This window comes from Aquarana catesbeiana, linkage group LG02 (assembly GCF_042186555.1).
Source record: "Aquarana catesbeiana isolate 2022-GZ linkage group LG02, ASM4218655v1, whole genome shotgun sequence".
NCBI classification, from domain to species: domain Eukaryota; kingdom Metazoa; phylum Chordata; class Amphibia; order Anura; family Ranidae; genus Aquarana; species Aquarana catesbeiana.
The window spans coordinates 461,817,516-461,889,604 of record NC_133325.1 but is presented as its reverse complement, the minus strand read 5'-3'; positions in this window follow the sequence as shown (position 1 = coordinate 461,889,604).

Below are 72,089 nucleotides of genomic sequence, written 5' to 3'. Positions count from 1 at the left end.
AACTCCACTTATAAAGTTACTTGTTGCTCCATTCTCTGGGAACTATCCATTAAAATCTCACAACGCTGGTACTTGACCCCCGATAGAGTGTCTAAATTTTATAAAAATCTAGATGATAAATGGTGGAGACAATGCGGAAAAAAAGGGGGACATGATCCATACATTCTGGAGCTGCACCAAACTGACACTCTTTTGGGAATCAAGTTATTATCTGACATCTCCCAAATGGCAATAACTCCGCGACCCAGTCTAGCACTCCTCTCTCTTGAATTAGATCACTACCCGAAACAACTGAGACATACCATATCCCATATCCTACTCTCAGCTAGACTGAGCATCACCAGAAAGTGGGAAAACCCCACACCACCCACTCTAGGGGAAGTGGTGCAAATAATCCACTTACATTTTATACATGAGCAGACACTGGCACTCAGAAATAGAAGCAGGAAACACATCTCCCAAATGTGGCACCCATGGTTGGCATGGTTCAATGATAACTCTTTGATATCCCTACCACTACCCTAAGCTACAACACTTAGGTAGAGATGTCAAGGTGCAAACTTACCTCTCCAAGTATCTCTTTGACACTTGCTTGTGTTATTGTTCTCGTACTATGTTTTCTAATAAAATACATCAACCAATACAATTGAATGGAACTTATCTAAGGAGGTGAGGGCTGGCTTGAGTCCTGGACACAGTCTTGAAACCATGGGGGGTGCCCGGGATGGGAACCAGCCCCTCCCTCCACTGCTTTACTAAAATAAGGTAGCATATATACTGTTGAGGATAACCTTTGTCGACTCTGTACTGGTACTTTACTCGAAATCGCACATGGCGTTATTCTACCGCCCTACGACAAACTAATGTTTTCTTATTTGTTCTGTTTTTGCATTACCCTTGTATGCATATGTTAATTGTAAAAACCCAATAAAAATTATTGATGAAAAAAAGAAATGTCATTTGTGTCATTTTGCTGTGGCACTGTAAAACACATCACACAGATGTGCCACTTTACAGGCAGACTAAGGCCCCCCCCCCCGGCACGATATTCAAAGGAAGATTTCATTTTTATCGTTTCACTTTAAGCATTATTAAAATCACTGCTCCTGAAAAACAATTGTTTTAAAAACTTTTTCTTTTTAAAAAGTCCCCTGGGGAAGTACTCGGGTCCCCATTCACTTTTTATGGCAAGTTTGTGTCAAGGCATGTTTGTGTCCCATAGACTTTAGTAGGGTTCGCATGTTCACACAAATTTTTTCGTCTGTTCGCATGTTCTGGTGCGAACCGAACCAGGGGGTGTTCGGCCTATCCCTAATTTTTATTAACAATTAAAAGAATATACAAAGACCAACAGTGCAATATTGTGAGCAAAGGATACTAACAAAGAATACAAAGACTACAGAGTCATTTATAGAGAAAGATCCAAACCATGTGGGTCATGTGAATTCAATCAGCTCTTGTCATGACAAAAATAGCAGTATCAGCCATAAACCAAATCAAAAAACAAAAAAAAATGAAATAAACAGATCTGAATATTATAATTTGTGTTCTATCCACATTGTTCACAAATATATTACGTAAGAAGTAATGAGCGTTACCAAACTCCAAAATTATTAGATGCAACAAAGGTTACTCCAAAAAACCCTTAATACATGAGATGATAGTGTTTAGTTAATACATTCCTTAATTCAATATTTTTCTCTACATTTACATGCAGACTTATCTGCAGGGCCGGTGCTACCACTAGGCAAACTAGGCAACCGCCTAGGGCACACTGCTGCCTAGGGGCTCCCAGCCACTGGTTTCCCTCCGCGCTTGCATGCTCTGCAGGCTGCAGCATGTAACTAACTCAGTCTCAGGCATCTGCTCTGTCCGACCAGTAGTGTAATTAGAGGCGCAGTGCAACACTGTAGCCAGCACTAGAGGAAGCAGAGCTGATGCTTCCTGTATAGCGCCATCTCCTGTCACATGGGCAGGGCAAAGAGGGTGGAGTCAGGGGTGGAGCCAATGGGGGCGGCAAAATTAGGTTTCGCCTAGGGTGTCAAAAATCCTTGCACCAGCCCTGCTTATCTGTCCAGTAAAAGTGACAGCGGCTGAAATAAACTACACCATACCTAGGAGTTCCATAAGAAGTTGCAGCAAGTTTATGTCCAGCATTTCCCAAATGTAATTCCAAATCTCTCTTTCTCCCTCTGAAGCATGCCCCAGTATTCTTTTCTCTTTTTTGCTCTTTTTTTTGTTCATGCAGTGAGAAATGTCTTTATTACTCCCTGTGATATCATTACCAGCTTAAAAAAAATGTTCTACAGCTGCTGGGAGCTTAATTTTGTATTTGGTGCCAACACACACCAGAAGTCTTCAGCTGCATTGTAAAGGCAATGACTGGGCTTCTGGTGTGTTGGTGTACCTTTAAGGAGGATAGGACTTCTTCCACGTTAGCCTACGTTCTGTTTGTGTAATACTATATATATGTCCCATAGTTGAGAAATTCAGAGGGTTTGGAGTTAGGGACCACACTTATCAGAAATGCCTTGACATGACAGTGTGTTTTCCATTTGTATTTGCAAATGTATGCAACTAAAACCTCTATATTCAACCTAAAGCGTTTATAAAACTGATCCTGTTTCCTTAAAGCATGTTATACAGCACAGAGCTTGTGCTGTGTCATTTGGCCCCCTGTATACCCTAAAAAAGCTGGCTGATCCTGTCTGGCTATGCCTTCCCCTCTGCAAACAGACCACAATAATCATGGCTGTTCTGCCCATTGGGCCTTATTCAGTTACTGTGTTTATGTGATTAACGGCTTCAGCCCCGGAAGATTTTACCCCCTTCCTAACCAGAGCACTTTTTGCTGCTATAAAAATGCATTGATTGCTGTAAAAATGTCACTGGCAGTGAAGGGGTTAACCACTAGGGGGCGATCAAGGGGTTAATGCGTTCCCTAGTGTGTGTTCTAACTAAAGGGGGAGGGGACTGTGTAGGGGAGATGATAGATCGCTGTTTATACTCTGTATGAACAGATGATCTGTCTGCTCTCCCCTCAGAGAACCGGGATCTGTGTGTCTACACACACAGATCCCGGTTCTCTGTGTGCCCCAAGCGATCGCGGGAGCCCGGCGGTGATCGTGACCACTGGGCACTCGCATCGGCTCCTTGGGTGAGCAGTGGGCGCACGCGCACCTAGTGGCCAAATATAAAAGCAACATAACATAATGGCGATTCGCGCAGCCAAGCCATGTTGTCGCAGTACGACTGCGGCAGCTGATTGGCTGCTCGGCTGATCTGAGGGTCCCCTTGTTAAAGGGGGCTTCCAGATTCCGATAAGCCCCCCGCCCGCAGAGCCCCATAACCACCGGGCAAGGGTTGTGGGGGTGAGGCCCTTCTCATCAACATGGGGATAAGGTGCTTTGGGAGGCTACCCCAAAGCACCCTCCCAATGTTGAGGGCATGTGGCCTGGTACGGTTCAGGGGGGGCACTCTTTCGTCCCCCCCTCTTTTCCTGCAGCCTGCCAGGTTGCGTGCTCGAAAAAGGGTCTGGTATAGATTTTTTGGGGGACCCCAAGCTATTTTTTTTATTTTGGCATGGGATTTCCCTTAGAATCCATACCAGACCTGAAGGTTCTGGTATGAATTTTGAGGGGGACCCCCACGCCTTTTTTTTTTTAATTTTGGCGTGGGGTTCCCCTTAATATCCATACCAGACCTGAAGGGCCTGGTATGGAATTTAGGGGGACCCCCATGCATTTTCTTTTTAAATTTTGGTTCTGGGTTCCCCTGTGGGGAAATTCCATGCTGTTTTTATCAATGAACTTTTATGTGTATTGTCGGACCGACAATTCATTATAGCCGCGAGTAGTTTTAAATTACTTTTTTTCCTTTAGAAATTACATTTTGCTATCAGACTGTTGATGCGCCCCTTTACAGGCATACTATAGACACCCCCCAGGTACAAAATTTAAAGGAATATTACACTTTTATTGTTTCACTTTAAGCATTATTAAAATCACTGCTCCCGAAAAAACAGCCATTTTTAAAACTTTTTTTTGCACTTTTTTGATACATGTCCCCTGGGGCAGGACCCAGGTCCCCAAACACTTTTTAGGACAATAACTTGCAAATTAACCCTTAAAATTAGCACTTTTGATTTCTCCCATAGACAATTCACTATAGCTGACACCGCTATTACTTCATGACTTTTTTTCCCTTTAGAAATGTCATTTTGCTTCCGAAAAAACTGCCGTTTTTAAAACTTTTTTTGCATTGATACATGTCCCCTGGGGCAGGACCCAGGTCCCCAAACACTTTTTATGACAATAACTTGCATATTAAATTAGCACTTTTGATTTCTCCCATAGACAATTCACTATAGCCGACACCGCTATTACTTCATGAGTTTTTTTTCCCTTTAGAAATGTAATTTTGCTGTCAGACTATTCTAAACACAGGAAAAAAGCTCCACTTTACAGGCATACTATAGACACCCCCCAGGTACGAAATTTAAAGGAATATTTCACTTTTATTGTTTCACTTTAAGCTTTATTAAAATCACTGCTCCCAAAAAAACAGACTATTTTAAAACTTTTTTTTGCACTGATACATGTCCCCTGGGGCAGGACCCAGGTCTCCAAACACTTTTTATGACAATAGCTTGCATATAAGCCTTTAAAATGAGCACTTTTGATTATTCATGTTCGTGTCCCATAGACTTTAATGATGTTCGCGTGTTCGAACAATTTTTTTGCCTGTTCACATGTTCTGGATGCGAACCGAACCGGGAGTTGTTCGGCTCATCCCTATCCAGCTCCAACCAAACTTTCTACTCAGAAGGTACTCAGCCTTCATACAAGCATCAAAGACCTGCTTTCACCCCAAAGGAATATGAAACAAGCTGGTACAAGCCTCCTACCTTACTCAAGTATGACCCCAGCCTGCCTAAAGAAGAGACTTCTACCAGGTATGCCTATACAGCACACCACAATACTCCAGCAGCCTACCCCAATGCTAATCAGGCCACTATAGACCTTGCCACGTTTCTTGCAAAATGTGAGTTAGTTGCCCAAGGACTTGTCAAATTCAGTGATCGCCCCCAACATTACAGAGCATGGCGATCTTCTTTCTAGAGTACCATCAATGGTCTAGATCTATCCTGTAGGGAACAGATAGATCTCCTCATAAAGTGGCTTGGCAATGATTCTGCTGAGAATGCCAAGAGAATCAGAGACATTAATATAAACCAACCCTAAAATAGGCCTTACAAACATCTGGAACAGGCTGGATAGATGTTATGGCTCACCAGAGGCTATAGAAACTACACTATTTAAAAGGATAGAGGACTTCTCAAAAATACCTAGCAGGAGTTACCAGTGACTCAGAGAATTCAGTGACCTGTGTATAGAGTTACAAGTTGTTAAAGCAGAAGGAGACTTACCTGGCCTTTCTTTTCTTTACTCAGCTAGAGGTAATAAATCCTTAGCACAAAAACTTCCTTAACCACTTAAGGACCGGGCCTCTTTTTTAGATGTATTTTTTACAAGTTAAAAACAGTTTTTTTTGCTAGAAAATTACTTAGAACCCCCAAACATTATACATTTTTGTTTTCTAACACCCTAGAGAATAAAATGGCGGTCCGTATTTGCGCAGCGGTCTTACAAGCGCACTTTTTTTAAAAAAATACACTTTTTTGAATTAAAAAATAAGACAACAGTAAATTAAGCCCATTTTTTTTTTTATATTGTGAAAGATAATGTTAGCCGAGTAAATTGATACCCAACATGTCACACTGCAAAATTGCACCCACTCGTAGAATGGCGACAAACTTTTACCTTTAAAAATCTCCATAGGCGACATTTAAAAAAATTCTACAGGTTGCATATTTTGCGTTACAGAGGAGGTCTAGGGCTTGAATTATTGCTCTCGCTCTACGGATTGTAGCGATACCTCCCATGTGTGGTTTGAACACAGTTTTCATATGCGGCCGCTACTCACGTATGCGTTAGCTTGTGCACGCCTTTAAAAAAAAAAAAATTTCTTATTTATTTTACCTTTTATTTTTTATTTTTACACTGTTTAAAAAAAAAATTGTGTCACTTTTATTCCTATTACAAGGAAAGTAAACATCCCTCAGATCTCATATTTACACTTAAATGCAATTAAAAAAAAAAAAATTGTCATTTAAAAAAAAAAAAAATGGCCCTTTAAGAGCTTTGGGCAGAGGTGACATTTTGACGTCGCTTCCGCCCTGCAGTGTCATGGAGATGGGTGGGCCATCTTCCCCTCACTCGTCTCTATGCACAGCCGCCGGCAGGACTGGATTGCCTCCGCTGCTGCCGAAGGCTCCGGTAAGCGGCGGAGAGCACCGGATCGCGGTGGGAATCGGGGGCCCTCTCCTGCCACCGATAAAAGTGCTCTTGCGGCTGCAGAGACCACTTTTATTTTGTACCGGACCACCGGCCAAACACGGAGATAATGGGGTTATGGCAGCTAGCTGCTGCCTTAACAATGATATCCATCCTCAAAGTGAGGACGTACATCAGCGTGCAGCGGGCCGGAAGTGATTAAGAGTTGCACAAAAGATGGATCACTCATGGCTGTAACTACAAACGAAAACACAATGTACCTTTTCCACCCTTTAGAGAGTTTGTGGACTTTGTAGACTTACAAGCAGGAACGGAAGATGATCCCAGCTTCATTTTTGCAGTGTCTTATGTCACTTCCTCTGGCCCTAAGCAACACAGGGCTCCAGTAGCAGTGCACAAAACTAACATCTCTTCCCACAGATCTTCAGAGTCTCAGCCAGTGGATCATGACAGTGACCCTGCTAAGTTCTGCCCTCTGCATAAGATGCCACTTCCTTTTCTGAAATGCAGAACCTTTAGAGCAAAGATCATGCGGGACTGCAAGGCCTTCCTCAAAGAGAACAACATCTGTTACAAGTGCTGCTCTTCATTGACACACTTTGCCAATGACTGTAAGGTTGGTGTTAAGAGTAGAGTGGAGCAGCACAGATCACAACACAGCTTTGCACCCAGGGCCAGCTCCAAGAACCTCATCACCTGCCCATAGTGACAATGAGCATGGCGGGAAAGCCAAGGACTCTAGCACAGACGCAAAAGCAATTACTTCACAGTACACTGAAGTCTGCAAAGCAATTACAGGTGGCAGATCCAGTTCCAAAATCTGTTTAGTAAGAGTTTACCTAAAAGGACGCAGAGACAAAGCAGTCAAGCTCTATGCCATCTTGGATGATCAGAGTAATAAGTCACTAGCTATATCTGTGTTTTTTGACATTCTAAACATTAAGGGCCCCAGCAGTCCTTACTCCCTGCAGGTACAGTGGAGACGGCGGGGAGAAGGGCTGACGGCCTACAAATAGAATTAGTGGATGGTAAGACACGTCTACCCTTACCGACCATAATAGAGTGCAATTTAGATACCAGACAACAGATCTGAGATCCCCACACCAGATGCAGCAGTTCAGCAGACTCACCTGAATTACATAGCACATCTTATACCAGACATAGATGACAGGCTCAGGTAATCTTGCTCCTAGGGAGAGCTATATTGCAAGCCCACAAAGCAAGAAAGCAGATCAATGGCACTCACAACGCCCCCATGCCCAAAAACTGGATCTTAGGTGGGTCATTACAGGTGATTTTTGCCTGGGAGGTGCACACAAACCAACATGTCGATAACTTGCTTACTAGTACACTAGAGAATGGTCCTCCTTCTCTTTTCCAGCCCTGTCAAAATCACATCCTCATAAAGGAGCTACCACACAGCAACCCTGTACCTCTTCCTTTCACAAGTTCCTTCTGTGACAGCAATACCTATGACAGTGACCAAGACGACTTAGGATGCACAGTGTTCAGGAGAATGATGGAGGACAATCAGGTAGCAATGTCCATTGAGGATAGGTTCTTCTTGAAGGTTATGGAAAAGAGCATAGAGAAAGATGAGTCTAATAGCTGGGTTGCACCTCTTCCCTTCAGGCCACAAAGACAACGTTTACCTAACAACAGGGAGCAAGTATATAAACACTTTGCTTCCCTAAGACACAAGCTTCAAAGAAAACCAGAGATGAGAGAACACTTATTTTACTTCATGGAGAAAATATTCAAGAATGGTCTTGCAGAGATAGCTCCAAATCTCAAAGGCTTAGAGGAATGCTGGTACTTACCTACATTTGGAGTCTATCACCCTAAGAAGCCAGGGCAGATCAGAGTAGTGTTTGACTCTAGTGCCAAGCATGAGGGTGTCTCCCTAAATGTTGTCCTTCTCTCTGGCCCTGACCTTAACAACAGACTGTTAGAAGTACGCCTCCGCTTACGCAAAGCTTCAAGTGCATTCGGGGCAGACATACAACAAATGTTCCATTGCTTTCTTGTTAAAGAAGAACACAGAAACTTTTTGAGGTTCCCTTGGTCTAGGGACAATGACCCCTCTGGAGACATCAGAGAATGCCGCATGAGGGTGCACATATTTGGCAACAGTCCTTTCCCTGCAGTTGCTATTTATGGCCTCAGACACTCTGCTAGAGTTGGAGAGTCAGAGTATGGGTCAGATGTCAGACAATTTGTGGACAAGGACTTTTATGTAGATGACTGCTTGAAATCACTACCCACCAATGAAGCCACAACCAGTCTCCTCAAAAGAGCTCAGGCAATGCTTGCGTGCTCCAAATTAAGACTCCATAAGATTGCTTCCAACAGTAGGGAGGTTATAGAAGCCTTTCCTGCCCAAGATCATTGTAGCAAGTTAAAAGACTTAGATTTGGGCACAGACTCACTTACCATGCAACGCAGTCTTGGTTTGCTTCGGGATTTAAAATCTGGCACCTTTACCTTCCAAGTAAACGCAGAGGAAAAGCCCTTTATCTGTAGAGGCGTCCTGTCTATCATAAACAGCCTGTATGATCCTACGGGTTTTGCAGCACCCCTTACCATCCGGGGTAAAGCACTACTTAGAAACTTGACCTGTGAGACATTAGACTGGGATGACCATCTCCCCACCGACAGAAAGAACCTATGGGTAGAGTGGATGGACTCACTAACAGCTCTATCTAGCCTCAAAGTTCCACGCCCATATGCCCCCGTGCCATCTGCAGAAGTTCAGATGCAAAGACTTTGTGTGTTTTCTGATGCGTCTGTTAACCTCCCTGGCGGTTTTCCCGAGTGTGGCTCGGGGTTAAATTTCAGTACCATTAGTGGTAACCTCCACTCGGGATTGCATTGCAGGATCCTGGTGCGGTATACTTACCTTGTCCCCAGGATCCTGCGATGTCCCCCCACTGTGTCCGCGGGCTGTGTCCTCCGCCTGAAGCCTCTGTGTTCCCTGCGAGTGCCGCAATGCACGGGGGCGGAGCCCGGTGGCAAATTCAAAAAATGTAAAAATCATAATACATACAGTTCACTGTAATCTTACAGAATTCATTACTGTATGAAATTATTTCACATTCCTTTTGTCCCTAGTGGTTTGTCCAGTGCCCTGCATGCAGTTTTATATTATATATACTGTTCTTTGTGCCTGGAAACTGGAGATTGTCTATAGCAATCAAAAAGTGTCCCTTTACGTCAAAAGTGGTTTTAAACCAGCTAGAAAACAGCGACAGTAAATTAGAACACTTGCAGAATTGAGCGGTTGTGAATCATGGGGAAATTCATTTTATTATTATATTATTATTTTTTATAATTATTTATATTTATTAATTATATTATAATTTATGATTTTGTGTTTCAAACTTTATCATACCCGGGATATCTACTATACTCATGTTTGGACAGATTTAAGTGTGTTATTGCTAAGAATTACAGGCCTACAATATAAAATGCCAAATTTCTATGCAAAATAATTGTACCGCTTTGAGACGCAAAACTCTGACATAATCATACCGCCAGGGAGGTTAAAGCAATTGCTGCCGTAGCCTACATCAAAACCATAGACATTAAAGGGCAATGTCAGGTGGGGTTTGTAGTGGGTAAAGCAAAACTTGCACCACTCCCTGAACACACCATATCTAGATTGGAACTTTGTGCTGCAGTATTGGCTGTAGAGCTAGCTGAACTAATTGCAACAGAGACAAACATACAGATTCCAGAAACTGAGTTCTACACGGACAGTAAAGTAGTTCTAGGTTACATCTACAATGAAACTAGATGTTTCTATGTCTATGTCAATAACAGAGTGTTGAGGATACGGAGGTCCACCCACCAAGAACAATGGCATTTTGTGCCTACAGACTAAAATCCTGCAGACTTAGCAACCAGATCTGTTGCAGCCAGTTGCCTTGAAAGTACTTCATGGTTCACAGGTCCCATCTTTCTGCACAGTCCAGACTGCAACACTAATGACTTTGCCACATTTGATTTAATAGGTGTAGACAAGGATCAAGAAATCCGCCCTCAGGTTTCTACCTCAGTTACAACAACTTTTCTAAACCAGTTTAAAACCCACCGTTTTAGCACGTTCTCCACCTGAAAGTTCCTTGTTCGAGGGACTAGAGCATTCTGGGAGGATTCTCTAGAGGAAGTCAGTCAGCCACCATTTTAGGATTGCACATTAAGACAGTAAGGCTGTTACTCCAATCTCTCGCCATCACCTCTTAGTGAGCTTAAAAAGTAAGTTCTCGTGATCTCATTCTGTGTTAAAGAGCATTGTTTCCTCATTATATGCAATATTGTACTGATTGATGTTTATTTTATCAATTTGTATTTTCTTGTATCATACTTAGTAGTATTTGCCAGCTTCCTCTGGCCCTCTTGTATATATTTGTCTGTATCCATCACATCATAGTTTCTTGTACAAAGAGTTTTATTGAAAATATATATCTACAGAATAGTACAAAACAGTGATGGATACATCATGAATTAACAGGTATAAGGCTGCCGTCAGTCCGGCAGATAGAACTGACATTCAAGAATTTAAATCTGGTCTCAGGCAGCTCAAGGCCGAGGCCAGGTTACATACTAAGGAGAGTCTTCATCTCGTGTTTACTAGCATAACGGCAAACTGCAAACACAGAATATTATGTGTGCAAACACTCATAAACATTTAAAGGATGCATAGTGAGATGTTATTTTAATACGCAACATTGCGTTAATAAAAAAAAAAAAGAAAAAGGAACCAGAAATAAAATCAGATTAAATTGATTAACTTCAAAGAAGATAACATACCTTTGTATGGAATAACTTTTTTTGTTACCTTAAATATCGAAACTCTGTAGACTGAAGCCCAAAGGCCTGAATAAGAAGAAGGATAGAGAAATTGAAAGTGGGAGAAGAGGGGGGGTGGGAAAGGAGGGGAGGACCCTGGGATGGGGGGAACGGAGGTTCATTATAGGGAAAGAAGGGTTAGGTCAAATCTTGATGGACGGTTATGGGTCACCCAGGGTTGCCATATCCTGAGGAACTTATCATGCGTGTCCAACAATATGGTCGTAAGTTTCTCGTTTACCATGATATCATTCACACAATTTTTAACTGCTTCAAAGCTAAGGTTCGGAGTTTTCCAGGCCCTTGCTATGGTCAATTTAGTTGTGGTAAAAATATGTGCTGCTAATTGGCGTTCAGGACGAAGGAGCTCTGCAATCGGTTTCCATAAAAGGGCCTCAAAAGGATCCCGCTTTATAGTGGTATTAAAAAGGTTGCGTAGTAGTGCGTATTCTCTTACCCATAATCTGCAAACCCTGGGGCAGGTCCACCAGATATGCGACATCGTGCTCTCCTGTGAGCACCCTCGAAAACAGAGGGGGGAATAAGATGGGATGAAGCTTGCTAAACTAGCCGGGGTATAGTACCATCTATAAAAGACTTTATAAGCGTTCTCCAAAAAGAGAACATTCTTAGAGCATTTGGATAGCATAATAGTCATACCTTGCCAGTCCTCCGGGTCCAATTGTTTCCCGAGTTCGGCCTCCCACTGGAGATGATAGGGTCCCAATGGTGGCGTTTTGGAGTTAATTATAGCAATATATATGAGGGAAATTAGACCCGGGGATTGGGGGCGCGATCTACAAAGGCTTTCAAATGGGGTCATGGTAAAGGGGGCCGAATGGGATTTTATACGCTGTTGGAGAAAATGCCTAATTTGCAGGTAACTGTAGTGCTCCCTAAGGGGGATATCGTGTGAGGAACGTAAAGCCGCAAAAGGGATGATCTTGGTTGGGGTGAGTAACGAATGGATATCTGTAAAGCCGTTATCAGACCACCATTTAAACTGCAGTGGATTATCACAACCTGGTTGAAATAAAGGGCAGTGGAGGAGACGAAGTAGTGGGAGGTGAGGAGAAATTAGGCCTGCTGAGTACTTAACCGCATCCCACAGTTTAAGGGAGTGAGCCAGACAGGGACCTATGGTTGAGGGGCGATGTGCTTTAGGAGCCAGGGAAAAGAAGCTAAAGGCGTTGGGTGTGCGTCTACTAAATCCATGGTGGCCCATAGTGGCATTTGTTGTTTCTCATGAAGGTGAGATAATGGGGCGATACCCGTAGCTGTGTAATATGCTTGCAGATTAGGAACTGAAAGGCCACCATTGGTTTTGCACTATGTTGGCAGTCAGCAAGTCTGGTGTAAATGAGTGACCTCCTTTGACCAAGTTATACATAGCTGCTAGGTGTGGGGCCAGAACCTCTGCAAATTTTCGATAATACAGAGCAGTAAAACCATCCAGGCCTGGTCTTTTGCCCACTTTCAGTTCCTTAATGCACTGGAGAACCTCAGAGACCTGTATATCTCGGTCCATTAAGGAGATATGGGATTCTGATAGGGAAGGTAAAGATAATTCTTGTAAGAAAGCATTCAGGCCCTGTGTTGAAGAGTGATTTGGGGGGGAGTAGAGTTTGGTAAGTCGATAGCAGAATTCTTCCAAGACCCGCTGGGGGTTTCCTGTGAGGATGTTATGGCGGGTGCACAAGGTTATGGCGGTAAATTTCGGGGTAAAAGTGCGTAGTCTATTGGCCAACTGAGCATTGGGTTTGTTTGCTTTGGCATACCATTTCTGTCGGGCCCAAAGTAAGGAGCGGTCTGCTTCGTCTGTCAGACATAGCTCCAAGTCTGTACGGGCCTTGTCTAAAGATCTACGGTTAGCAGGGGTGGGAGCTAGTTTAAAGGCCGCCGAGCGGTCTTCCAAGCTCAGCTCTAACTTGCGTCGGGCCTGAATCCTTTCTCTTTTGCGTTGAGACGCTATTCAAATAACGTGACCCCGGAGGACAGCTTTATAAGCCTCCCAAAGTATTATTGGGGACGAGACAGAACCTGCATTAAGTCTAAAGTATTCCGCAGAAGCTTCTTGGATTTCACTGAGGATCGGTTTGAAGGATAAAAGTGAATCATTCATCACCCAGGGAGCATGTTGTGGTTTGCTGAGTAGAGAGCGACAAACGGTTAGAATAGGATAGTGATCTGACCAAGGGACTGCTAATATGGAGACCGAGTCTATTAAAGGGAGATGTTTCAGTAATACAAACGAATGGTTGATTCTAGAGTGGGAGTGATGAGGATGGAAATAGTGGGTGTAGTCCCTGCCCATGGGATGAAACTCTCGCCATATATCCACTAGGTCAAGATTTTGTAGGGCTAGTAAGAATTTTTTTGAAGCAAGAGAGGGAGCTTTATGTTCCGCTGGGTACTTATCAAGGGCAGGATTGAGCATCACATTAGAATCACCCGCCAACAGGAGGGTGCCTTTCTGGTGGACCTGTAACAGGGAGCAGGCATGAGACAAGAATGGGCCCTGATTGTCATTCGGGGCGTAATAGGTCATAATAGTTACTTCATTGTCCTGAACAGAACCCTGCAGTAGAAGGTATCTACCGTTAGGGTCAGCTATCTGTTTGTTGCAGATAAATGGGACCGATTTACGTATAGCTATGAGAACCCCTCTCTGCTTGGTGGGACCATTAGCCAAATAGACCTGGGGATAGTTTGCTGCAAAATATTTGGGGCAGGAAGAGGAAGAAAAGTGTGTTTCCTGGAAACAGGCTATGTCTATTCTTTGTTGCTTAAGGTAATTAAAAACCTTAACCCTTTTTTGGGGGGAATTCATGCCCTGAACATTCAGGGACAGCCAATGAAGGGTCGTTGGGTCTGAGATATAACGCTATGGACTACTCCATCCGCACATCCCAGGGGCCGAGGGAGAGGGGAAGGGGGGAGGGAGAGAAAAGGGAGAGAAGAATAGTAAAAATAGAAAAGTACATAAGGTATGAGAATACCGAGAAGAACTCGGATCAGAGTGTGTAGTTAGTACTTTGACGTATCACGCCGTGGGCAATAGGGCCCACAATGGGGTGGGACCATAGCCAAGACAAGTATCCTAGCCAGGTACCAACTCTTGAGGGGAGCAGTGGTCCGTCGGAACCACCAGCCTATATTAAAAATAATTCAGTCGAGTTAAACAAAAGGAACATAGAATTTAAACAAAACTTAGAAATAGCATCAATACAAGCAGCTTAAAATGAAGTGCAGTATAAGAACCTCAGTGCATTATCGGCATTTGAGAGTGTAGGTGCAGGGGTCCCCCCTCCCCCAGGGGCGACAGGCACAGGACCATCCACCCCAGAAGGCGGGGCGAGACCCCACAGCAAAGTCAAAGCGCCAGCCCTGTCACTCCACTGAACAGGAGTGAAGGGCCTCGGTGTGTAAACAAAAACAACCAACCTACATAGCAGTCAGTGGAGGCGTGTCCCTAGCCTAAAACCATTTACCCTTCTCCCCCCACCCCAACCGGTCTTGAAAGTGATTTCCTAAGACCGATGAACCCTCTACTCCATGAGAGCCATCAGCAATGCAGAGGTGGTTTGGGGGGCAAACTAATAAGGGGTGGTCCATGCCCAAGACCGCCATCTCACAAGCGGGGCAGTCTATAGTCGGACAACGGCCCCCCCAGCCAAGCAGCAGTCAACTCGATAGGGCAAAGGTACAGCGGGGGGGACGTTCTCCAAAACAAGCTGCTGGACTCCTCAAGTTAGGTTGGAATTTATAACAAGAACAGTCAACAACACACCGGGTAAGCGGCCAAGAAAAATTATATGCACATCAAGGGAAGATGGGGATTTTCATACATTATTGGCTTTTTGGAATCTTTGGGCCTGCAAGTCCCGCAGCGCCTGGGATCCAGATTGTGATCTTTGTGATGCTTGAGAGGATTGACGAGGAGGCCTGGCGGGGCCTGGTCTGGAACGTGAAGCCTGGGCATCAGGTTGGGACAGAGGGATGTCCAATTGCAAATCCTGGAGATGTTGTTTTAGGCCTGATGGGGTGGTGGCATGGAACTGGCGACCCTGATAGGAGAAGGAGAGTTTAAAGGGGAACCCCCATCTGTACTTGATTTGATGGGATTGTAGAACTTGGAGATAAGGCTGAGATCTCGGCGCCTAGCAATGGTGACCGGTGAGAGGTCCGCGAATATTTGGAGGAGGTTACCTTGGAAAGAGATATCCCGTTGTTCTCGGGCTGACTGTAAGAGTTTCTCCTTGGTCCTATAATAGTGTAATTTGATGACAACATCCCTCAGGGGACCTTCGGAGAGTTTAGGGGCCAGTGACCGGTGAATGCGATCAAACTCCAGCCTGTCCACCGAGATCTCAGGAGCCAGTTCTTAAAAAAAGCGGTGGCTGTTCCCTGCAGGTCAGTGATCGTTTCGGGGATGCCGCGGATATGAAGGTTATCCCTGCGGGCCCTGTTTTCCGCGTCCTCATTTTGTCTACCTCCTCTTCATGGCCCTCCAGCATGGTGGTGGCCAGGTCCATGCGGTGTTCCAATTGATTGGTGCGGTGGTCTATCTCTTTAAGGCCGCGGACCAAATCTGAGGAAAGCTTTCGGGAGGCAGCCGTTATCTCATCTCTAACAATGCTGCAGAACTTGGCTAGCATGGCATCAGGGTCAGCAGGGTGAGGACTTACGTGATCCGTGGGGAAGAGATGGAGGCTTTCGGCAGGAGATCCCTGTCCCAGTTCAGAGAACTGTGTATCCTCATCGGGCTCTGGAGGCTCAGGCGCCATCTTGGATCTGCCTTTGCCTGGGGCTGGAGATTTGTTGCTGCTCTGACGATTTTTTAGTTTGTTTTTTGTGGAGCGGTACATCACCGCTTGTGGCTCCAGGTATTCCTCTGTCTTGTGGGGTATAGCGGTCCCCTCCTCGTGTCTTCTATGTTGGATTAGGCCGGGTAACGGTATCCGACGGCGCGGAGTGGAGGAATCAAACTTCCATTACCTTCGCTCACGCGTATGCGCCCCTCTGAGGCAGTGAGTTAAATAGCAAGAGAAAGGTCTTTAATAAACATGATGGGGCCGTTGATCAGTAGCCCTGTGGACTTGTATAGTATTTGTGGGGGGGTGATTGTTAGGGCAAGTGGGCCCTGGTGCTCCGTGAAAGGATGGCCAGCCGGGTATCATAGGACAGTCAACAATAATTTGTAGTCTCCCCCTCACAGTAACAGGCAGGCAGAGGCCAGGGATGGTGGATGGTATATCAGGGGTGCCAGTGTGCAGAAGGCCCTGAGCAGTGTGGCAAATGCAGCAGCCAGTGGGGCACACCAAGCTATCCAATACCCTGGGTCAGTCAGGCAGTCTCTGGCAGTAGCCCAGGCCCTGGCAGGGACCAGGGGGTTTGACCAGGCAGGTGAGGAAAGGAGGCCTGCAATTAGCTGTGGGCCTGACCGGTCTTGATGACTCCCGGCGGGGATGCGGCCTCAGGAAAGAGCGGGGATCCACAGGCCTCACTAGGCCGCACTAGGCCGGACCAGGCCGCGGCCGCTACGGGCGTCCCAGGAGCTCGGCAGAGCCACCGGACCATGCCAGATGTGCAGGGGGATAGTTTATATATGTGGATGAGGGTCCCCTTATCTCCGGATCCGTCCGGATTGCGATCCCCCTGGGAGGCCTCGGGTTGGCAAAATGGCGGCGGCCATGGGAGTCTGGAGGCCTCTTGTAGGCTGGATTTCTCTAAAATAGCCCCAGATAGTATAGCAGGGAGTGGCTAGCCTGGCGTGTTTTTGTGGATTTTTTAGGGCTGTAGATGCACGGATGCCGGCGGATTAGCAAGCAGGGCTCTGGAGCTCTTCACCAAGACGTCCGTCGCCGCTCACATCCGGACACCTTCAGTTTGTAGTTTCACCTGGCTTGCTCCAATAAATCTAAGATCAAAAAATATGGTATCTGAAGTTTATAGAGCAAGAATGTTTAGCCCTCTATTCTAGCAGAACAATGGCTGCTGAGCTCTAACACTTTGGTCCATTTGCGTGGTTCCATCAGCCTTAACCCTGCTATCTGCAGCTCTCCTGTGTCTCGTCTCCCCAATCCCCACCTCCCCTCCCCCCCGCTGATGTCAAATCTGCTCCCATCCTCTCTGTACTATTATAAGAAGTTTCCCTGTGCCTGTGTTCTGGAAAAAATCAGTTGTACCTGTATGAGCCCCGCTCCTGCCGCTCAGCTGATTCGCGGCTCTCTCTCCTCTCTCCCCCTCCTCCACGGCTGACGTCAGTGGGAGGGCTCGACCCCGCCCACTGCAGCTGTGAGCCGGAGAGACAAGGGAGGAAAGGAATCAGCTGAATGGCGGGAGCGGAGCTCATGTAGGTACAATCGGGCAGATTTTTTTACAGAACAGAGGCACAGGGAAACTTCTTATATTGGTACGAAGAGGATGGGAGCATTTTTTAGAAGTGGGTTAACAACCACTTTAAGTATTTAAACAGATTATTCTCCTTTGAAATGCACTGATTTGTACATTTTTCCCTGCTCATGTGCACTTTTCCCTTTTCCCTTTTTGTCAGTTTCAAACAGATCAGCTCAGCTGATATTTATTCATGGCTTGCCCAAATTTTTCAGATTTTTTCAAATATAAGTATAAATGTATTATTAAAACTGATAAATCAGGTAACTCTGAAAAAATAAAAGTGCCTTTGAAGTCCTGTCTAATGGCATTCTTTTGCAAATGTGTGGTTATTTTAAGAAATGTGTTTTCATTTACTATAAACCATTGCCTAAAATATTAAGGATAGAATGTGTTTAAAAGTTATATATCAATTCTACAGTTTCAATTTATTTGGGATCACATATTACTATTCCCTTTATCATTTCCTCATTTTGCATTTGTTTATTATTTCATATGCATTTGGTTTAATCTTTCTTTCATTCCCTCTGGCCTTCATTCCATTATGAATCCTTACCTTGATAAAAACCAGGAAAAAAAATATTGTTTATTTGTTCCTTGGCTTAAACCAGAAGCCTTTTTGGATCCAGACCTTTTACCTGCCAGTTAACTACTACTATTAGGCGAATCAAATTTTAACCCTTAAAACTTATTCTTACAAATTATGTAAGCACAATAACTACTATGAACAGCCATTTTTTCTCAGAAATTGATGCACAGATTACTGTTAGTTTGTGCAGTAACCCCCTTCAGTTTATTACATACCATTTATGACTTGGAGTAGCACAATAGCATCTTTAAAAAAGTCAATAAAAATACTTAGGGTCCCATTTATAACAGAGAGCGGATATGAATATCGAACTATGCACACTGTTCTGAGTTCTCTCTGCTTAAAGTGGTTGCAAAGGCACTCAGCCCCCTCAGCCCCCCTAACACTTACCTGAGCTTTAGATCCCTCTAGATCCAGCAATGTTGCAGGAGTGTATTGGCTGCCCGGGACTCCATTCTTCATTGTCTGAGACAGCAGCCATTGGCTCCCACTGCTGTCAATCAAAGTCAGTCAGATTATGAGGAGATAAAGGGGTGGGGCCACTGCTCCGTATCTGAATGGACACAGGGACCTGTGACTGGGCTCGAGTGCCTCCATAGCAAGCTGAATGCTGTGGGGGCACTCAACAGGAGGGAAAGGCCAGGAGTGCCGAAGAGGAACCCGAGAAGAAGAGACCGTGGGCTGCTCTGTGCAAAACCACCGCACAGAGCAAGTAAGTATAACATGTTTGTTATTTATAACTAAAAAAAATTAGACTTTAGTGTCACTTTAATGGATTGGAGGAGTGCTAGTGATGTGACTTTAACAGGTCACATGACCAGGCCTTCTCCTCAGTTGTTTTTTTAACAGCTTCATTCAGTTTTTTTGGACTCTGTGTTCTGCATTGGAACACTAAAGCCAGTGGCGTGCAAAGCACATTTATAAAGCACATTATATAAGGCTACATTCAAACAACCATAACATTTTTGGTGATACAAACTTTCCTGTGTAAATGATCATTTCTTTTAGATCCATTTTTTAAATGCTTAAAATTGTCCTGTTGTTTTTCTCATTTCCAGAATGCATACACATATCCTCAGAAGCAAATGTTTGTATATTGGGTTACGTATCACAACACAGTGCATGTTTATTTACCTGTGTGAATGTCTCCATTAAAACCAATGCAGCTGCATTCAGATCTGTAAATAAAAAATGCTTGTAAATGCATCTTTCATGGCTATGTAAATGAGGCCTTATAAATATGATGAGTTATTTTTTGTTTTGCTTTTACACTTTACACTGTTGCTTTTAAAATGAGCCCCTTAGTTGAAATAAGTTGGGTGGTTTTGTACTTTTTTGTTTATACAAAACAAAAAAGTACAAAACCAAAGAGGGTGTCGATATGTATATAAAACATCCACAGTGTGCACCACCACCAGTACAATGCACTCCCCAGACCAGATGGCTGCACATCATGTGAACAGCAAATGGGCAGAATGATTTTGACCAGATCTCTGCGGTTCACTCCTCAAGAGTGGTCCCTTTAAGGAAGTTTTCTTGATGAAGCACCGACCAGAAAAGGTGTCACATACCAGCACTCAGAGAGATGGCAGGACTGTGTAGAACAATTGCTTACCGAAAACTGAGCCAAATTGCAGGCATATAGTGTAGTATTTATTTAAAAGCATTAAAAACAGGCAAGACAAACAAAAACAAAACAAAAACAGTGTCGTGGACTTACAGCTATGGCCACCACATGCAAACCATGCGGTGGAAAAAACCTCAGTACTCTTACTCCACCCACCGTGCGTTTTGTGCTCTTGTGCATCATCAGGGGTTACATTTCACAGGTTCATTGCCCTGCCAGAGAGAAACTCTGGGATCTGAGAGGAGAGAAGCACACAAAGCAGCTACACCTGCCCCTCTACTCTGCTGCCTATTCACAGAAGCCTTTGTACTTTGTGAATGTGCTCACATAATACCAAGGGTTCTGTGAATTGGCAGGAGGAGGGGAGGGGCAGGCATAGTTGCTGCAGTGGCTCTCCTGTTCAAGATGCAGGGGTGTCGTTCACCTCACTGGACTAAACTCATAGCATGTTTTCAGTTTTTGCAAAGCAACTGAATTCCTGGAATTCAGCTTTAAAGAAAATAGATATAACTGACCATAAGTTTCCAGCAGAAAAGTACCTAAGCCCCCCTTTTCCAATTATCATGCAAAAAGTGTTCTGGGCATTATGTATTTTCTAACAATGGAACTTCAGTACTATTACTTTGAGTATAATAGGTTTTTATTTTGGGGTGTATGCAATTTTTACATACTTTAAACTGGTGTTACTTGTTAAATATATTGTCAGGTGCCCTGTGGTATCTAAGGAAATCAGCAGGTTTCATAGTTTATTGACAATTTGAAAATAACATTCACATCAATCCTACCATGTGCAATTTAATTTGCACCTAAGAACATGTAAAAATTTAGGCTGGGTTTACATATATGTGAATTGGATATGTTTTAAACCGCATCCAATTTGCATGACATGTGAATGAAACCTACTCTCAATGGAGATGGTGCACATGTATCTGGGGCAGCCGCGGTGCAGTTTCAAAAAGGGTCCTGTGCATTTTTGGGTCAAAAATTGTCACCTGAATCGCACCTAAATCGGTGAACAGAAACACACCAGAACCCGGCATTACCAACAACAAAAAAAAAACTTGTTTTAAATATTTTACTTCACAATCCTGAAGACTAATGTTTCATTTAATCTAAGCAGAGTGACTAACCATCCAGGAAACAGAAATTCTAGAGTTTGTTGACCATTTGATATCACTCTTTTCACATGTGTTACCCATTGCCTTTTGACTTGTCCCTCAGCTGCTTAGAAGTCCACTACTTGATAGAAAATTTGTAAGACATTATTAACATTGGCATGTCTGATGGCCTCTGATGATTTTGGCAAAATACCCATGTGAAGCAGATTGCTTAGATAAGTCTAGTTCAACTGTGTCTACAGCTGAGGAACATACAAGGTCTTTGAGATGGAATTTTGACATAAATAAAAATGCCATCTAATACCATAGAAAGAAGGAAAAGAAAGCACATGCTAATCTCAAAAATAGGAAAGCTTTCAAATTCAATGTGTGGAAAGGGCAAGTATTTGTTTTACCAACACAATGGTATTATAATATGTCTTTTGATGGGTTCTGGTAATAAATAGAACTAAGCCTTATTTGTACCTTCATATTCATTAACAGCCTCCACCCATGTTATTCATAAGGAAACAAAAAGCGCTTACTGCCATAAAATGTCCTGCAAATATTCTGTTGAAAGAAAGATGTCAAATACTATATCGAAAAGACAACAAAGATTAAAATACCCCAAGATATTCAGTTAGTGATTAAGCAGACTCTCTCTGGCACAGTAACACACAGACCAGATGCAGTTTCACATTATGTTTCACTATTCTATATTCTAGAGCTGTATGGTCTGTTGATTACATTTGGCTTAACAAGTTACTGTTTTGTGGTTGTGCTGCGCATTTAAGTTTTGTAAAAATGACTGAAACAGGTTAAAATTAAACTCAAGACACTTTTTTTTTTTTTTTTTTTAGACAGAGCAGCAAGTCCTTACTAGTACTAACAAAGATGACAATATTATTAACACAGCTATGATCCAACTAAGGTCACAGACAGAACTAGTGGTGTATAGAGAAAATTGCAGAAAACAAGTAATTAAAAATATTTCACCACAATGGGCTGGGGCTTGGTGAGCCCCTGCAGATTGTTAGCCAATGTAACTTTTTTATGTATTCCTCATTCCCCACAAAGAGGGCTATGAGTGCTATATTTTCTGTTTCTGTTTTTGGAGTTTATGTAAACTGAATTGAATTTATAAACAACCGGTAAAGAACAAGCGGAACTTTAAAGGTACCAAAATAATATGCAAATAGATATATAAAAATATGAATTTTATTAAACATAAGTTTCTTTAAAATGACAATTGATGTTCAAAAAGCATAGAATGCATGTATCAGGTGCAGCCACTTCTTACACAGAGTTTTGTGAGATTTATAGGTCAAAAAAAGGTCTTTTAAGCTGGCCATTCCTGATGTGTTTGAGTGCCCAACTGAATTCTTCGTAAGAAGATAACTTTAATTAAAAAAAAAGCAATGATATTTGGCCAGACAAGTTGGATACTTCACTGCTATTGCCTGCCCAGGAATAGGCATTGTTTACATCCGTCTGGTGTTTCGATGTCCTGGGAAACGTCATGCATGTGCCAGGCATGATCATAAAGATCTCTAAATTAAAAATTCCTGATTTGTATTTAAACTTCAAACTCCAAGACCTGCCACTGCTATTAGACTGCAAAAATAAATGCATTGACATCATTTCAATTATATTTTAGAAGTGGGCAATGAGCGGTCGGAGCTAGGCACCACATCCCATTAAGTAAATAGAAAAAAATGGTAAAGAACAAGCGGGTCTTTAAAGGTACCAAAATTATATGCAAATAGATATATAAAAATATTAATTTTATTAAACATAAGCTTCTTTAACCATTTGACCACTGGGCACTTAAACCCCCTTCCTAACCAGACCAATTTTCAGCTTTCGGTACTCTTACATTTTGAATGACAATTACTCATTCATGCAACACCTATATGAAATTTTTGTCCTTTTTTCACACAAATAAAGCTTTCTTTTGGTGGTATTTAATCACTTCTGGGTTTTTTATTTTTTGCGCTATAAAAGAAAAAAGACAGAAAATTCTGTAAAAAAGTGCATTTTTCTTAGTTTCCGTTAAAAAATTTTGCTAATTAGTAATTTTTCTTCATAAATTTTGGCCAACATTTATACTGCTACATTTCTTTGGTAAAAATAACCAAAATCGGTGTATATTATTTGGTATTTGTGAAAGTTATAGAGTCCACAAGCTATGGTGCCAATCTCTGAAAATTGATCACACCTGATGTACTGACGGTCTATCTCATTTCTTGAGACCCTAACAAGCCAGGAAAGTACAAACACCCCCCCAATAGACCCCTTTTTGGAAAGTAGACATTCCAAGGTATTTAGTAAGAGGCACGGTGAGTCTTTTGAAGTTGTAATTTTTTCCCACAATTCTTTGCAAAATTTTCTTTTTTTTTTCACAAAATTGCTATATTAGCAGGTTATTTCTCACACACAGCATATGCATAGCACAAATTACTACTCCTCCTGAATAAGGCGATACCACATGTGTGAGACTTTTACACAGCGTGGTCACATACAGAGGCGCAACATGCAGGGAGCACCGTCAGGTGTTCTTGGAGCATAAATTACACATATAATTTATTGACTACCTCTTATGCCCTGTACACACGGTCGGACATTGATCGGACATTCCGACAACAAAATCCATGGATTTTTTCCGACGGATGTTGGCTCGAACTTGTCTTGCATACACACGGTCACACAAAGTTGTCAGAAAAGCCGATCGTCCTGAACGTGGTGACGTAAAACACGTACGTCGGGACTATAAACGGGGCAGTAGCCAATAGCTTTCATCTCTTAATTTATTCTGAGCATGCATGGCACTTTGTGTGTCGGATTTGTGTACACACGATCAGAATTTCCAATAATGGATTATGTTGTCGGAAAATTTTATAGCAAGCTCTCAAACTTTGTGTGTCGGAAATTCCTATGGAAAATGTGTGATGGAGCCTACACACGGTCGGAATTTCCGACAACAAGGTCCTATCACACGAAGTGATATAAATACTAAAGCGCTGAAGTGGATTTTGTGAATAAAATTATGTGAAAAAATTATTATTAAAAGATATCCAAATAATATAGCTGCAATCAATATTGTGAACTGCACAAGTAGACAATTGAATATAAGTGAATAATTTCGCTGATATTTACCTCTTAATAGTGCACCTTAGTGTCCTAAATTACCATAAATATGTGACTTTACAAAACACTATCTATAAATATGTGAATAAATAATAATAAATAATAAGCAGTCCTCCTAAGAGTTAACATACACTTAATAGATGAATAGACACAGATAAAACAACCTTAAATTAGGTACCAAAATTGTCCTTTGTAAAAGAGTATCACGATCTTATAGGTAAGCCAAAATAAATGATAGAAGGTTCAATGATGAGTGTGCTTTAAAATAGCAACAGGTTCAATACCAATTTCACAATTAAACTGCCGTTGGTTTATGGTGGAATATTTTCGTTTTTCAGCAAATTTCCACGATATGCAAAGCAAACACAGAAAACAAATCCATTGCGCAGAGATTTAAACCAGAGTGATGTTAAATGTAATAATACTAATCTCACTCACATGTCCCCATTCGCATGATCGCATGAAAGCAAAAATGATCAGCTGCATTCAGCAAAGCGCTGGAGGCTCCTCATCCACTGCCAGTGCGTGTCTGTGTGTGTGCACTGGCGGTGGATGAGGAACCTCCAGCGCTTAGCTGAATGCAGCTGATCATTTTTGCTTTCATGCGATCATGCAAATGGGGACATGTGAGTGAGATTAGTATTATTACATTTAACATCGCTCTGGTTTAAATCTCTGCGCAATGGATTTGTTTCCTGTGTTTGCTTTGCATATCGTGGAAATTTGCTGAAAACCGAAAATATTCCACCATAAACCAACGGCAGTTTAATTGTGAAATTGGTATTGAACCTGTTGCTATTTTAAAGCACACCTATCATTGAACCTTCTATCATTTATTTTGGCTTACCTATAAGATCGTGATACTCTTTTACAAAGGACAATTTTGGTACATAATTTAAGGTTGTTTTATCTGTGTCTATTCATCTATTAAGTGTATGTTACCTCTTAGGAGGACTGCTTATTATTTATTATTATTTATTAACATATTTATAGATAATGTTTTGTAAAGTCATATATTTATGGAAATTTAGGACACTAAGGTGCACTATTAAGAGGTTAATATCAGGGCAATTATTCACTTATATTCAAAGGTCCTATCACACATTTTCCATCGGAAAATTCTATTGTGTGTACAGGGTATTACACTTTTGAAGGCCCTGGAGCATCAGGACAATGGAAACGCCCCAAAAATGACACCCTTTTGGAAAGAAAACAACCCAACATATAATCTATGAGTCATAGTGAGTCTTTTGAACATGTAATTTTTTTCTACAAGTTTCTAGAAAATGTGTAAAGAAAATGAAAACACATTTTATTTTACACAAAGTTGTCCATTTATACAATATTTCTAACACATAGCATGTACATACCAAAAATGACACCCCAAAATAGATTCTCCAACTCCTCCTAAGTACGGCGATACCACATGTGGGAGACTTTTATACAGCCTGGCCACATACAGATGCCCAACATGCAGGGAGCCCCATCAGGCGTTCTAGGGACATAAATGTCAAATCTAATTTGCCTACCTATTACACTTATGTAAGGGACTCTAGTGGCATGGATGTGGCATGGATGAGCATGAATGGGGATGGACGAGCCATGGATGGGGATGGCTGAGTATGGATGGGATGACTGAGCATGAATGAGTATGGATGAGTATGGCTGAGTACAGCCAGGTACGGCTGGGTACGGCTGATTACGGCTGGGTGTGGCTGAGTACGGCCGGGTACGGCTGGGTATGCCTGAGTACGGCTGGGTATGGCTGGGTACAGCTGAGTACAGCCAGGTACGGCAGGGTATGAATGAGATGGCTGGGTATGGCTGAGTACGGCTGAGTATGTATGGGATGGCTGGGTACAGCTGGGTATGGATGGGATGGCTGGGTACGACTGGGTATGGCTGGGTACGGATGGGATGGCTGAGATGGCTGGGTACGGCTGAGTACGGCTGAGTATGGATGGGATGGCTGGGTACAGCTGGGTATGGATGGGATGGCTGGGTATGGATGGGATGGCTGGGTATGGCTGGGTATGGTTGGGTACGGATGAGATGGCTGAGTACGGCTGAGTATGGCTGGGTACTGATGGGATGGCTGGGTATGGCTGAGTACGGTTGGGTACAGCTGGGTACGGATGGGATGGCTGGGTACGGCTGAGTATTGCTGGGTATTGCTGGATATGGCTGAGTATAGATGGGGGTGAATGGGATGGCTGAGCATGGATGGATGGATGAGTATTGATGAGTATAGATGGATGGATGAGCATGGATGAGTATTGCTGATTAGAGATGGATGGCTGAGCATGGATGAGTATTGCTGAGTATGGATGACTGGCTGAGTATGGATGGATGAGTATTGCTGAGTATGGATGGATGGCTGAGCATGGATAGATGGATGAGTATTGCTGAGTATGGATGGATGGCTGAGCATGGATGAGTATTGCTGAGTATGGGTGGCTGGCTGAGTTTGGATGGATGGATGGCTGTGGTGGGCACAAATCAGCACTGTGGGCACCACACATCCAGCGCACAGCACTGCAGCAGCATCTGATCTCTCCCCTCTCTGTACTGATCTGTACAGAGAGGGGAGAGAGGAACCGAACGTGACGCCGGTTTGTTTACAAGTGATCGCTCTCTCATTTAACGGAGCAATCACGTGGTAAACGGCCGCTGTCAACAGCCATTTGCCGTGATCCGTGATGCGCCAGGTCCGGATGTTCCCAGGTGCGCGCCCCAGGGGGCGTACCGGAGCAAAATTCTGGGAGGATGTCAATGTATGCCCTCCCAGGGTTATCGAGCCACACTGTAGCCGTCATTCGTAAATAGTTAAAATGACAATTGATGTTCAAAAAGCATAGAATTCATGTAACAGGTGCAGCCACTTCTTACTCTACATGTTTCGCTCATAGGAGCTTCCTCAGGAGCTTTTGAAAGTGCTGCATGAAGTTAAATACTACAAAAGAAACAAACAATTATAAATAATTAGACTTGAAAGATTATTGTGACAATAGTGTAAAAAAAATGACATAACAAATCATAAATTATGATTACATACATTTCATATTATTATTCAAAAAATAATAATAATGAGCTGAGATTGCATGCCTACCAGATGCTTTTGTTTGCAATAACACTTGAATTAATCAGACAATTCTGATTCCTAGACTGAAACCTGTATAAAATCCACATGTAAATTTTAAGCTATATGACCCTAATTGATCAAACTAAGAACACAGAAATGGTTAATAGTAGTTTTAAAGTGAGGCAAAATTACCATATTCAAAGTTGCAAAAACATAGAACCAATACGATCTTTTTGTCCCCAAGACAAGGGGATATGGTTTATCGCTGGGATGTCTAGTAGAGAAACAGCAGAGGATATTTTGCTGGACCCTAACAAGATCCACATACAGACCAACAGCACTCCTGCTGCAAAGTCTGTCTTCCTGGGAAATCAGCCAGCATAATCCTAAAAGAAAAAGACATTGTTTCCTTTTAATGGAAATTTATATATATATATCAGACCTCCTACATATGTTCATACAGATTGTTCCTGTCCTGGATGGGGCTGGAGCTCAAGGGTCAATATGACGGGAGCATCAGCACTTCAGAGGAACAGGTGGGCCCTTGATGGGATTCATATCCCTAAGGGTGCCCTATTGGTGGCTATTGATGTGGGGGCCCTCTACAACTCCATCCCCCACAAGTTGAGGGTTGGGGTTGTGGGGGGCTTCATTCAGGAACAAGATCGAACGGCCGGACCTTACAACAAATTTATTCTTGAACTGTTACAATTTATATTATCGAACAATGTTTTTCTTTTTGGATGCTCCCAATACCTCTAGGTGCAGGGGGTGGCGATGGGGACCAGATGTGCCCCATCGTATGCCAACTTGTACCTGGGGGGGTGGGAGCGTGACTTGTTCTACAGGGAGGATATGCAGGATTTCTTTGCAGAGGTGCTCATATGGCGTTGTTTTATTAACAACATTTTTCTGATATGGACAGGTATACAAAATGAGTTGCTTGCTTTTTTTTACTTTTTTTTAAACTTTAAGATGTAATCATTTCAGTGTGGAATGGAGTTACATCTGGCGAGTGCTGGAGAAATTTGACTTTGGCCCTTCTTTTATTGAACGGATTAAAATGCTTTATGATAGACCCAAGGCAAGATTAAAAGTTAATAACGACCTATCAGATTGGTTTGAACTAGAGAGGGAAACCAGACAGGGGTGCCCACTATCCTCCCTGCTCTTCGCCTTGGTAATGGAACCCCTGGCTATTTCTATAAGAGCGAGTCCTGAGATAATCAGTTTCCAGAGAAGGACGGGTGAGGACAAAATCGCGCTATACGCAGACGATATCTTGCTTTTTTTGGGGGATACGAGTAAATCACTGCTAAAGGCAATGAGAATGGTGGATTTATCCGGCAGCTTTTCAGGACTCGAGATAAATTGGGAAAAGTCCAAGTTATTACCCATAGACCTCATAGATTTGATAACAGTGCAAGAAATGTGCCAGCTGGTAATAGTGGACGCATTGAAGTACCTGGGAATAGTCATGACAAGGGATCCTAACCAATACATTAGCAAAAACCTTCTCCCACTCTTGTCAAAATTTAAACAAAAGATAGGGATATGGAAACGTTTTCCTTTATCAGTGGCGGGAAGATGCAGCTTGATAAAAATGATTTGGCTGCTACAATTGTTGTATGTTTTGCACAACTTTCCTGTGTGGATATGCAAGAAGTGGTTCAACAAAATCAAGAGCCTGTTTAGGGAACTGATATGGAATGGGAAACAAGCCAGAATACGTCTACGGGTACTTCAGCTCCCACTGCTGGAGGGTGGTTTTGCTCTCCCTCATCCTCAGCGTTACTTTTTATCATCCCAACTGCAGCAGTTAACGGGGTGCGGAGCCCCGGAAGGGGGTACCCCAAATGGTAGAATCTTATTAATAGGCGCCTTACATAACACAACAATAGAAGCCCTAGAAGCAAACTCGTTTTGCGATGCTTATCCAACAATCATAATGTTAACTAAAGTATGGAAAACGGTCAAGAACCGGATGAGATACAATGGGTGTAATGAATATACTCCCATTTGGAATAACCGAAATCTGCAGGAAATCCATAAGATAGGAAAAGTAAGAGAGTGGGAAGATCGAGGTATCAAAAAGTTAAGACAACTGTATAGCGGTAATACTCTGAAGAAATTTTCAGAGTTGGAAAATTAATTTAACCTGTTGCAGGGCTCCTTCTATGCGTACCTTCAGTTAGAACATTCTCTCAAAGCTCAATTTAAGAACTATAGTTTAGGGTGGAATGAAACGCCCTTACTTCATAGTATATTGCAGGTAGCCCCTACTAAGGGGTTAATATCCAAGATTTATAATCAACTGAGTAAAGAAGCCAATAGTGAAGACTTACTCCATGATGTAAAAGTCAGGTGGGAAAAGGATGTGGGGGTTATAACACAGGATCAGTGGAAGAGAATCTTAGAGATGGGTTCGTTGATATCAGTTATTGACACTATTGTCACAATAATCTTTCAAGTATAATTATTTATAATTGTTTGTTTCTTTTGTAGTATTTAACTTCATGCAGCACTTTCAAAAGCTCCTGAGGAAGCTAATATGAGCGAAACATGTAGAGTAAGAAGTGGCTGCACCTGTTACATGAATTCTATGCTTTTTGAACATCAATTGTCACTTTAAGGAAACTTATGTTTAATAAAATTTATATTTTTATATATCTACTTGTATATTATTTTGGTACCTTTAAAGTCCCATTTGTCCTTTACCAGTTGTTTCTATTTACTTAATAGGATGTGGTATCTAGCTCCGACCCCTCATTGCCCAGTCCTAAAATTGGATTGAAATTATGTCAATGCATTTATTTTTGCAGTCTAATAGCAGAGGCAGGTCTTTGAGTTTGAAGTTTAAATATAAATCAGGAATTTTTAATTTAGAGATCTTTGTGATCATGCCTGGCACATGCATAACGTTTCCCAGGGTATCAAAACACCAGAGGGATGTAAACAATGCCTATTCCTGGACAGGCAATAGCAGTGAAGTATCCAACTTGTCTGGCCAAATATCATTGCTTGTTTTTTTAAATAAAGTTATCTTCTTACAAAGAATTCAGCTGGGCACTCAAACACATCAGGAATGGCCAGCTTAAAAGACCTTTTTTACCTATAAATCTCACAAAACTCTGTTGGTGTCCTAGACTTGTTCTAGGGCCATTTTCAAACCAGTTTTGAATGCAGAAGAGACTACAGTACTTGTGTTATGAATTTTAACATTCTCCACATACTGTATAATCTAATGGGCAACCTCAACCAGAATGTTTCAAACAAAGCTTGGATCAGTGTGACACAAAGACACATGCAAATGTCAACTCAGTTCACTATTCAGCACCTGAAGTGTACTGGAGTTTGCAGGTAAAAATTTTTTTTTAGCTCATGGGTGCAATGTCAGGCTTATATAAATACCTGTCAACCTCCCACAGTCTGGAGGAGGAGAGCAAACATTGGGGCTTTAAATGTGCCTTTTGAGACAGTATATCTCACTGTACAATCAATACAACTTTATTACATTAATAAAATTAAAAAATTAAATCTGCATTATATGTTAATGAGGGGAAACTCTATGTGTCCCTGTTTGTCAGTTTGGGTTTTCTGTCATTCTGTCAGATATTTAGAATAGCTTGTAATCTGCCCAATGCCCTCTCCAAACAAACAACTAGAAAGGTAAGATATATATATGTGTATATATATATATATATATATATATATATATATATATATATATATATATATATATATATATATATATATATTAACTTTAGGTTTGCCTAATGAATAGCATGAATGGCAACACATAACAAACCTATAGTGGACTTTTCTCAAACCTGACCACAAGTGGAAATACACTTTAAAGTATGTTAAAATGACAACTCATATTTTCATTTCCATATTGCATTTCAACTTTATCTAGCCCACTACTATTAATCTGAAGGATCTCAAAATTTGAAAACTTACTTTGTGAAGGTCCCCATACATTTATTTCATTGATATCTGTGACACACATTAACCATGCCCTGAGAGTAGGCACTGGTGTGTCACACATTTCACAGAGCCGGCCTTATGAACTACAGAAGTGATGACAGGTGGAGATTCAGGAAGTGGAGTCAGTACAGGAATCACAGGCAGCACGGTATCATGGGATATGTAGCCCTTAGAAATTGAAAGTAAGCAGTAAAAGCCGCAAAGCATGCAGAGAATCTGGGGAGTTGTGGAAAGAAATGTCCAGCAGACAGGCAGCACTCACAACTTGAACGGATATTTCTCAAGTAAACCTATATTGTATTGTCAAATATAACTGTTGTTTGTTTTGCTATTACAATGCTGATGTTATAAAAGTAAAGAGCATGCTGTGATCATAGAGTTCCTTTAAGGTTTTCTATATTTAACTGAGCTGGCTGCAGTAATTTAAAATCTGATCTGTTACCTTGGTTAACACACCTTCATTGCTCTTTGTGCTGTTTTATTAAAGGCTCCTATGTGCAGGAGTATAACCTCTTAATAACAAACAGGGTAAATTACTTTCCTTTCCTGCTTCTTATAAAAAATAACTATAATTTATTATCATCTTGTTCTAGGCAGAATCTAATTTTCAGCACTATATAATCATATTTTTTTAACCACCAGTAGTTAGTTCTTGCCATACTTTTAAAAGAAACCCAGCCAATGATAAATAAATAAATATAGACATTATTTTATTTCTGTATATAGCTTTCTGTGTCAATGTTTTCCTGCTGCATTAAGCAATGTGTACCATGATTTCTCAGTGAAAATATGTTCCTTTAAAGATATTCCTGACGTAGATATTTCTCTAGCACTCAATTACTTGATAGTGCAAATCAATTACACACCTGAGTTCTAGACTGCAATGGCTTGCCTGCACAATACAGATAAAGTAGAGATATTAGTTGCATAGTTTATACAAACCAGCCAGCTAGGGAGATTGGTGTGTGGTTTAATAGCTTGAATAAATACTACATTAAAATGTATCACGTAACAAACCTTCTCTTTCCAGAAAGTGATGACCAAACCCAAATTGAAAAGGCCAAAAAAAAAAGAGGTCTTTATTATTTGGCAGCAGCCTTCACCTTATTTCTTAATTTTATTAAATCATTTCATTTGGTACTATAGCCATGAAAAGTGAAACAATTATCACTACACGGTCAATGTTTAAAAAAGCCTGTCCCTTTGGCTGCTGTTTCTTTTTTAAAGGGATTGATATACTAAAGGAGTAGAGCATGTTCACTTTGCAAAGGAATTTTCACTTAGCTCAATGAATGTGGTGTAGCACCCCCCTAGCTAGGCTGCTATGTTAATTCAGTTTTTGGCTCCTTCTGTAATCAAGGGACCAGTAATTGTTTAGTCTAGTCTGTTCAGAACTTCATGGGCTGGGAGTTTGATTACTTTCTCCTGCCTCAAGAAAAAGTTTCTGGAGCTTAGGGAGGGAAAATTCAAATGACCAGTCTGAATATTGAGCAAGACCTAGCAAATCCCTGGGGAGGTGTGACCAGATGGTGGGTGGGATGCTATTAAATAGTCTGGAGCCCTGGGGAGATGGCCTTTTACTTCCCTCTGGAGGAATGGAGCTGTGAGCTCAACGGAGTGGGGCTGCTTGCGTCTGGAGCCATTTTTTGATGGACTACTCTACAAGAGGATACACCTATGGACTGAGCCTGTTCCAGAATTTTTTGAGTAGAGCCTTCTTTACTTGTGCTCAAACCTACTTCATGGTCCACATCCATGAACCTATAAACTGTTCCTGTCTACCTTTGCTTGTGCTCAAACCTACTTCTTGGTCCCAGCCGTGAACCTATATAGACTGTTCTAATCTATCTTTACCTGTACTCAAACCTTCTTCATGATTCCCAACCATGAACCTATAAAATGTTCCAGTCTGCCTGTTACTTGTCCTGTTGCCACTGGGCTAAAAGTGTCCTATGCTATCAATACCTAACATTTTGGAGTATTCTATACCCTAAACCCCCTCCTGCTAACAGTTCTACAAGCAAATAAAATGTAAAAAGTCATCCCCTAGACTGCCAGAGTGAGGGAAGTTGTGTCTGGGTGGACAGACGACCTCTGAACTGTTGGGGAAGAACCAGTTAAATACAAAAGCTCCTTCCTCCATGCCAGTGGTTCTTAACCCTTCTAGTGCCGTGACCCCTTGATAAAATTTCCCAAGTTGTGGGGACGCCTAACAGTAAAATTATTCAAGAGCGCCAACTTAGGTGCTCTTGATCAAGGTCATCTGCTGATCTGAGAACTGTAGTGGGGACTTTTAATGGCAACTCTAATCACAGGTAGTGTTACTCACTGTGTCTCCGGCTTCACTGTATCATCGACTTTGTGGTGTCTCGTAGCAGTGACACCTATGCCGAAATCAGGAGATAGGGTCTCCTCCAGACCCTCCCACTTCACATTCCTCACCAGTCAGCTGACCTCTAGTCTCTGCCCCCCAGCCATGCCATGAACTGAATGGGTGGCTGTGAAGTGGCTTAGAGGGCGGCTGCGGGCTCCAGGAACAGCCCAGCTGGGGGGCCACATGCAGGCTCTAGGGACAGCCCTGCTGGGAGGCTGCAAAAAGGCTGGGATAGTGGTACAGGCTTCAGGAACAGCCCAGGATTCGGTGACCCCTGGCAAATAATCGCTCGACACCCAGGTTGAGAACCACTGATATACACAGTATCTAACAAAAGTGAGTACACCCTCACATTTTTGTAAATATTTTATTATATCTTTTCATGTGACAACACTGAAGAAATTACACTTTGCTACAATGTAAAGTAGTGAGTGTACAGCTTGTATAACAGTATCAATTTGCTGTCCCCTCAAAATAACTCAACACACAACCATTAATGTCTAAACCACTGGCAACAAAAGTGAGTACACCCCTAAGTAAAAATGTCCAAATTGGGCCCAAAGTGTCAATATTTTGTGTGGCCAGCATTATTGCAGCAGCACTGCTTTAACTATCTTGGGCATAGAGTTCACCAGAGCTTCACAGGTTGCTACTGGAGTCCTCTTTCACTCCTCCATGACGACATCACGGAGCTGGTGGATGTTAGAGACCTTGCGCTTCTCCACCTTCAGGTTGAGTATGTCCTACAGATGGTCAATAGGGTTTAGGTCCAGAGATATGCTTGGCCAGTCCATCAACTTTACGCTCAGCTTCTTTAGCAAGGCAGTGGTCATCTTGGAAGTGTGTTTGGGGTCATTATCATGTTGGAATACTGCCCTGCGGCCCAGTCTCCAAAGGGAGGGGATCATGCTCTGCTTCAGTATGTCACAGAACATGTTGGCATTCATGGTTCCCTTAATGAACTTTAGCTCCCCAGTGCTGGTAGCATTCATGCCCTAGACCATGACACTCCCACCATCATGCTTGACTGTAGGCAAGACACACATGTCTTTGTACTCCTCGCCTGGTTGCCGCCACACATGCTTGACACCATCTGAACCAAATAAGTTTATCTTAGTCTCATCAGACCACAGGACATGGTTCCAGAAATCCATGTCCTTAGTCTGCTTGTCTTCAGCAAACTGTTTGCCAGCTTTCTTGTGCATCATCTTTAGAAGAGGCTCCCTTCTGGGACAACAGCCATGCAGACCAATTTGATGCAGTGTGCGACGTATGGTCCGAGCACTGACAGGCTGACCCCCCACCCCTTCAACCTCTGCAGCAATGGTGGCAGCACATATACGTGTATTTCCCAAAGACAGCCTCTGGATATGGCGCTGAGAACGTGCACTCAACTTCTTTGGTCAACCATGGCGAGGACTGTTCTGAGTGGAACCTGTCTTGTGAAACTGCTGTATGGTCTTGGCCACCGTGCTGCAGCTCAGTTTCAGGGTCTTGGCAATCTTCATATAGCCTAGGCCATTTTTATGTAGAGCAACAATTCTTTTTTTCAGATCCTCAGAGAGTCCTTTGCCATGAGGTGCCATGTTGAACTTCCAAGGACCAGTATGAGAGAGTGAGAGCGATAACACCAAATTTAATACACCTGCTCCCCATTCACACCTGAGACCTTGTAAGAATAATGAGTCACATGACAACGAGAAGGGAAAATGGCTAATTGGGCCCAATTTGGACATTTTCACTCAGGGGTGTACTCACTTTTGTTGCCAGCGGTTTAGACATTAATGCCTGTGTGTTGAGTTATTTTGAGGGGACAGCAAATTAACACTGTTATACAAGTTGTACACTCACTACTTTACATTGTAGCTAAGTTTCATTTCTTCAGTGTTGTCACATGAAAAGACATAATAAAATATTTACAAATATGTGAGGGGTGTACTAACTTTTGTGAGTTACTGTATAGATATTACACACATGCAATACATCTACAAACATATTTATTTAGAGAGATAGAGAAAACCTTGTCTGTAAATGTTATACATTTACTGTTGTACAGTTAACTGGTGATGGGTTAAGAGCTTGTGTTACCTCAGAGAAATGCATTGGCAAAGGATAAAAAAAGCAGCCCAATGGTGCAGCCTACAGTATATTAAACGTTTAGATTACTAGTGCAAAGTAATTAATAGGTTGTCTTTTTTACGTAAACTGATGTTATCTGTTTGAAAAATAAATGTGTTTATAGGAATTCTATTAAAAAATCTTAAGAATTACCCAATGCTTCCTGAGATTTATAAGGGTAAGAGAAGATATATTAAGCACTGGAATTTGTGGGTGTTCACAGAAGATTTCCCAGGACCATTATCTAATGGCTGTTGACTCTTTTAAAATTCAAACAGAGATAACTATATTTTTTTTCTGCAATATTTCAATAGTTTGATGGAAAGTAATGTTCTCAGACTTTAAATGACCACTTTAATTTGTTTGGATTTAAATTATGTGTTGCTACATTTTAGTTGTTTAACCTTTGTTTTAAATATCACTGTTTCCATATCCACTGTATTAAAGTTTTTTTTTTTTTGTTTTCTTTTTGTGACTTAGTCTTCTTTTCAGTAATTCACAGCCCAGTTATCATGGGTAGAGTTGCCTAACTGGCTAGGCATCAGGCATTCAATTGTATGTATATCCTCTAGAAATACTTATTTGATTTTGCTGAGTGATTTTCAGATATGTTCTATCCTTTAGGCTACTGCTTTTTGGCAACCCTGATTTTGAGTAATTATTATTAGTTATGAACTGACAGGCACCTAGGTCACACTAACCCAGGTGTAGTGAAAAGCACAACAGCCGAAACTGAAGGATCTAAACTCTACACATTGTTGGCTTACCTGACAAGTAGATATCAAGCTAATCATATATATGTTAAAAATTATTAATCTTTCAAATAGTACCAGACCCCAGGTGCCCCATTACAGAGTATGCTTACCAACATAGGGCTGACAATCCTCTTTCTTGTATTATTATTATACAGGATTTATAAAGCACCAGCAGTTTACACAGCGCTTTATAATAAAAAGGGGGACAGTACAATTACAATACAGTTCAATACCGAAGGAACAGGAGGGCCTTGCTCATGGAGCTTACAATCTAAAGAGAGGGGAACATGGTACAAAAGGTAATGGCTGCAGGGGATGATCTGATGGAGGGGACTCAAGTACAGTTCTTAGGTGGAAGTGGGGTAGGCTTCCCTGAATAAGTGAGTTTTCAAAGATTGCCTAAAGGTAGACAGGGTATGAGCTCACCGGACATACTGGGACAGGGAGTTCCAGAAGATGGGAAAGACTCTGGAGAAGTCCTGTAGGCGAGCATGGGAGGAGGTAACAAGGGAGCTAGGGAGCAGGAGATCCTGGGGGGAGCAGAGAGGATGATTTGGACGATATCTGCAGATGAGATTGGTGATGTAGCTGGGGGCGATGTTGTGGATGGCCTTGTATGTTGTGGTTAGTATTTAGAATTTTATACGGTGGGGTAGGGGAAACCAGTGGAGAGATTGGTATAGAGGGGCAGCAGTTACAGATTGGTTAGTAAGGTGTATTAGTCTGGCAGCAGCATTCATAATAGACTAAAGGGGGGATAGCCTGTGTAAAAGTAGGCCAGCGAGGAGGGAGTTGAAGTAGACAAGGCGGGAAATAACCAAGGAGTGAATAAGTTGTTTTTTGGTGTGTTTAGTTAGGAAGGGGCAAATTCTGGAGATGTTGCAGAGGCTAAGGCAGCAAGATTTAGTCAGTGATTGGATGTGGGGGCTGAAGGAGAGGTCAGATTCTAGGATTACACCCAGCACCCTGGCATGTGTGGAGGGACCAATGGTTGTGCCATTGACCTCAATGGCAAAGTCATGGGGAGGGGATCAGGCAGGAGAGAATATTGTAAGATCAGTTTTAAAAAGATTGAGTTTGAGGAAGTGGTGTGACATGCAAACTGATATGTCGCTCAGTAAGTTTGTGATGCGTGATGATATTGAGGTGGTGAGTTAAGGAGTCGAGAGATAGATATGAGTGTCGTCAGTATAGCAGTTGTATTTAAAGCCATGGGAAGTTATCAACTGGCCCAGGGAAGAGGTATAGAGAGAGAATAGGAGGGACCCAAGGACAGAGCCTTGGGGTACCCCAAACACAAAGAGGAAGAGGAGCAGAGGAGATGTTGTTGTATGTGACACTAAAAGTGTGCTGAGATAGGTAGGAGAAGAACCAGGAAAGAGCAGAGTCATGGAGGCCAATAGAGTGGAGTTGTCACGTTTTCAGTGAGAGAGAGAGTGCAGAATGGTATGAGTGCCTGGCAGGTTGGTAGTCAGAAGAGCTGCTCAGGAATTCTTGATTATTATTATTATTATACAGGATTTATATAACGCCAACAGTTTACGCAGTGCTTTACAATATCAAAGGGAGACAATACAGTTATAATACAATACAATACAAGATGATTAAGAGGATTAAGAGGGCCCCGCTCAGAAGAGCTTACAATCTAATAGGGTGGGACAGGTGGTACAAAAGGTTGTAACTCTGGGGAATGAGCTGATGGAAGTGGTAAAAGATTAGTTGGAGACGTGATAAGCTTTCCTGAAGAGATGATTTTTCAGGGATCGCCTGAGAGTAACAAGAGTAGGGGACAGCAGGTGGAGGTAGCGAGTTCCAGAGGATGGGAGAGGCTCTGGAGAAATCCTGGAGACGAGCATGAGAGGAGGAGACAAGAGAGCTTGAGAGTAGGAGGTATAGAGAAGAGCGGAGAGGACGATTTGGGTGATATTTGGAGACAAGATTGGTGATGTAGCTTGGGGCAGAGTTTTGAATGGCTTTGTATGTTGTGGTTAGTATTTTCAATTTAATTCGCTGGGTGATTGGGAGCCAGTGTAAGGATTGGAGAAGAGGGTTGGCAGACACTGAGCGGTTGGTAAGGTGTATAAGTCTGGCAGCAGCATTCATGATAGACTGAAGAGGGGATAGCCTATGGAGAGGCAGGCCAATGAGAAGGGAGTTGGAATAGTCAAGGCGAGAGATAACAAGGGAGTAAATGAGGAGCCTGGTGGTTTCATTTGTTAAAAAGGGGCAAATTTTATAGATGTTACGGAGGTGAATTCAACAAACTTTTGACAACGATTGGATTTGAGGCTGAAATGACAAGTCAGAGTCTAGGATTACACCTAGTACCCTGGCGTGAGGGGAGGGACTGATAGTTGCATTGTTGATTTTGATGGAAAAGTCATGGAGGGGGGCATGGATGGGGGGGAATATTAATTGCTCAGTTTTAGAGAGATTTAGTTTAAGGAAGTGGTGTGACATCCATGCTGATATGTCAGTTAGTAAGTTAGTAGTGAGAGAGGAGACTGAAGGAGTGAGGTGAGGATTAGACAGATAGATTTGGGTGTCATCGGCATATAAGTGGTATTGGAAGCCGTGGGCGGTTATCAAGTGACCAAGGGAGGAGGTGTAGATAGAGAAGAGAAGGGGTCCAAGAACAGAGCCTTGGGGGACCCCCACAGAAAGGGGCAATGGAGAGGAGGAGACAGAGTTGTAGGTGACACTGAAGGAGCGCTGTGATAAATAGGCAGAGAACCAGGATAGAGCAGAATCTCGGAGGCCAAGAGAATGTAGTTTATTGAGAAGGAGTGAGTGGTCAACAGTATCAAAGGCCACAGAGAGGTCAAGTAGTAGGAGTATGGAGAACTGGCTGTTGGTTTTAGCAGTTAGTAAATTGTTAGTGAGTTTAAGTAAGGCAGTTTCCGTGGAGTGCTGCGAGCAAAAGCCAGACTGTAAGGGGTCAAGAAGGTTAATTTCACTGAGGTAGGAGCTAAGATGGTTGTAGATTAAGCGTTCTAGAAGTTTAGAGGTGAATGGGAGCAATGAGATGGGTCTTAAGTTGTTCAGGTTGGTGGGGTCCAGTGAGGGCTTTTTAAGTATGGGAGTGATCTGCGCATGTATTAGAGGGGAGGGGAAGGTGCCACTAGAGAGGGAGAGATTGAAGATGTGAGTGAGGGAGCATAGGATAGAAGAAGAGGGTGACCGTAGTAGTTGTAAGGGAACAGGATCCAAGGGACAATTGGTTAGGTGGGCATCTGAGAAAAGTTTTGTAACCTCTTCAGTAGTAGCCAATTCAAAAGAGGAGACTGGTGAATGTGCTGTTAGGCAAGGTATGTTGGGTGGGGAAGATGTACGCACAGTCGAGGTGTCCTCACGAATTGAATCAATCTTGTCTTTGAAGTGATTGGCAATCTCTTGGGGCGTAAGTGAGTTAGTGGGTAGAGGGGGTGGGGAACAAAGCAGAGAGTTAAAGGTTGAGAAGAGCCGACGGGGACTGAATGACAAGGTATTATTAAAAGAGACAAAGTAGGCTTGTTTGGCAGCATGGAGGCAGGAATTGTATTTTTAGAAGGGCAGATTTATATAGGGTGAAATCTTGAAGGCATTTGGTTTTATGCCATAGTCGTTCAAGAGTGTGGTCTCCTGAGATTTCTAGTGTTGTCAGTTTGCCAGGGTTGTAACGGTCGGGGCCCGATTCTGCATGTGGTTAGAGGAGCAATTGCATCTAGTGATGATGAGGGTGAACTGTTCTAGACAGAGATGGCCAGGTCAGGACAGGACAGGGGAGAGATTATGTCATACAAGTGGTCAGTAGCAGAATAGCGAAGAGAAGGGTTAAAGTGGCAAAGGTTTCTACAAGTAATGGTTTGCTGCTTGGAGGGATGGGTGGTTGGAGGCAGGGATACAATGAAACTAATGAGGTTGTGATCAGAGAGAGGAAAAGGGGTGTTGGTGAGGTTGCCAGAGTTGCAGAGATGGGAGAATACATAGTCAAGGGTATTAAAATTGAAGTGAGTGGAAGTATATGTCCATTGGGTTAGGTCAAAATATGAGGTTAAGTCAAGAAGTTTAGCTGTAGTTGGGCTGTTAACATTGACAGGAATGTTGAAGTCACAAAGAATGATAGTGGGTATTTCAGAGGAGAAAAAGTAGGGTAGCCAGGCAGCAAAGTCAAGAAAGCGTGATACCGGTCCAAGGAGGCCAATAAATTGCTGCAATCCTCAGAGAAATGGGAGAAAACAGATGAATACAGAGTATCTCGAAAGAAAAGAGGGATAGAGAGGGAGGGACAAGAAGGACTTGGAAGGTGCTTTGTGGGGATAGAAGGAATCCAACTCCACCTCCTTTCTGTCTGTTGGTTCTGAGGGAGTATGTCCAATGGAGACCACCATGGGAGAGGGCAGCAGGAGAAGCTGAGTCAAAAGTCAAGGGCAGGAATAGTCAAAGGCAAGCCGGATCAAACACGGGAGCAGGTCTCAAAGCAGGTTACAGGTAGCAGGGGTCATGGGAAGCTGCAGATCAGACAGCACTGGCTCTGTTTATAAGCCCTGTTTAAATAGGTCATCTGGCGCCAAAACTCGTGCACGCGTGTGCATGCACACCGGCGCTCGCAGATGTGCACCAGCAGCAGGATTTATTCTACAAGGCATTTCCTGACATTGCCCCCCCTAAAGGGCAACCCCCAGATACCCAACTGTGCCAGTTTTACAGCATGGGTTTTCTTAAATGTCTGCATCAGTCTTTTGGCATGGATATTATTTTCGGGCTCCCATGAATTATCTTCTGGCCCATAAGCTCTCCAATTAATTAAATATCAAATTTGATTGTACCTTTTTCTGCAGTCCAGAATTGCTTCGACCTCGAATTCCATTTCTCCGTTGATTATTACAGGTTCCGGCGGACCAGTGCTTCGCTCTGAAAAAAGATCAGGGATAACAGGTTTAAGCAGAGTGACATGAAAAACAGGGTGGATTTTGAATGAATCAGGTAACTCCAACTCGTAGGCTACATCATTAATTTTTCTTTTCACAGTGAAGGGTCCCACAAATCTTGGACCCAATTTCCTTGAAGGGCATGCTAGTTTTAGGTTTGCTTTAGATAGCCATACTTGGTTGCCTGGTTCCAAGATTAATTCTCCTTGTTTCTTTTTATCAATGTTCTTTTTGTTATACTCCTGCGTTTTGGTCATGGTTTCCTGCAGTAGTTTGTTGTTATCATTGAAAAAATTTATTGTTTCAGAGACCCCAGGAACTGAACACTCTGGAATGGTGCCTGGTAGGAAGGATGGGTGGAAGCCGTATTTGGCAAAAAAAGGGGCTTGTTTAGTAGCAGAATGAGAGGAGTTGTTATAGGCAAATTCGGCAAAGGGAAGCAGGGAGACCCAGTCATCCTGGAAGAAGGATGAAAAGCAGAGCAGGTATTGTTCCAGGGTCTGGTTGGTTCTTTCTGTTTGCCCAATCATCTGTGGATGGTATGCCAAAGAGAAGGACAGTTCAAATTCCAGGGATCCACACAAGGCTCTCCAGAACCTGGAGGTGAACTGCACCCCGCAGTCGCATACGATATTGGCTGGGACTCCATGAAGCCTTATGACTTCTTTAATGAAGACTTGTGCTGTTTCTGCAGCTGAGGGTGTCCCCTTCATTGGTATGAAATGGGCCATCTTCGGCAATCTATCTACCACCACAAAGATGGTAGTAAAGCCTTCTGCCGGGGTAGCTCAACAATAAAATCCATTGAGATCATTCTCCATGGCCTTTCAGGACAGGCTATGGTTTCAGCAAACCCCAGGGCTTGACTTTGCTGCTCTTGTTTCGAGTGCAGATGGTGCAAGATTCCATATTTTTTTTACAGTCACATGCCACCTGGGGGCACCAGAATGTGCGTTGCACAAGTTCAGCAGTCTTTAAGGCACCAAAGTGTCCAGCCAACTTGTAATCATGGCAGAGTTCCAATACTGCGACCCTTACATGCCTAGGTACAAAGATCTTGTCCTTCTGCCATAACAGGCCATCTTTCATCCGTAAATTGGAGTCAGAGGAGGAGACAGGTTCAGAGAAGGCTTGTTTGATCCAAGACAGTAAGTATTCCTGTAGTACAAGAAAGTTTCCTGAGGGCAGGATGGTGTCCAGGGATGTGGTTTCTTCAGAGTCATAAAACATACGCTTTGATGGCTAAGAGCTCCCGATCCCCCACATCATAGTTCCTCTCAGCAGATGACAATTAGCGGGAGAAAAATGCAACTGGGTATAAGAGAGCTTTGGGCCCTTGCTGTTGTGACAGCACTGCTCCAACTGCTATTTCAGACGCATCGACCTCAAGAACAAACGGCAGGGCCGGATCAGGATGTTTCAGGATGGATGCAGACATAAACATTTTTTCAGGGTTTCAAAGGCTGCCTGTGCTCCAGAGGACCAGTGGAATTGTATGCCTTGCCTGGTTAATTCAGTGATGGGGTGATGATGGCAGAAAACCCCCTAATGAACTTCCTGTAAAAGTTGGCAAATCCGATGAAATTCCGATTGGATTCCTTTCTTATCTGTGGGCACTCGCTAGTCCAGGATGACAGTAACTTTCTAAGGATCCATTTTAATGCCTTCAACTGAGATGATTAAGCCAAGGAATTGGATGCTCTGTAACTCGAATTTACATTTTTCCGGCTTCGCGTAAAGGCCATGCTGCCAGAGCCAGGCTAGCACACACTTGACATGCCTGCGGTGGTCATCCAATGAGGATGAAACGATTAGGATATCATACAGATATACTATAATGAATAAGTCTAGGTAATCCTGGAAGATGTCGTTGACAAAATGTTGGAAGGTAGCCGGGGCATTACATAGATCAAAGGGCATGACCAGAAATTCAAAATGCCCAAACTGGGTGCGAAAGGCTGTCTTCTACTCATCCCCTTCTCTTATGCGAACCAAGTTATAGGCTCCCCGGAAATCCAGCTTGGTAAAGATAAACGTAACTCCTAGTCTTTGAAATAACTCGGGTACCAGAGGCAGCGGTTGGTACCTATTTTTCACAGTAATTTTGTTCAACTCTTGATAGTCTACACAGGGGCATAATGTGTGATCCTTTTTTTTCAAAAAGAAAATACCTGCCCCTGCCGGAGAGGTGGATGGATGAATAAATCCCTTCTTCAACTATAGTCAATATATTCTCTCAGTGTGCCCAGTTCTAGCTTGGTTAAGGGGAAAATCCTCCCGAACGGAACTTCGGTCCCTGGCAGGAGCTCGATCGGACAGTCATAGGACCTATGGGGAGGAAGGATCTCTGCTCCCTTCTTACTGAACACATCCAAGAAATTGAGATACACCACTGGAACTACTTGGTGCATTTCAGTATCAGAGTCCAGACAGAGCAGGGGTGAAGAGTCGCCTGTGACCTCTTGTAGGCAATGTTGATGACAGTAGGTGGAAGGAAATGCTATTTCCCGGTGACCCAGGTGATGTGAGGATTGTGGGCCTGTAGCCAAGGCATGCCTAAGATGAAAGGAAATAAAGGTGACAAAATGTCATCCAGGCGAAGTAACTCTTGATGGTGGTTTGAGATGATGGCCGGCAGAGAAACTGTTTCCTGGGTGAATGGACTAAACTTAAGGGTAGTCCAATCGGCCAGATGTATAGATAGACCTTGGGTCTTTGTGAGTGGAATCAGGTGTTTAGCTGCAAAGGATAAGCCCACAAAGCAGCTGCAGGCTCCAGAATTAATAATGGCGGACTGTTCCTTCCTGGAAGCTGTAACAGGATGGGAAGAGCGAGGTGAGAAGACTGGTTGGACAAGGCAGAGGTATCAGAGGATGAGATTGATAGGCACTTACGTAATTTTGCTGGACAAGATCTTACGTAATGTCCTGGTTCTCCACAATACTTGCACAGATTGCGCTGTCGGCATCGTTGGCGCTCTTCGGTAGTGAGAGATGGGCAAAGCAAGCCCAGCTGCATAGGCTCAGATGTGTCAGGAACAGGAACTGCTGGAGTTGGAAGAGCCTTACTGGGGAAACTGGGCACTTTGGCTAACATCCAGGTTTGACGTTCTCTCAGGTGTCGATCAATCTGTATTGAGAGATTGATAAGAGCGTCCAGAGTCTGGGGTACTCCTACCCATGCTAGCTCATCCTTTGGGGAATCTGACAGGCTCATGCGGAATTGGTAGCGGAGGGCAGCGTCTTTCCAATTTGTGTCGGAACTCCAACGCCTGAATTCGGCTACATAGTCTTCAGTCTACATAGTCTACAGAGAATGTAGTGCTGTTTCAGCAGTGGCAGTTTGCTGAGGGTCCTCGTACAGTTGTGACATGGTGTCAAAGAAGGTGATAGGTTTGTTAGTGATACGGCTTTTTGTTCCAGGACATGGTGTGCCCAGGCTTGAGGCTCAAGAGAAATGACAAACCCCACCTTGGTTGCTTCCAGGGAGAAGGTACCGGGCTGTAAGGTAAATAAGAGTTCACAAGCATTATGGAACGCTCTGTACTGCTGCATTCTCCAGTGAAGCTTTTGGGTGTGGATACCCTTGGTCCCAGTGAGAGCATGACTACAGCAGGTGAGAAAGATGTACTGGCAGTAGTTGCCCCTTGAGGACTAGCAGGGGATGACAGGGCTTGGACCAGTTCTTCCAGCCAGGTGTACCCTTCTCGTAAATTTTTGACAGCTTGTGCCAGACCTGCCAGGTGTCGACATAGGTTCTTCCATAGGGAAGGTTCTTTGCTCGGGCTCAGACATGGTTGTCTGATACTGTCATGTTTTCATGTACCTTGTGGATGAGCCCAGTAATGCAGAGTAAGGCCTCCCTTACGTATCTGACTCGCGGCCCCTGATCTGAGAGTGCAGAATGGTGTGAGTGCCTGGCAGGTTGGTAGTCAGAAGAGCTGCTCCGGAATTCCTGATGCCACAGGGATGAGGACTGGTGAGATGAGGTGTCAGAACTGCAGGCAGTTGTGGAGCTGTGTCAGCGGATATCAGGATATCACACACCTGGATGTTAGCGGCAGCGCTCAGCGGATCAGCCCCGAGGGATGTGGAGCACAGACAGGCACAGGCACATACAGGTTTGGTAAGCCAGGACAGGTGCAGCGGCAAAGACAGGTTGGAGTACAAGCTTGGTTGGCAACAGGCAGACAGCATGGTAACAAGAGGAGCAGGCAGGATCAAAGTCAAGGACAAGCCGGGGTTGGGTACAGGCAGCAGGCAGGAATAGTCAACAGCAAGCTGGATCAAACACGGGATCGGGTCTCAAAGCAGGTTACAGGTAGCAGGGGTCACAGGAAGCTGCAGATCAGACAGCACTGGCTCTGTTTACAAACCCTGTTTAAATAGGTCATCTGGCGCTCGCAGACGTGCACCAGCAGCAGAATTCCTTCTACAGGGCATTTACTGACAGGAGTTTATTGAGGAGTGGGTGTTCAACTGTGTCAAAGGCAGCAGAAACGTCTAAGAGTAGGAGTATGGAGTACTGGCCATTGGTTTTAGCAGTTAGAAGGTCGTTTGTGAGTTTTAGTAGGGCCGTTTCAGTGGAATGTTATGGGCGAAGCCGACTGTAGGGGATCGAGAAGGTTGTTGTCAGTGAGGTAGCAACGGTTGTGGACAAGGCGTTCAAGAAGCTTGGAGGCAAATGGGAGCAGGGAGATGGGTCTTATGTTATTCAAACAGGTGGGGTCCAGTGAGCGTTTTTTAAGTATGGGGGTTACCAGTGCATGTTTGAGTGGAGAGGGAAAGGTGCCGGAAAAGAGAGGGAGAGGTTGAAGATGTGGGTTAGAGAGTTTAGGATAGAGCAGGAAGGTGGTCGCAGTAGTTGCGAGGGGACAGGGGACAGGTGGTGAAGTGGGATGTGGAAAGAAGTGCCCAACTTCCTCAGTGCTAACAGGGTTAAAGGAGGAAAGTGTTGATTGTGGTGTTGGACTTGGTGTGTTGGTTGGTGGAGGAAGATGGATAGCGGATCTCATCACAAATTGTGTCGATTTTGTTTTTGAAGAGATTGGCAATCTCCTGGGCAGTAAGCAAGTTGGTGGGTGAAGGCAGTGAGGGGGTGAAGTAAGGAATTAAGGGTAGAAAACAGTTGACGAGGTTTGAATGAGAGGGTTTTGATAAGAGTGGTGTAGTAGGTTTGTTTAGCGCAGTGGAGTTTAGCAGAGTATCTGTGATCATTTCTTATAAGTACTGCGCGCTAACCGATTGCGCCACTGGAGCAGTTATCATTTCTAATGACCGGTGGTATAAGACTTTCAGAGTGCAGTATTCTGAGGGGAAAGAAGTAGTAATAAAGTGTTGGAATGCATCTAATGCCTTGTACACACGGTCAGATTTTCCGACGGAAAATGTTCGATGGGAGCCTTTTGTCAGAAATTCCGACTGTGTGTAGGCTCCATTGTATATATTCCATCGGAATTTCCGTCGCACAAAATTTTCCGACAACAAAATCCGTTCTCGTAAATTCCGATTGTGTGTACATAATTCCAACGCACAAAGTGCCACGCATGCTCAGAATAAATTACGAGACGGAAGCGCTCAGTCTGGTAAAACTAGCATTCGTAATGGAGATAGCACATTTGTCACGCTGCAAGTTTTTAAATAGTTTAATGCAGTTCTCACAAACTGATTTCTTTATTATTTCTCGTTATCTCATGAATAATATTAATTTTGTTTTTCGTCACGTCTCCATAATAATGTTTATTTTTTAATTTTTTTTATCAAGATCTGCATTTTTTTATTTTTCTAGTGCTCTCTATAATATTATTTCTTATTTTGTGTGTCAAATTACCACAACACCATTATTATCTTGTATTTTTTTACCTCAGGGAGGTTGGTTGGTGTACCTTGTTAATCTGACCTTGTATTTTTGAAATGTACCTGCCTACTCACAAACTGTCCTTTTTGAAGTAAAACACATAGGCAAGTATTTGTGAAAAAGAAATAGCCATTTATTATGGGTCATAACAAAATAAAGAGGAAGGCAACGCTGGAGAAACTGGTGAAATTTGCGAAGCCTTTGTACCCCAGAGCAGACATCAATAATTTTACAGTCAAAATTGGTGGCCTGAGGAGTCCTTATAATAGGGAGCACAATCCGATCCAGGACTACAAGAGATCAGGAACAGCAGCAGATGACATCTATGTCCCCAGGCTGTGGTCATACAGCAGCCTGCATCTTTTGCCAGACCAGACTGAACCCAGGCCATCACACTCTTGTCTTCCTTAGATGCTTCCTTCCAGGCTGTGGCTCTGGTGTTGGAGTTGTGGCAGGAGGTGGAGGAGGAGGAGGAGGACCATGGTTGAATTCACAAACGTGGCTTTGGCTTGTGAGTTTGCCCCTCAACCCCTTATTTAGGGCTTGTAACATCACTTCCTCACATAAGAGGCTTGGCCCTCCTCCATTTCCAGCATTTTGCAGGCTGTCATGTAGGCATAGTTCTCTTGAACACTGGGGGGGGGGTTTCTGAGGGCTGCAGTAGCCTTCATAAATAGGCAGATTGGGGGGCGCATGTGCGGCAGCGTCCAAGATGGCCGCTTAGTCCGGGAGCTCCGCGCCTCTCCATCCTAACGCCAGCCGCAGCAGCGGTGTAAGCCCTCGTTCCGACCCTACTCCCGCACCAGCTACTAGAGGACACCCCCGGCCACGAGCGGATGACTTCTATTCCCGCCCGGAGGAACCTCATAGCCACGCTGAATGACTCCACGGAGCGGCCCGGTCCCTCCAAGATGGCGTCCGTCACCTCACGAGGCCTGCCCTGCCTATCTGTCTCAATTGCTGACCAGGATCAAGGGGCCCTCCCGTCATCACAATCCTCGGATGCCACAGTGAGTTCTCTCCCGGGGCTCCCCTCACCAGCATCCACAGACTCTCTGCTAAGGAGGTCATTTGGGGGGGCAGCTCTCACCCCTCAGCAGGATTTACCTCACAGCCCGGACCCTTGGGAAGCACAAGCCAGGGATCTCCCCCCCTCCCCTACTGACTTTCCCTCTATGATGGCTGCTTTTTCACAGATGCTCTCAAAAGGCCTATCTCACACAGCTGCACAGATCACGGCTTCCATACACGCAGATCTGCAGCAGATTGGAGCTAGAATTGAAGTGATCGAGCAAAAGTCTGACCAGGCCATCCTGAGAATTAACCAAAACTCTTCCAGAATCCAGGATCTCCAGGACCAACTGGATTCCGCCATATCCAAAATAGATGACCTCGAGAACAGGTCGAGACGTTACAACTTCCGTATCAGGGGGCTCCCTGAAACCGTCAAAGACACCCACTCGGCAGTTCAGGACTTCATCAAAAGTTTAATCCCGACCGGATGGTTTTTCGGTATGTTATTACAAGAAATTTGGACCTCGTCTGGCCCCTTACATGGCCCGGTTCTTTAACTCCCTCCGGGATGGAGCCCCTCTCCCTAGTGACTCAAATTCGGCCTTTATCTCGGTCATACCGAAACAGGGTAAAGACCCCAGCGAAGTGGGAAGATACCGCCCTATTTCGTTAATCAATAACGATCTCAAAATTATGACTAAAATACTAGCAAACAGGATGTCTGACTTTATAGCGCTATACATACACAGGGACCAAGTGGGCTTCATCCCGGGGAGACAGGGCCCTGATCAGGTTCGCAGAGCTATTGATTTGATTTCCCTTCTGCAGACCCAGTGGGATGGCGGGCCTGCTCAGGGGGGCTTTTTGTTGTCACTGGATCTGCAGAAGGCCTTTGACTCCGTGTCGTGGCCATACCTTTTTGACATTCTTGAACGCTGGGGTTTTGGCGAAGGATTTCGCTCGATAATCCACACACTGTATTCCTCACCATCGGCTCAGGTGCGTCTAATGGGGCACTACTCGGATCCCTTCGATATTCGCAGGGGAACTAGACAGGGTTGCCCTCTCTCTCCCTTGATATTCGCTATCACAATCGAGACTCTGGCTATTGCCATTAGATCGAACGAGAACATCAGGGGAGTACAGTGTGGCCCTGACATTCACAAATGTGCCTTATTTGCTGACGACATGCTACTGTTTCCCACAGCCCCTCTCATTACTACGCCAAATGTCTTCAGACTCCTTCGAGATTTCGGCATTATCTCCGGTCTCCAGGTGAATGTGTCTAAATCTGTGGCCCTCAATGTCTCGGTACCGGCGCCGTTAATAGACCAACTCCAACAACACTTTCCTTTCACGTGGGCAGGTAGTTCAATCCCCTACTTAGGTATCAAACTGACGAGAAATATAGGAGACCTATATGCCGCCAACTACCCCCCCATGCTCCGCTCTCTGGAGCTAGATCTCCAGAAGTGGATGAAGGAGGGCTTATCATGGTTGGGTAGACTCAACGCAGTCAAAATGAATCTCCTGCCTCGACTTTTATATCTATTCCGCTCACTTCCCATCCCGGTCAAAAAGCCTATCCTGTCCAAATTTCAATCCAGGGTGATAAGATTTGTGTGGGGGGACAGAGGTCACCGTTTCGCAAAAGAAATTTTGTTCCGACTTAGGTCTCAGGGAGGCCTGGGTCTCCCAAATTTTTGGCTTTACTACCAGGCAGCACAGTTATCACAGTTCTCCGCCATCTATAACAAAAACTGCAGGCCCGACTGGATTTCCCTCGAGAGACAGGCCGTTCCACATTTCACTCTCGACTTCTTAACATGGAGACCCTCCAAACATAGACCGGCAGTTTTAGCCCCCACCTTGGCTCTCTGTGACCAAGTACACAAAAACACCAACTTGATATCGCCTCTAAGACCCCTCACGCACCTATTTCACAACCCTGACTTCCCACCTGGGATGAACATACACGCTTTTCATTGGTGGTTGAACAAAGGCCTCTTCCGGATAGGTCATTTCCTTACTCCTAATGGCCCCGTTTCGTTGAGCCACTGTTTGAGTACACTGGAAATGCCCTCATCGGAAATGTTCCGGCTATCACAAATACGACACTTTCTCCACTCTCTCTGTACTGACAAGTCGAACACTCCCAAAGCCACGATGTATGAGCTATGGTGCTCCTCGACAAGCCCCCAAAAAGGAGGGATTTCCATAATTTACGCTTCCCTGGCAGATAGGACGGACACTCCTGAGTACGCTCGATCTTGGGAATCGGACCTGGACATCCAGTGGGACCCTGCTAAATGGTTCCAAGCCTTCAGCAGATCATCCAAAGGTATCTTGAATATTGCCCTGATAGAGGCCAACATCAAAGTTTTTACTAGATGGTACTATGTCCCAGCAAGGCTCTCACGGATATTCCCAGACTCCTCCCCCCTATGTTATAGGGGGTGTGGACTCCTGGGCACGATGCATCATATATGGTGGACTTGTCCCCGTATATGGAGTTACTGGAATAAATTCCTCCATATTCTACGGAGAGTCTCTGGAATAGATGTTCCACAAGACCCCACCTACATCCTTCTAAACTGTAAATTGCACAACACGCCTAAAACCACACAACAGCTTATCTTTTTTATGTGTTTGGGAGCCAAAGTCACCCTAGCGAAAGCTTGGAAAACCCCATTAGTATCTATTTTGGCCACCAAGCGGAAGATCTCCTGGATAATGTCGCAGGAACAAATAGTGGCTAAGCTGCTTGACACAGTCCCACGCTTTGAAGCGATCTGGGAACCTTGGGCTAAGTTTGTCGGCATCTCTCTTTACCCGGGTCAATCGATGCCCTAGGGGAGAATCCAGCGAGACTACCATCCTCCATCATACACCCCACCACACCTCCCTCCCTCTGCCCTTCATGTTGCTTTTTTTCCTCTTCCTCATCCCTCTTCTACCCTTTCTCTATCCCTTTCCTATTCTCATCTTCTTTACATCTTCTAACAACAGATAACGGTTTTACAAGGCCAAAGCTTGTTCATCAGACTCCTTAAACTGTTCTCATTTACTCATTCGGTGCCCCAGCATGGGAGGCAGCTAGCTAATTCCGGGTCTACACCTTAGACGTTGTGACCGTTGGCTCCGTCTGGGGGACGTCGCCGCTGGGGCTTCTTCTCGGCGGGGGCGTCTCCCCGGGGGAGCTGATGGATGATTGGGGGGTATCTCTTCTGGGTGGAATCCTGGAGCTCTCGCACTCCACAGTGTGTCCCCATTGGGGTGGAGTGATGACCTCGGGTGTCCTCTGGGGGAGATCTCCCTAGCTACAATGGTTACCAGATTATCTGTCCTCCGGGCGGGAATTAGCACCGTTTTGTTTTGTTGGCACTCATACCAGGAATTCTGTTTTACCTTGTTCACATTACCCTTGTAAGTGATATGTTTTTCATCTACTGTATTTACTCCTTTGGCTGCCTTAGTCATCCAGGAGTTACATCTTGTATGTACTGCTATTAATATTTCTTCTTTGAAAAACACAATAAAAATATTGAACCAGAAATAGGCAGATTGCTGCCTCCTTCAGGTCTCCTCTTCCTGGCACTTTTTTTGTGGAAGGCCGAGGGGCGGGACCTGGGATTCTGGCAGGCTACTGGGCCCGGCCACCTCCTGGCTGCCACTTACCTCCGCCACCTCCTGGCTGCCACTTTCCATGGCCTCCTCCTGGCTGAGACTTTCCTGTGCATGAAAAAGGGACATAGTTTTATGTTCATCAATCACACACAATTTTCAGCTCATGACTGTTGCAAATTGAATGTTAATAAATAGAAAAGACTATCATTCTGACCCCAGCATTTTTCATTATTGTCACAATCATTTGTGGCCAATACTGTCTATTGATATTTAAAATACTTTGTGAAATCAGAAATTAGTTATCAAAACTAACATATATTTAACATCATTAATTTGACAAACAGAAATATTTAGAAGAATGCTATACCTGACTCAAGCTGGGCTCCTCCACATGTTGCTACCTGGAAGGCCCAGCTTGGTCATTGGAAGCCTTAGCTTGGGGGGGAAGGAGGCCTTGAAGGAAGACTGGAGAGTGCTGGCCTGGGTTCAGTCTGGTCTGACAGAAAATGCAGACTGTCATAGTACCACAGCCTGGGTACATAAATATCATCTGTTGCAGCTCCTGATCTCAGGGAATCCTGGACCTTTTTGCGCTCCCTATTATAAGTGCTCCTCATGCCACCAATTAGGGCTTTCAAATAGGGGATATCTGCTGTGAGGATCACTGGCTTCATAAATTCCAGCAATTGATCCAGCGCTGCCTTCCTCTTTAGTTTATTGTTATAAAACGGGTGGTTTACCTGCTACATACAGGGCAGCTCCCTGTACATATCAATGAATATGGGGATAAAGTCCTCATTGTTGAATAGATCCGTTTTCTCTGCAAGACACAACACAAGACAAACCCTAATGTCAGGTAAAACTCTCCTAATCTTGACACAATATAGGCCTCAATATATAAGCAGTATAGGCCACTGATGCACCAACTTAAAACTGTACCTTCGTTATAACGATCTTCGCTTCCGTTACTTCGTCCTCCGCTCACAGATCGTATGTACGACGCATGCGTGTTACGCTTTATATACACTGTGCATCAGTGAAGCTCCGCCAGCCCCTGACGTTCTTTGTAGTCTATTCCCCGCCCCTTCTCTTTTGGCACAGTGGGAGAGAACATGGCGGAGAGACAACATGTGCATGTAGAGGAGAGCAGCAACGACGAAAGGCCAGGGCCCTGAACCTCACAATCCCGGAGGAGATTGAAGTCCTCAAATATGTACTTTGTAGAGATGGTGGACATCTTGAAGAGCCCAGACTATGACGGGAAGCATGGACCTTACCCAAACCCAAATGTGAGAAAGGCCAAGATCATGCCTAAAGTTGTGAAGAGTCTGCAGAAGAATTTTGGGGTACGGCAATCCAAGGATCAACTGAGGAAACACTGGTCAGACCTGAAATTGAGGGAGCAGGATCAGTATAGAAGATTCAAGAGAGTGCTGCAAAAAAGTAAGTATTTTGTCACGTGTTCCTATTCTTCTTAACGTTCGTGCTGCCCCATGTGCTTTTCTTTACTGTTGTACATTTTAAAATGGCTACTTTGATGTTCATGGGCACAGTAATCGGTTGTAGGAAACATTGTTCGCTCGCCCACTTTAAGATGTTTTTGGCAGATACAGGTTAACTACATTAGTTCAGGCCTATTTGTATTAAAATAAGTTTGTTGTCTAGATGGGTTTGTAACTACAATGAAATTTACACTTGATTCAGTGTAAGGAGAGGACACTCAGCAGCTGTTTACACATCTGGATGCAGGAGCACTAGTGTGGGACACCAGAACAAACTTTTTTGGGTGTCCCAAACAGGTGCTCCAGTGGATACTAGGGTTGTCTCCATGTGTGATATTTTAACAAAAAAGAAAAGTATTTCAGCTTGAGAAAGGAAATAAAATGTTCTAGAGCTTGGAACTGTTCCATAACAGACAATTGTACGACACTTCCAAGCAATGTTTCATATTCCTATTTTTGGCATGAAATATCTGTGTGCCAAGTATACCTATTTTTTATTCACATAGGGGAGAAAAGACTCGGGACATCTGAGGACACCAGGGACCCCCCACCTCCTAAAGATGGGGAAGTCACCAAAACACAAGCAGAGGATGTGGAGGGAGACGCTTATGTGGGCGAAATTGTCACCACAACAGGTGAGTGTCTGAGACCACAGCTTCAGGTAAGAGATCTATGCCTGCATATTTATAATACATGGTGTGTTTTTTTCTTTTAGGTGATGTGGATGTTGTGGAAGAAGAATCTCATTTCACAAGTGAAAGTGCCCAGATCCTCATCGGGGAGAGAATGGGGTGAAATTATGATTTAGAAAATATAAAAGGAAAACATCAATGATGTTCAACAAAAAATGAAGAACATCATTGATGTTTTAGGCAGAATATAAAAAAAACTAAATAGTACCATTTTATTGTGTATTTTTGAATTTAAAAAAAAGTTGTAAAGTATTAGAAAAGCCAATTTTGAAGATGCACACAGTGTGTCAACATGTGCTGTCTGCCATCAGGGGATATCAATGTACGCGTTTTGTGGGTGCAACCCCTTCCTCCCAACTCAATTATGTGAGAGAAAGGGGGTGGCACCCCAAAAGACATCTATTGATCCCCCATGATGGGAGATAGCACATGTTGACATTAGGCATGGGATCAGGAGGGAAATCCCCATTTTGACTCTCAATTTGTGTGCATCTTTAAAATTTGGCTTTTACAGGGGGGACATCACCCCATCTGATGAAGGCAAGATCAACACAGTTTGGACATACTAATGTCTGATATTGCCTTCACTTTTTCAAAGTTTAACTTTGTAAGTTCCTGAGTTTTGTATGTTATGCTTTGAAACATGCCTATTTAACCAAAAAAGGATCTTTACAATGTGAAAAAAATATATATATACACCAAAGATGTTGGTTTGTTCAAAAACCCTTTTCTAACGCACATGTGAATGTGCTTTGAGTAAAATGTTTTCTTCTCAACAATGTGTGGCTTCTTCTTTTAATGCTCAATAGCAATTTTTGTAGTAAGTTGGTGTTTACAGTGACAATGGGGGTTATTTACTGAAGGCAAATCCACTTTGTACTACAAGTGCACTTTCAGTGCAGTTTCTTGTGCACTTTTAAGTGTTGGCGTGCAAAGTGTATTTGCCTTTAGTAAATAACTCCCACAGTGCTTTATAATTTGCCACAATCACACCATTTTCATGACTCCACAAAATTCATTCATGCTGCTGAAAATGGTAAATATTTTTGTCAGTAATGCATTACATACATTAACAACAAAAACAAGGTGTATGTAGCAGACCCACAACCTAATAATAGTTCGCTGAAGAAGAGATTGTCACCTCATGTATCAAATAAATTACATTTGCACTATTGAAGAAAATCTCCAAAAAGAAAAGCCCATTGGAGAACCTAGGAGACAGCTAAAAGAAACCCAGGCAGTAAATCAAAGGAAATCTTCTTTCAGTTTAAGTTAAAAAATTGTTGATAAAATGTTTCTTAAACCGTTTCTGGCATATCAATGGCCACCCTAACTGCAAAGTACTCGACATACTTCTGTCTTACTTGGTGGGCACTTTGGGGGGGCAAGCCAGGACGGCCAGCTTCAAGCGGCGTCAGGGTTTCTTCTTGAAGTCCGGCCTCAGGCCCAACTGAGGCCACATAGTTCATTGAATTTATCCTTAAATAGTTGTGTAGAATGCAGCATGGTTAGGTTTAGATTCCGCCATGTTGATTGGCGTAAGGAATAGGTGGAACTGGCTGGCCATTATCCCGAAAACGTTCTCCACCACTCTTCTGGTTCTGGCCAGAGGGTAGTTATAAACCCTCTGGTCTGGGGTGAGGGTCCTTATAGCTTCAAAACGGTCAGCTGGTCAGAACAAACTAAAGAAAGCACTGAAAAACAGATAGGTCGGAGCTGAAAATCAGAAACGAGCGGACAAGAACGCACTGAAAAACAAATACGTAATAGAAATACGAACCCACAAGCACAAACCGAAGAGCAGTAACGATCGGAAAAGCAGGAGGCTGAAAAGCGCGAATCGTCTGTCACCAAACTTCTACTAACATGAGATTAGCAGAAGGAGCCCAAAGGGTGGCGCACTTGGTATTGAACTTCCTCTTTCTAGTGCCGTCGTACAAAATCCATGGATTTTGTTGTCGGAATGTGCGATCGTGTGTATGAGGCATAACTGTGTATTTGCAAGTTGGCACAAGCACTGCATCCATCTGTTGATTAAGTATAAACTTCAAACAAATGACCACAAATCAATAGAACACATCATTTCTATAAAATAGAAGCATGAGCTACATACTTACTGGTTAAAAAATGCCCATCAATAGTTGTCAAAATGGCCCAAGCCCAAAATATACCACTAAAAAGCAGGCCAAATACAGTATGCAAATGTTTAGTACCAAAAAGGCAATATCCTGCTCCCACATGGCACAAAGCAAAGTGACATTTGCAGGCCATCTAATTCCTCAGCTGCAATGAGCAGATCCCAGGGCTGGTCTCTTTGCCTCAAAGATATCACTTTCTTCAGCTTTCCATAAATGGTATCTCACAAGCCCCGTAATTTGGGATTAAAATGATAACCCAATTTGAGTAGTCTAATCATCAGTTCTTACTGATGAAAGAATACATATACAAAACAGTTATCGCACTAAAAATGGATAATATAAGAAAACTTAAGTACTGCTGATGAGTATATTGGTGCTTTAGAGCAGTGTTTCTCAACCTTTTTTTAGTCAAGGCACCCTTTAAAAATGATGGACAGTCTCAAGGCACCCCATTCTAAAATGTAAAAACTATTCTAATAGTTTTACATAATATAGCAACATCCACGTAGGACACCCAACGTTAGAGGTGATTTATTCTTCCTAAGCAAATACACTTTTGCAAACTGGTACTCACTAGTATTCCAATGTTTTTCCATCAGTCAGCTAATGTGACGCCACCCTTGATGGAGAAGGGCAGGGGAGGGTCAAACAAGGATGCTACGCAGGCACCTGACATCCTCCTGATCAAATGATGACACCATTGGTAGTTAGGACGCTGGCAGCTAGAAGGTTGTAATGGTGCACAATAAAAACCTGTGACTAATGCCGCGTACACACGATCGGAAATTCCGCCAGCAAAACTCTGATGAGAGCTTTTTGTTGGAAAATGCGACTGTGTGTTTGCTCCATCGGTCTTTTGCTGGCGGAATTCTATCCAGCAAAAGATTGAGAGCATGTTCTCTATTTTTCAGTCAGGAAAAGATCCTATCTGAAAATGCAATCGTCTGTACAAATTCTGACACGCAAAATTCCTACGCATGCTCGGAAACAATACGACGCATGCTCGGAAGCATTGAACTTTATTTTTTTGGCTCGTCGAAGTGTTGTACGTCACTGCATTCTTGAGGGTCGAAAGTTCAGAGAACTTTTGTGTGACCATGTGTGTGCAAGGCAAGCTTGAGTGGAATTCCATCGGAAAAACTATCCAAGTTTTTTCCGACGGAAAATCCGCTCGTGTGCATGGGGCATCAGTGTAACTAAAAGGCAGCCTTCATCTACATGCTGCCTTGTATATAATTTTTGGGCAATTTTTAGGCGTTTTGCCAAGGCACCCCTGAAGAAACCTCGAAGCACCCTGACCAAAAAAGACTGCTTTAGAGGACACTATCAGTCCCCTGTCTGCTGAGGTCTTCTATGATAAAAATTTACTTTGTCAAATGTATATTTACGTTAGATGATCTTAAAAATATATCCAGAAGGTACTTTACACTTTATTGGCTTACCTGAACATTCATTGTGCCAGAATAATGAAATGTTTTTTTAAACCTTGAACAAATCCATTCTTTCTGGGCTTGAGATTTCTGCAACATTAAAAACTGAAAGAACACTTCATACATCTCCTAAGCCTTTGACCCTTGTAGCAAACTGAGGGCCCATTATAGCCTAAATCCTTAACCACATGGATACAATTGCCAGGATTCCATTGTGGTGTGAAGATAGTAGTCTATTTTGGAGGCAGTTGTTTGGTATGTTTCCAAGTCTGAGATGAAAACTTAAGAAGTTATTTAATAGTTTTTTTTTCTAGCCAACTTGTGTAATTTGGGGTCTGAACAGAGCTTCTGTTTTTTTTTTTTTGTTTGTTTTTTTGTTTTCTTTTAACTGAGGGGTTTGGCTAACCTTAGTAAAGGATTTATAGTCCAAATAAATAATATTTACATGATTGAGAAATACATTAACCATGGATAGATGAAGGCCTGTGACTAGCATGTTTGGAGAGCTTTTGCAGCTTGAGGTAGTGTTCCAAGAATATAAACTCCAACTCTACCAGTTGTTTTTTTCTGGCTTTTTCATGGAGCTTTCTTGTTTTGAGAACTAGTTAATCACTGGAGGAAAAAAGTGGTTTGGAAGGTTCAGATCTGTCATACACAGAAGGTAATTCAAACTTTTGCATACTTCACACTCTAAAACTAAGCTCTTTGGATCAGTTTTTTACTTACTAGATAAAGTGTTATGTGAAAGTTATTGTTATTTAGCCTAACATTGGAGAGGTTGTTAGTGCATTGTTTTCTGCTTAGTTCTGTATCGAAATATTGACTAGCTATAATGAGGCTTGATGCTGCAATGCTGGAATCATTTAAAATGCTTTGGTATTATGCTCATTCTCATATAGTGGCATGTGTTAATTATAAAAGAAAGCATTGGTTGTTTTGCCGGTGGTGCATGTCTGTGTATTGTGTAGTAGATTGTACTGTAAGTATTATAATCATACCAGCAATAGTTATTATTTTAATTCATCAATATGAACTCACTGTATATATAATGCTCGTCTTTCAGTAGCTGAAGCTGTTAGTAAATAACAGTGCTGTAATCAGTCAAGAATGCCTGTATTTTTTATGGCACAGTCCAATAGTGGCTTTTGAATCTGCGCACTGCCAATCAGCACCATCGCCTTAGTCCAATACGATTGGCTGAATACAATTCTAAATCTTTCCATGAGTAAATCAGTAAATAGCATTTCAACCATATATTTAGCTGTTTGTCTGCTATTCCACTTTGCGTGTTACGGGTTAATGTTGCAGTTAAGAAAAAGATCAAAGTGACTATAAATGATCACCTTGTAAAACAACCCATTCAGTTAAAAATAGAAATGAAAGGCAAAACATTTTTGTATAGATATAAAAAAAACATTATAAATACCTTATTTCCCTTTTTAATAAGTGATCACATTCCCTCTGTTCTCAGCTGTTCTGAGCTGGTAGAGAAGCAGCAGCACACTGAGCTTCCCAGTGAATGGCTGTGCAGCAGGGGCATGTCAGGACAAGTCTGGTCATTACAGGAGAGCACACTGAGTCCCCAGCATAGCTAGAGAACTGACCACATTGTGCTCACCTGCTTAGTGTGGTCAAGGATTTCACATAAAGCAAGCAATACAAAGGTAACGGGATATTTTCTCATACAAGTACATGGAACAGCAGGTACATATCAGGAATATGGAGTGCTTGGGTAACAAACGCTTTTAGACTGAGGTGTAATTTTAGAATAAGTGTTAAAGTGTAACTATAGTGTTTCAAAAAATTAATAGCAGGAAGCTTCCCCAATTAGCAAGTTTCTTTAGGTTGTAGGCTGAGCCACAAATATACAGCTCAGTATACGATCTCGGCATGGCTTGAGTACTAGAATTATTTAATTCTTGTGTGGGATACTGATACCTGAAACTGATTCTTTCACTCTCAGTTCTTTCAGCTGCCAGTGGGACGGCAAGTGGGGCTGCCGTGCCCTTGACAACTGATGACTCATTCTGGTGTCAATGAGGTTCCCCTGTTGACAGCTGAAGTGTTAAAGAAGTCCAGCAATTGGTGCTGTCCAAAAAATAAATAAATAAACAGCTGGGCAACAGGCGCTGAAACACTAAGGCTGCTTTCACATTGAAAGCGCTGGTTATTAGCGCTAAAGCGACACTTTAGCGCTGTTTAAGCGTCGCTTTTACTGTGCTTTTCGGCCACTAGTGGGGCGCTTTTAAACCCAAAAAGGGTTAAAAACTCCTGTTTTGCGGCGCTTTCAAAGTGCTTTTAAGTCACTTTGAAAGCGCTGCCCATTCTTGCCAATGGGCAGGGCGTTTGGGGAGCGCTAAATACAGCGCTCCCAACCCGCCCCAAAGAGTCCGCTTGCAGGACTTTTTGGAATGTCCCGCAAGCGCACCGCCCCAGTGTGAAAAGACACACTGCAATGAATGGGAGGCGGTTTTCAGGCACTTTGCAGAGGCTATTTCTAGCGCTAAAGTGCCTGAAAAATGCCCCAGTGTGAAAGGGGTCTAAGACAAAAAGAAACATTGTTTCTTTTGCAGCTTCTCTTTCTTCATCTACAGATTAAAGGGATGAACTTTGATCTGCAGATGATGTCAGTTTAACCCCCCTAGCGGTATTCCCGAGTCTGGCTCGGGGTGGATTTTCAATACCAAAAGCGGTAACCCCGAGCCAGACCCAGGATCGCATCGCAGGATCCTTGTAGAGATACTTACCTTGTCCCCTGGATCCTGCGATGTCTCCCCGCTGTGATCTGCGAGCCGTCGTGTCTCACTCGTTTCACAGTGCCAAGCTCCGTTCCCTGCAGGCGTTGCGACGCACGGGGACGGAGTTGGGCGCCAAATTCAAAAAGTAAAACACACAGTATAGATACAGTATACTGTAATCTTACAGATTACAGTACTGTATCAAATAATTACACGTCCCCTTTGTCCCTAGTGGTTTCTCCAGTGCCCTGCATACAGTTTTATATTATAAAAACTGTTCTTTCTGCCTGGAAACTGGAGATTGTCCATAGCAACCAAAACCGTCTCTTTACATCAAAAGTGGTTTTAGAGCAGCTAGAAAACAGCGATAATAAATTAGAATCATTCGCAGAATTGAGCGATAGTGATTTGTGGGGAGATCCATCATCAAACACTGAAAAGTAATGACAGCAACAATTCTGCAACTGGGCAAATTTCAGTGTTTTTGATTTGATGACATTATTGAATAATTTTTATTATTATTATATTATTATTTGGTATAATTATTTATAGTTATTTATTATAATATAATTTATGATTTCATTTTTCAAACTTTATCATACCCGGGATGTCTACTAGACTCTGGTTTGGACAGATTTAAGTGAATTATTCCTAAGAATTACAGGCCTACAATATAAAATGCCATTTCCATGCAAAATAATTGTACCGCTTTGAGCACCTAAAATCTGAAATAATCATACCGCCAGGGAGGTTAAAGCAACCTGTCAAGTAAAAAAAAAATGTTTTGAGTTTTTTTTTATTAAATGTTCCTCTGTTTAACCCCTTATTAACCCTTAAATTTCTCTACTACTCTCCTCCATTGAATTATTATTTTCATGATATTTTTTTTTTCAGTTCTATTCTATAAACTATTAATAATTAAAACTTTTTTTGTTTTCTTTGTCTGTTAATATTTTTACACCTTTAAAATATATTTACACATTTCACATTGAAAAAAGCGCAAAATTAAATGTATTTCATTTGTAAATAACTTTTCAATGCCATTGCTGATAGCTAAAGTGTAAATAAAACAGTTGCAGTAGGTATCAGTAATTGGTATTACTAAAAAAAAAAAGTATTGGTACTCGTAAAAAAATGGTATCAGTGCATCCCTAATATAAACGGATACATTCTGCTGGAGAGTTTAAGCTTGTGAAAACACAACAAACTTGCTGGCTGGGTCACCAGATGAAAACAGAAGAAAGAAAGCCTAAAAAAGGAAACGGATGCTGCCATCACATCTAAGAAATGGTAAGCTCCAATATATTTTTTTGGTTTAATAACACTTTAAATTTATACAAAAGGCTACAATTATGAAATACTTTTCTGCTCTGAGCAACAATATTGCATAATAAAGTTACTTTTCTCCTCTTCTCTCAGTCCCTCGCCAGCAATGTCAGCTACTCCCTCCTTCTGGTGCTGTATCATGTGGGAACAACAAGATTTATAATGAAGGCATACTGGACAGCCACTCAAATTCCTAGTGAATATTTAAAATGAACAGACACACAAAGAGAAGTTTTGATAAAAAGCATAAAACAAAACTTTACTGGACATCAAAATACATACAGTTTCTTATACATGAAAGCTACCATTACATTACTCCAAATAACAAGACTTAAACATACACTCCTATTCCCAATATCCCAAAGAAAGGTCAAATACTTAACTCTGGCAACAGCTTGCACTGGAACAGGACAATGAGGAGTTTTTGCTGCATAGTTTCCTTCCACAGCTCCAAAACGATCCTCTCTCCCCCATGCTAAAGACTCTATTATAGTCCTGCATACCAGAGACCACCCACAGAATGTATTCACTCCTCTAGACCACTCACAGGCTGATTTGTGAATGATGTCAGCAACACATGGTTGCACTACCCCCCACAACCACAGGGTCAATTGAATATACGGCAGCCATCTTTAACTACTTCCCGCAAACTGCCGTCATTGTACGTCGGTACTTTAATGTAGAATACCGGGTTAGTGCAGCAGATAGCATTTTCTTCAATGGCGGGTGGTCCTTTTTCAGATAAAAGTGGTCTCCACTGCAGATTCCCCGAGAGATCACTTTTATTGGTGGTGGGAGAAGTGCTCCCCCCTCCCGCTACGCTCCGGTCGTCTCCACCGCTTATCGGAGCTGCTGGTAGCAGCAGAGATGATCCGATCCTATCCCCTCAGTAGCATGGAGCCAAGTGAGGGAAAGATGGCCCCCACTTGGCTCCGTAATATTGGATGACGAAAGTGGCGTCAAACGTTACTTCCGCCCAATGGTCCTAAAAAATATTTTTTTGGGGGGGGGGTTCTTTATATATTTTTATTGCATATAAGTGTACATGGGAGACGTGAGGTCTTTTTGACCCCCGATCTCACATTAAAGAGGTCCTGTCATGCTTTTTTTCTATTACAAAGGATGTTTACATCCCTTGTAATAGGAATAAAAGTGACCCTTTTTTTTTTTGTAAAAAGGTGTAAAAATAAAAAAGAAAAAAGTAAAAGAAAAAAGAAAAAAAACATTTTAAGTGTCCTGTCCTGCCGAGCTCACGCACAGAAGCGAATGTATACGTAAGTCGTGCCCGCATATGTAAACAGTGTTCAAACCACACACGTGAGGTGTCGCCGCAATCGTTAGAGTGAGAGCAATAATAGCAAAAGAACCCCTCTGTAACTCAAAACTGGTAACCTGTAGAAATCTTTAAACGTCGCCTATGGAGATTTTTATGGGTCAAAGTTTGTCGCCATTCCACGAGCGGGCGCAATTTTAAAGTATTAAATATTGGGTATCAATTTACTCAGCGTAACATTATCTTTTACAATATAAAAAAAAATTGGGCTAACTTTATTGTTGTCTTATTTATTTATTTTTTAAAGTGTATTTTTCTAAAAAAAAAAGTGCTTTTAAGACCACTGTGCAAAAACAGTGTGACATAAAGTATTGCAACAACCACTATTTTATTTTATAGGGTGTCTGAAAATATATATATAATGTTTGGGGGTTCTAAGTAATTTTCTAGAAAAAAAAATGATTTTAACAACAAGTTTGAAAAATAGGTCCGGTCCTGAAGTGGTTAAAACACAACGTCAGCTTGCTCACTACATCACCTGTGGGTGAGAGATATTATTACTCATGTATTTGTCATGAATCATTTGTCATGAATCAGTTAAAAATATTCACAACTGATACAGGTGCCTCCTGTACCAAGCCAGACTGTAAGCACAGGAGTTTGACACATGGCAGCAAAATCATTCTCCTGTGAAAGCAGGAAGTGAAGGGAGTGATGCTGGAACCAATGGCAGTAACATAAAGCCAGGTAAGTGTTTAGGGAGACAGTTGATGGAACATTTTTTTACCTTAATGCAGAGATTGCATTAGGATAAAAACATTTAGATTTTAGTACCGCTTTGATATTTACTTTGCGCTAAGAACTAACTGGTGATGAAAACCAACATACAAAATAAAAAGATAATGTGGTAGTTTGCTCATCAATGTTTTTAAGCTAGACCGTTTCACATCAAACACCCAATTTCTGACTAGTGACATTTGGGAATTTTTTTTACATTTTATTGATCCTAATTGGGCATTTGAAGTGGAATTCCCATTTTGTATTAAATATTGATAATTCACTTTTTAAAACATACTGAAGTTTAATTTACCATCACTTAGATATTACTTTTCTAGTATTTCAAAATGTTCACATTCAGATTACTCTATAGTAGAATGAGGAGAAATTGCCTTTTTTTGTCAGACATCCATGCCAAGTTTAATTGCTTTTCTCAACTTTGTGATATGAGGTGTCCCAAAAACAAAGCAGCTTGTGGAGCAGACTGCCTTCAATTAAAAGATAAGCACAGGCTTCTTGTGATAGACTTGACTTCTCTGAGCCATCAGTAAATGTTACATTCTATGTCAAGAATAAGATAGTGAAGCAAAGCTTTTAGGTATACGCACTATTATCTTAAAGGTACTTTATTATTTGACAGAAAGAAAGAATGCGAGAAAAATAAGGACCACTGAATTAACATTTTTGTTTGTCTAATGCTCAAAATGGCAACATTTTGTGCATATTATAAGCAAAAACGAATCAAAATAAAAGGGACATACACTGAGCAAAATTATAAACACAACACTTTTGTTTGCCCCTATTTATCATGAGCTGAACTCAAAGATCTACAACTTTTTCTATGTACACAAAAGGCCTATTTCTCTCAAATATTGTTCACAAATCTGTCTAAGGCCCCTTTCACACTTATACAACTTCAAAGTCGCGTGATTTTACTGCGATTTTGCAGTGGCTATTTTGCCGCGATTTTACCACAATTTGGGAGCAGTACTACTTTGTACGACTTTGCCACAACTTTGGCATTAACAAATGAAAACATACAGTAGTTGGTATGAATCATGAAGGGGAACTCTGCGGCAAATTTTAAATAAAAAACGGGTGTGGGTTCCCCCCCAGGGGCATACCAGGCTCTTAGGTCTGGTATGGATTGTAAGGGGAACCCCCCCTACGCCGAAAAATCATCGTGGGGGTCCCCCCAAAGTCCATACCAGACCCTTATCCGAGCAAGCAGCCCAGCCGGTCAGGAAAGGGGGTGGGGACGAGCGAGAGCCCCCCCTCCTGAACCATACCAGGCCACATGCCCTCAACATGGGGGGTGGGTGCTTTGGGGCAGGGAGGCGCCCTGCGGGCCCCCCCACCCCAAAGCACCTTGTCCCCATGTTAATGAGGACAAGGGCCTCTTCCTGACAACCCTGGCCGTTGGTTGTCGGGGTCTGCGGGCAGAGGGCTTATCAGAATCCGGGAGCCCCCTTTAATAAGGGGGCCCTCAGATCTCGGCCCCCTAACCTATGTGAATGAGTATGGGGTACATGGTACCCCTACCCATTCACCTAGGGGAAAAAAGTGTCAATAAAAAAACACTACACAGGTTTTAAAAGTAATTTATTAGGCAGCTCCGGGGGTCTTCTTCTGACTTCAGGGGTCTTCTTCCGACTTTGGGGGTCTTCTTCCGACTTCTCTGCTCTCTCCGGTCTCTTCTCCCGGTGTTCGGCCTCTTCTCCTGGTGTCCAGTTCTTCTGCCGGGCCCCTCCGCTATCTTCTCCCGCTCTTTTGCTAGCGGGGGCCCAGTCTTCTGCGCTGTCTTGTCCCCTATTCTCTTCTTCCAATGTTGACACGACGCTCTCTCCTGCTGGAATGCTGTGTGCGAGCCGCGCAATCACTTATATAGGCGGTGACCCCACCCCCTTATGAGGTCACAGTCCCGGGGCATGCTGGGACTGTGCCGTCATAAGAGGGCATGGTCATTGGGTGATGTTGACCACGTCCCCTTAGGACGGCACAGTCCCAGCATGCCCCGGGACTGTGACCTCATAAGGGGGTGAGGTCACCGCCTATATAAGTGATCGCGCGGCTTGCACACAGCATTCCAGCGGGAGAGAGCGTCGTGTCAACATCGGAAGAGAAGAGGGAAGAAGACAAGAAGGCAGAAGTCCGGGCCACCGCTAGCAAAAGAACGGCAGAAGATAGCGGAGGAGCCGGCAGAAGATCAGGACACCGGGAGGAGACGCCGGAGAGACCCCCGAAGTCGGGAGAAGACCCCGGGAGCTGCCTAATAAATTACTTTAAAAATCTGTGTACTGTTTTTTCATTGACACTTTTTTCCCTAGGTGAATGGGTAGGGGTACAATGTACCCCATACTCATTCACAAAGGGTGGGGGGCCGGGATCTGGGGGCCCCCTTATTAAAGAGGGCTTATGGATTTCGATAAGCCCCCCCACCCACAGACCCCTGACAACCAACGGCCAGGGTTGTCGGGAAGAGGCCCTTGTCCTCATCAACATGGGGACAAGGTGCTTTGGGGTGGGGGGGCCGCAGGGCGCCCAGGAATTCTGTACAGATCCTTGCAACATGGGGCCTTGCATTATCATGCTGCAACATGAGGTGATGGTCGTGTATGAATGGCACAACAATGGGCCCCAGGATCTCATCACAGTATCTCTGTGCATTCAAAATGCCATCAATAAAATGCACCTGTGTTCCTTGTCCATAGCATATGCCTGCCCATACCATACCCCACCGCCACCATGGGCCACTCAATCCACAACGTTGACATCCGCAAACTGCTCACCCACACAACGTCATACATGCTGTCTGCCATCTGCCCTGTACAGTGAAAACCCGGATTCATCTGTGAAGAGAACACCTGTCCAAAGTGCCAGACGCCATCGAATATGAGCATTTTCCCACTCAAGTGGGTTTACGACGACGAAATGCAGTCAGGTCAAGACCCCAATGAGGACGACGAGCATGCAGATGAGCATCCCTGAAACAGTTTCTGACAGTTTGTGCAGACATTCTTTGTCTTGTTGCAGCAGCTGTCCGGGGGGCTGGCCTCAGACGATATTGGAGGTGAAGATGCTGGATGTGGAGGTCCTGGGCTGGTGTGGTTACACTTGGTCTGCAGTTGTGAGGCCGGTTGTATATACTGCCAAATTCTCTTAAGACGCCTTTGGAGACTGCTTATGGTAGAGAAATGAACATTCAAATGAAGGGCAACAGCTCTTGTGGACATTTCTGCAGTCAGCATGGCAATTGCACACCCTCTCAAAACTTTCAACTCAAATGTTTATTAAATTATAAGTGAGTACAGAGTACAAATTAAGCATTGTACGTCGTGCAACGAAGTTGCGGAACATGTATAAAGACATTAGTTAACAACCAACAGTGTACATGTAATTCCAAATAAGGAGGTAAAGGTACATTTAATTGGATCCTTCCCCTATCGTGGCACCCCAATTGGGAGATTTGTGCCGCGAGAGGAGAGAGGGCCCACTGTGTAGGTTTTTAACATAGGTAATAGTTAACTTAACAACATAACTAGTGTGATTGATATATACTGCACGGTAGCAGTGTTAGACCAATCTGTCCAGGGTTGCCAGTCAGTATGGGATTTTGGGGCCTGTCCATTGCTGGCAGCCGTCATTGTCTCATAGCTGTAATGTAAGGCTACCAGGTCTATTGTCTGTCTGATAGTTGGGGAATTGTCAGACTTCCATTGTCTTGCGATTGAGTCTAGATGCCAAGAGTATGTGGGCCATTGTGTGTCTAAGGGGATGTGGGATGTTTTCTATAGTTAAATTTAGTAGTGCCAGTTCAGGTGAGGGTGAAATTGTGAGATTGGTGATGGTTGAGATAAGTGTAAAGGTATCAATCCAGTATTTCTGGATGAGGGGACAAGTCCAAAAAATATGGAACAGGTCCCCTGTGGTGGATTTACATCTCCAACATGAATTGGGTATTGGGGGTTGAAGGATGCCAGCTTAGTCGGAGTCAGGTACCATCGCATGGAGATTTTCTGAGCGAGTTCCCAAAGTGCCGAGCATTTGGTGGCTTTGTATATGGACTTAAGAGCGTATTGCCATTGTGTGTCAGTGTAAGTGTGTGCTAGATCCGTTTCCCATATATGATGTGGTGACATCTTGATGAAGGTGTCCTTCTTATGGAGAAGGTTATAGAAGTAGGTTATGCTTCTAATTTTGGGTTCTGCATTTGTGAGGTAGACCCATGTCTTTGGGGGAATGCAGTATAGGGGAGGGGTAGCTTGTCTATGCAGTGCCGAATGTGTAAAAACGTAAAGAGTTCCGAAGATGGTAGGTCGTATTCCTTCTGTAATTGGGGGAAGGATTTGAGTTGGTTGTCGTGTAGTAGGTGTTGAATGGAGTGAATCCCTTTAAGTGTCCAGCGGGATAACGCTAGATCTGGAGTCAAGTAGTGAAGGGACTCTAAAGGAATCTTAAAGAGCACTGTGGAGGGAGTATATTCAGAGAGGGTAATCATTTGTTTCCATGCATGGACTGAAGCTTTCATGGTCGGGGAGATGGAGGGGGGAATGAAGGATCCTAGAGGGGTGCTCAATAGCCAATGATTGCGATTAGGGCGTATGAGGGAGAGCTTCTCAATTTGGGCCCAAAGTGATTTCGGTAGGGGTTTGAACCATTCGGGTAGTTGAGCGAGTATGGCTGCTAAATAATAGTCCTTAAAGTCAATGGAGCCCGAACCTCCCGCCCATTTATGTTTAATTAGTTTTAGGTGGGCACATCTGGGTTTTTTGCCTTGCCATAGAAATTTGTTAAAGATTGTTTGGAGGGATCTGAAAAATGAGGAGAGTATGGGAATGGGAAGGGTTCTAAAGAAGTATAGTATTTGGGGGAGACATGTCATTTTAAAGGCCGCAAGTCTTCCAGACCAAGAGAGTTCATGTTTTGCTATATGGTGTGAGTCAGTTTGGATTTTATGTAGGAGTGGTAAGAAGTTGAGGGAATAGAGATTTTTAACTGATCTAGGCAGTTGGATCCCTAGGTATGAAATGCTTGTCTCTGCCCACGCAAAGTTGTATTGTAGTTGAAGTAGATTTTTTGTTGTGGCGTCTAGTTTTATGTCCAGTATGAATGATTTGGTCGTGTTTACCTTATAGTATGAAACTTTACTGAACCAGTTTAATATGGTTTGTACCTCTGCCAGGGAGGATGATGGGTTAGTAAGCTTAGTATGACATCGTCCGCGAAGAGACTAATTTTGTGGGAGACATTGCCTATCTGTAAGCCCGATATAGTGGGATTGGATCGGATGTGTTTCGCTAGAGGCTCCATGAGCAAATTGAAGATAAGCGGGGACAACAGGCAGCCTTGGCGTGTGCCGTTTGTGATGGGAAATGGTTTTGAGAGCATGTCTCCTGGGCCAAAGGGGTAGAGTAGAGTGCCATAATGGCTCTAAGAATGTGGTCCCGAAATACACATTTCTGAAGAACCATTTTGAGGTATGACCAGTGTACCCTGTCGAATGCCTTCTCTGCATCTAAAGATAGGAGCAGAGAAGGCGTTCCGTTGGATTCAGCATGGTATATCAAGTTGACCATTCTTCGGGTAGCGTCCGGTGCTTGTCTGCCTTTGGTGAACCCTGTCTGGTCTCTATGTATGAGGGTGAGCATGATGTCTATCAATCACGCTGCAATAGTTTTAGCATAAATTTTGAGATCAAGGTTGAGTAGGGATATAGGGCGTAAATTTTGAGGGGCGTTCAGTTCCTTCCCTGGCTTCGGTATTATTAGTGCATTAAGGTATTCATCATGGAATTTAGAGAAGGAGGCAGCATTGTTGAAGACTTCCGTGATATGTGGGATCAAGTTTTCTGAGAATTGTTTATAATATTCACCTGTTAGACCATCAGGTCCCGGAGCTTTCCCGTTGGGGAGAGAGTTTATTGATACTTTAATTTCCTGTTCTGTAAATGGGGTATTGAGGGTTTCTAGTTGGTCTGCAGTCAGGGATAGTAAGTGAATGGATTGGAGAAATTGGTTAATCTCGTCTGGGGAGGGTTGTGGAGTTTGGGGATCTTGGTTCAGATTGTATAGGTCCCTGTAGTAGTCACTAAATGCGTTGGCTATGTCTTGTGGGTCTGTCAGGGGGAGTTTTGTGTGGGGTGAATTAGCTGGAGTATCTTGGTTTTTGATCGTCTGCCTTTGAGGCGTTGTGCTAATCTCTTCCCTGCCTTATTAGAAGTGGAGTAAGTAGTGGCTTTTAGTCTGCGTTGGAGAAGATCAAAAGAGTGGAGGAGTAAGGTTTTCAGTTCTTGTCTGAGGGACAGTAATTTGTCAGCCTGAGGGTTGGCTTTATGTTGCTGTTCTAGGGTTGTTATTTGGGACGTTAGCTCATCTAAACACTGCGTCCTCCTCTTTTTGTGAAGAGAACTTAGTTTTATCAGTAGACCTCTTATATACGCTTTATGTGTGCTCCATACCACGCCAGGATCAGACACTGAGCCTTTGTTTAGTGTGAAGAATTCTGCAAGATGGTCAGAGATCTCTGATGAGTAATTTTCGTGTTGTAGTACATAATTATTAGCGCACCAGAGATAGGTATTTCGCTGTAACTTAAAGTCTTCTATCGTAATTGAAATTGGAGCGTGGTCTGACCATGTCGCGGAATGGATCACAGATTTACAGATTTTTTGTAGCAGCCATTTGTCCGTTAAGAACAAGTCGATTCTCGAGTATGAATTGTGCCTTGGGGAGTAGTAGGTGAAGTCTCTTTCAGATCCATGATGACAACGCCAAACATCAAACAATTCATGTGTAGAAAAATTCTTTTTCAATGGCGAGTCCCACCTCTTCGTGGTTGATGCAGAATCCATGTTGGTGTCAGGGACTAGGTTAAAGTCTCCACAGAGAAGTAAATGACCTTTTTGTATCGGTTTGGCAATGCGTAATACTTTGAGTAAAAATTTGAGTTGTGGGAGTTCGGGGCATAGACATTAATAAGAGTATACTGTACTCTATTGACGGTACATGTTAGAATTATATATCGTCCAGCAGGGTCCAGTAGCACTGTAGATGCGTGGAAATCCACAGTGTCCTTGATTGCTCCATTGGATTTAGTAGAGTGGGTGGCGTGAAAAATGTGTGGAAACTGGCAGTTGGTGCATAGGGAGATATCTGATGGTATTAGGTGGGTCTCTTGAACACAGAGAATTTCACTCTGGAGAGCCTTGGCAGTTTTCCATAGTGAGTGTCTTTTAGCCTGGTGGTTCAACCCATTGGTATTGAGTGAGAGGATAGTGAGCGGCATCTTGTGGGTGTAGGGTTGGAGTGATGGGTGTGGCAACACTTACGGTTTGTTGCTGCTGTTTGGGTTGGAGATGCTTGGAGATGAGATGAGAAGAAAGGAAGCGGAAGTCCGAGGGTCTGTCAGCAGAGTGGTTTAGAGAACTGCGAATAGAGCAAAATGTCAATCGCAGAAGATACTGGAGACTTGATAAACACACTGTTGGCGAAATAGGAGTTGTGGTTCTGTATATCGGATTGTAGAGGTGATGCAGAGCACCTTTTCAGCCTCTAGGTGGGGGTAAAATCAGTCAGTAACGAGGGGAGCTGTAAACATAGGGATGAGCCGAACACCCCCCTGTTCGGTTCGCACCAGAACATGCGAACAGGCAAAAAGTTCGTTTGAACGCGCGAACACCGTTAAAGTCTATGGGACACGAACATGAATAATCAAAAGTGCTAATTTTAAAGGCTTATATGCAAGTTATTGTCATAAAAGGTGTTTGGGGACCTGGGTCCTGCCCCAGGGGACATGGATCAATGCAAAAAAAAGTTTTAAAAACGTCAGTTTTTTCAGGAGCAGTGATTTTAATAATGCTTAAAGTCAAACAATAAAAGTGTAATATCCCTTTAAATTTCGTAGCTGGGGGGTGTCTATAGTATGCCTGTAAAGGGGCGCATGTTTCCCGTGTTTAGAACAGTCTGACAGCAAAATGAAATTTCGAAGGAAAAAACCCATTTAAAACTACTCGCGGCTATTGCATTGCCGACAATACACATAGAAGTTCATTGATAAAAACGGCATGGGAATTCCCCACAGGGGAACCCCGAACCAAAATTTACAAAAAAAAATGACGTGGGGGGTCCCCCTAAATTCCATACCAGGCCCTTCATGTCTGGTATGGATATTAAGGGGAACCCCGGCCAAAATTTAAAAAAAAAATGACGTGGGGTTCCCCCTAAATTCCATACCAGACCCTTCAGGTCTGGTATGGATTTTAAGGGGAACCCCGCGCAAATAAAAAAAAAACGGCGTGGGGTCCCCCCAAAAATCCATACCAGACCCTTATCCGAGCACGCAGCCTGGCAGGCCGCAGGAAAAGAGGGGGGGACGAGAGTGCGGCCCCCCCTCCTGAACCGTACCAGGCCACATGCCCTCAACATTGGG